Source organism: Lactuca sativa, chromosome 9 (genome assembly GCF_002870075.4).
Source record: "Lactuca sativa cultivar Salinas chromosome 9, Lsat_Salinas_v11, whole genome shotgun sequence".
Taxonomy (NCBI): Eukaryota; Viridiplantae; Streptophyta; class Magnoliopsida; order Asterales; family Asteraceae; genus Lactuca; species Lactuca sativa.
In genome coordinates this window covers 2,428,550-2,500,638 of record NC_056631.2, presented here as the reverse complement: position 1 = coordinate 2,500,638, position 72,089 = coordinate 2,428,550, and the positions used below count along the sequence as shown (strand labels likewise).

At 38.2% G+C, this 72,089-nt stretch overlaps 3 protein-coding genes across 4 annotated transcripts; all 3 read left to right on the top strand.

Moving 5' to 3' along the window:
* Nucleotides 1-1,008: 1,008 nt before the first annotated feature.
* Nucleotides 1,009-3,082, top strand: LOC111902075 (uncharacterized). The gene is made up of 2 exons (XM_023897951.2): nucleotides 1,009-1,281; nucleotides 1,394-3,082. The coding sequence occupies exons 1-2, from the start codon at nucleotides 1,009-1,011 to the stop codon at nucleotides 3,080-3,082; spliced, it is 1,962 nt and encodes a 653-aa protein (XP_023753719.2).
* A 3,826-nt stretch (nucleotides 3,083-6,908) lies between these two features.
* LOC111902079 (uncharacterized) lies at nucleotides 6,909-7,816 on the top strand. Its single transcript, XM_023897953.3, has one exon. It carries the CDS (start codon nucleotides 7,054-7,056, stop codon nucleotides 7,645-7,647), a length of 594 nt encoding a protein of 197 aa, XP_023753721.1. The 5' UTR covers nucleotides 6,909-7,053; the 3' UTR covers nucleotides 7,648-7,816.
* Nucleotides 7,817-34,212: 26,396 nt separating this feature from the next.
* LOC111902058 (probable beta-D-xylosidase 2) lies at nucleotides 34,213-37,897 on the top strand. Of its 2 annotated transcripts, none has more exons than XM_023897930.2 (4): nucleotides 34,213-34,752; nucleotides 35,292-35,573; nucleotides 35,926-36,193; nucleotides 36,281-37,897. In XM_023897930.2, the coding sequence occupies exons 1-4, from the start codon at nucleotides 34,573-34,575 to the stop codon at nucleotides 37,645-37,647; spliced, it is 2,097 nt and encodes a 698-aa protein (XP_023753698.1). In that variant the 5' UTR covers nucleotides 34,213-34,572; the 3' UTR covers nucleotides 37,648-37,897. The 2 variants fall into 2 exon arrangements, with proteins under 2 accessions (XP_023753698.1, XP_023753697.2); XM_023897929.3 differs by having other exon boundaries at nucleotides 34,217-34,757.
* The last annotated feature ends 34,192 nt before the right edge of the window (nucleotides 37,898-72,089 follow it).

Here is a 72,089-nt window from a genome sequence, read left to right as displayed (position 1 = left end):
TATATATATATATATATATATATGTGAAACTAGTGTATGTTTATCATGAATTTGTATGTAAAATTTAAGAATATTCATATGATTATTAGAAATATATTTTATTCTATATTAAAAAAATAAAATAAATACATCATAATAGATAATTTTTTTCTATAAGCTAATGAAGAAACATTCGTAAAAAAGGTTTTTAAAAGAAAAAGAAATAAACCATAATAAACCAATTAAATAAATAACAAATATATAATATCGTTTAAAGTAAAATTTTGTAATAAAAAAAATTAAAAATTAAAACGCTAAATCTACTAAGTTATAATTATTCAAAATAGAAAAAAAAAATAAATAAATTGATAAATCAAAATTGGTCGAAAAGGTTTTAAAAAGAAAAAGAAGAATAATAATAAACCATAATAAACTAATTAAATAAATAACACATATATATTATTATTTAAAGTAAAATTTAATAATAAAAAATTAAAAATTAAAACGCTACGCTAAATCTACTAAGTTATAATTAATCAAAATAGAAAAATAAAAACAAAAATAAGTTGATAAATCAAAATATGAGAAAAAAACGATGATATAAATAACAAATATATATACTATCGTTTAAAGTATCATGCTATAATAAAAAAAATAATTTAAGAAATATTCGGTTGTTATAAATATTCAATCCAAGTTCTACTTCTTGTAGAGTAAACACTAAAACCTAATTTATGTTTCAGTTGCAACATGTCTATTGATAAAACGTGGACTACTATTGAAAACCGTAACTCTACCTTGTTCCAACAAGGACTTGAATCTTTTCTCGAGAGGTCCAAACCACATGTCGATAACAAAGGTCAAATTAGATGCCCGTGTAACAAATGCAATGTCAATAAATTTATACTACTAGCCATAATGAAATTCCATATACTTCAACATGGTTTTAGTCCACATTATATTATATGGAAGTATCACGGCGAAAATACAACTCACCCGGTTGTCGAAGACATACCGCGTAGTAACGAGATGGCCGATGTTATTGATGATGTTATGGAAGGTGTGATTGAAAATGATACCAACTGCAACGAAGGGAACCTAGATACAGACGGTAGAGGTGTTGATGTTGGATTTCAAAAGCTGTTAGAGGAAGTCCAATTCAAATTATATCCTGGATGTTCGTTTTCGTCCCTTGACTTTTTAGCAAAGTTGATGCATATCAAGGTGATCAACAAATGGACTGATAGTTCATTCGATCAGCTTCTTGAGTTGTTTCAAACTACATTTCCTGAAGGAAACAGGGTCCCCCCCCCCCTCCCCCCCGTCACATTACGAAGCAAAAAAGACACTTAAAAAGATCGGCTTAGGTTATGAGTCAATACACGTATGTAAAAATGATTGCTTTCTTTTCTAGAAAGAGCATGAGTTGTTGCAAAAATGTCCAGTTTGTAATGAGAGTCGGTGGGTTGATGAAAATACAAAGGGTAAGAAGGTGGCTCATAGGGTTTTACGATACTTTCCTGTGACCCCCAGACTACAACGTTTGTACTGTTCAAGACACACAGCTAAAGATATGATTTGGCATAGTACCGAACAATCCAAAGATAGTACGATGATTCATCCCGTTGATGGTACTTCATGGAAAAAATTTGATATGAAGTATCCTGACTTCTCGAGGGAACCCCAAAACGTACGCTTAGGGCTTGCTGCTGATGGTTTTAATCCGTTTGGTAACATGTGTAATCCTCACAGCACGTGGCCTGTCATACTCACCACTTACAATCTTCCACCATGGCTATGCATGAAAGAGTCATCTTTCATGTTGACCTTGTTGATTCCCGGTCCCAAAGCACCCGGGAAGGACTTGGATGTGTTCCTTAGGTCGTTGGTGGATGAGTTGAAGCAGTTATGGAGTTTTGGAGTACGTACTAAAGATGTAGCGACAAATACATTCTTCAATTTGAAAGCGATGTTGTTATGGACAATAAACGACTATCCCGCTCGTAGTAGTTTATCCGGTTGGAGCGGACAAGGGTACAAAGCTTGTCCGACTTGCAACAAAGACACCTCGTCATACCGAGTATCAAATAAAGTCATATATATTGGTCATCGCCGATTCTTAGATGCTGACCATCCATGGAAAAAAAGTTTGGACTATAATGGCAAACATGAGACAAGAGGTCCTCCAAGAAAGTTTTGTGAGGAAGAAATACAAGCGCAACACGCTCGTCTATTGTTTCGTCCACCGGGTAAAGTAGCTGCTCAACAAGCTGGTATTAAGAGAGATTGTGAGGATTTCGAGTTGAATTGGTCCAAAAAGAGCATATTCTTTGAACTTGAGTATTGGTCTTCTCTGGAGCTGAAGCACAACTTCGATCTTATGCATGTTGAAAAAAATGTGGGTGAGAGTCTTGTGGGTACTTCTCTGATGAATGATAAGTCTAAAGACACATCAAATGCTCGGGCGGACTTGACAAAACTGAACATTCGGAAAAGTCTATGGTTGAAAAAGAATGGAAACAAGTTCCATAAACCCCATCCACCTTACTCGTTCACGAAACCTGACCGCATTCGTTTTTGTAAGTTTATAAGAAATGTGAAACTGCCAGATGGGTTTGGATCTAACATCGGTAAGAAAGTGAATGAAACCAATACTAACATTATTGGGTTGAATTCTTATTATTATCACATTCTTATGCAACGTTTGTTACCCATTGGAGTTAAAGGTCTTTTGGGGAAAGGTGTTTATACACCAATAATAGAGTTTTGTATGTTTTTCAAGCAACTTTGCTCAAGAACATTGTCGGTGAAGGATATGAAAGAAGCGAAACCAGCCATTATTAAAATATTGTGCAAATTAGAAGTGATCTATCCTCCTACGTTTTTTGACATTATGGTTCATTTAGTTTTGCATTTACCTGATGAAGCAATTTCTGGAGGCCCAGTATGTTTGAGATGGATGTATCCCTTTGAAAGGTATATGAAAAAACTAAAAAACTATGTCAGAAACAAGGCGAGGCCGGAAGGTTCTATAGCTGAGGGTTATGTCGCTGAAGAGGCATTATCATTTTGTTCGATGTACCTTGAAGATGTTGAGACTTGATTCAATCGCCTTGAAAGAAACGAGGATGTTATCATAGAAGAAACAAAGTTATGGGTGTTTCAGTGTAAGTGTAGACCAACTAGCGGAAGGAAAATGAAAAATCTCAGTCTAGAGGAGAGAAAACGTCTACATTGGTTTGTGCTTGATAATTGTGAGGAAGTCAGAAAGTATATTGCGTAAGTGTTCTTATCTTTTAATTCATTGTCTTTTTTTAATTTCGCATTTTTACTAAATATATATATATTTTTTCATCAATGTAGTGAATTCAAATCATTACATCCTGAAAGTGATGAAAAAATTGAATTTCCTAAATGGTTCCTACATAAGGTCTATGATATTCAAAAACAAAAATCTCCAGAGTTTAATAAGGAGTTATCGACTCTTTCAATCGGTGTGCAAGCGCATGCCTTTACTTACACCGCTTGCATAATGAATGGTGTTAGGTATATGCTACTTATGCGTGACGCTCAACGATCAACAAAAAACTCGGGGGTTCTAACTGAGGGAGAGCATAAGCAGAAATATTATGGTCAGCTAGAAGAGATTATTGAGTTGCATTATCCTCATAAATATTCCACCGTACTTTTTCGTTGCAAGTGGTTCGATACTGCAGGAGTTAAATCTGATAATAATTTCACCAGTATCGACCCACAACGCGAATTGAGCAGCGAAGATCAACTCATATTTGCTACGTAGACCAAGCAAGTATTTTACATCCAAGAACCTTCTCCAAGTGACGAAAATGACACCCAACGGTGGGTTGTTGAAAATGTTAATCATAGAAGAGTTTGGGATCTACCGATGAATGATGTTGATCATGATCCCATTGAAAATGTCGACAATGATTCAACCGATGTCGTTCTTAGTAATGCTTCTTCTAATTTCACTCTCTCAATTGACTTTAGCCAGTACTTTCAAAATTCTTAATCGATTGAAGATGATATTGAAGTTGACCCACCGACGAGTATCATCAATAATGTGTCTGATTGCGAGACTGATTATGATGAGGAAGATTCTGATTATGATAGTGATGTATCCGCAGACACTGAAGTGTCTGGGGGCGAGAATGATTAAAAAAAAAATCTTTTTACATTTAATTAATAAAATAAGGTTTGTATTTGTTGTGTGTGTGTGTGTGTGTATATATATATATATATATATATATATATATATATATATATATATATTCATATTGTGTTATAATTTTTCAGGATGTCATTTTTTTGGATTGCATTGCTCCATCTCATGGCTGCTGTGATGGGTCATGGAGGCGACGGTGGTGACGAGCCACCACATCCGTTCGGTGGGGGTTTTGGTGATCACCAAAACGATGATAATTAAAATTTATTCTAATTCATTGTATTTCACATTGTATGTATATAAAAAATTATTCTGACTAATATTTTTTATGCAGTGGCGGTAAATAAAAAAAATGCACAAACTCCATAAAGCTAACGGTGAACGGCCTCTTAAGATAGTATTTGACGTAAATACTAACATGCTGATTGGGGAGGTGTACGAATGTTTTATTCGGGAGGTTGGAAGCTATATGTGGCGGGACATTGGTTTTGATAAAGACACATGGACAGAGGTTTCTGAAGCCGAAAGGGTTGGAATGTTGCAGTATCTTTCGGTAAATTATTTATAAAGTTATATATTTAATATTTTTAATTTTGATTTATTTTTAATTTCTCTATTTTTTTTTTGTAGAGATGGTTTGATTTTGACGCGATTACAAATCATCCCATGGCTTCAACTTATTGGGCATCACCGAACAATCGGATATGTGCGCGGTATAGAGGCCGCAAAAATATTGCAAAAAATCGTTTTGATGATTTTGCAGGGAATGTGGAGGCAGCAAGGGCTCAAGCCCCTAGGGGTATGGATCAGCAGCGTTGGAATGCTGCTATTGACCATTTCTTAACAGAAAAACATCAAAAACGATCCGCTGGAAACAAAGAATGCCGGAAGAAGCAAGTAGTGAAGAATCGTGGAGGGACGTGCAACTACGGTAGTGCTTGTTTCAAGAAAGTAAGTTACAATAATGTTTATTCAGTTATAACATATTTTTTAATGTTTATTCAACTATAACATATTTTGTAATGTTAAACAGAATTTGAATAGACTTGAAGTATTTCATCGTGCGCATGCAAATAAAAGAGGAGAATTTGTTGATCCATTGGTTGAAGAGCAATATGTAAGTTATTATTACTTAAAAATGAAGTAGATTGTTGAATTTTTTTTTTGTTAGTTTTAACGTATATTAATAATCTTTGTGAAATACAGAATGCCTTAGTTGCTGAGGTTGCTCTACAGACTCATCACATAGCCGACTCTGGTGGTGATCCAGACACCATTGACTGGATCGCAATATTTGAGAAGGTGTTGGGTACTCGAAGGGGGCATGTGAGAGGCATTGGGCCTAAAGCTTCTTCAGCTGCGGGTACAAGTGCTTCATCCCAATGGCAGTCACAGTCACAAGCATCACAACCAACACAGGTACTTGTTAAATTCTTAAAAAAATTGGTTGCTTTGTTATATTGTTAAGAACTTAATGTATTTGTAGTAATTTTTGGTAGCTCGGTAGTTTCTTAAATTGTTATAGACTTAATTGATTTGGTGCTTTGATGGTTTGATAGTTTGTTGAATTGTTCATAACTTATTTGTTTGTGACTTAATTGTAGGATGTTGATGTGAATGCTTTTCTTCAAAACCCGGCATTTGTGACGGCCATTGGAGACATTGTTCGCTCGTTTAAAAACCAAGTCAACGAGGAAAACAACGATGGGGAGGACGGTGGGGAAGACGAAGACAACTAGTATTTCTTGTTTTATGATATGGAGGATGTTATTTTTGATTTGGAAAATAGTTTATGTATGATATATATTAAACGTTTGTTTGAAATTTATTAGATATGGTATGTTTGATGTTTGTTTGGAAAATAGTTTATAGAATATGATATTTTTGATGTTTTTATATAATGTGGTATGTATTTATATATGTATTTTTTTTTATCAAAACAGCATTTTATAATATGTATATAAATTAATATTATAAAAAATAAGTTTTTCTCAAAAAAAAAAAAAACCATTAGCAGCGACGCCTTTAGAGACGACTACCGTCAATTGTGACGACGTGGCCTCCGGCGAGTATTGCCGGAAAAATCCTACTAGTGGCCGGAATATTAATAGGGACGACACTATTTGAGACGGCAGTGGTGTATTAGGGACGACAATTATTAGCGACGACAGTATTAGAGACGACATGGGCTATTAGCTACGAGCCAACTGCAGCGACACATTAGCGACGATATGTCGTCGCTAATAGTACTAGCGACAACATAGATGATCAATTGCGACGACTTTTGTTGCCGCTAAAGGTTAGTATTTTTGTAGTGATGTATATATCTCTTATCAAAAAATTTGAAGAGTTTTAACTCTAAAATGATTGATTTGATCGGCACAAGCTAATGTTCGGAAAATATGGGTGGAATGCTGCTAACAATTGTTATGTACTGTAGATGCATTAATTCATTAAGTACTCAGGAACAACACATCTACAACCTCCGAATCAAGTGAAGTGACGGGAAGAAAAAAGATATATAGCATATAGCATCATAAATAAACTTATATAACTGAATATGGATAATCAATTAATAATGATCGACCTGGGATTATGGTTGGGTTAGGTTAGACCCAAGAACGTATCTAGGTAACACCGTTGCAACACACACACACACACACGTACGTCATCAGTCAATCCGCTAAATGTAGTTTAGTCATTCACCAAGTCCACTTCTACCGGTACTAGCTAGATGGAGCGGTTTAACTAACACTTGCTTTCCATTTATAATAAATCCCAACCCCCCAAAACGCCACCATGCATTTACTTGGCAGTTTCTTAATTACTACTTGTTCAATTAAAAAGTTAATTGTAACATATATTAATTACTTCCGATCAACTTGTTTGCAATGGGAAACCACATCTCTCATGGCTCAGGCTCAGGCTCAGCTGGGAGGGTCATACTTCCAGATGGAACAGTCGAAGAATACACCAAACCAGTGACCGTGGCTGAGCTCATGTTAGACCACCCACAGCAACTGGTTGTGGAGTTTCAAACGCTCACCAACGGAAGAACCCTGAAACCGTTGCCTGCAGACACGAAGCTGGAGAACAACAGAGTCTACATGATGCTGCCAATGAGGCGAGGGAAGCCGGTTGGGCCCGGGGCAATGTCATCTGAAGAACTTCTCCTGAGGGCTAATACGGTTCTGAATTCCGATTCCTTTGTGACTGCTTACACGGGCTTTCTGCCGTTGTTTGCTAGGATGTGTCCTGCTGCTGTGATCAAGAGTAGCAAGAAAAAGGAGAAAGAAGAGAAATTATCAGCGCTGCCGGTGATGGTTAAACCAGCTGGGTTATTGGATTTGGGGGAGATGGATTCGGAAGGGAGGGCTGATTATTATTTCAGCAGGCAGTTGTCTGGGAAAGGTTCATGGAAGCCTAGTTTAGATACCATAAAGGAGAAGGGTGTCAAGGCCAAGATCCGCCATTGGTTGCATTGAATTATAAAGTTTCAAATATTATATAGTACGTATCAAAGAATATGTTTATGCTTTTCTAGTTAATAACTGATTAAAAGGTTTGTTGGGCGGGTGAGGTACGTGTGAATTACTTATGCTATTGTGTTACTTTTGCATCAATTTGGAAATTGAAGAACATTTTGCAATCAAACATATATGGCACTGTAGAGGCTCTCGAACATGAGACGAACAATAAAAGTTTGAAGATGGATCAAATTAATATTTCGTTTTCTATAACCTTCTTATCAAATTTCCAAAACTTTTGGTTTCAATATATAGCTAGATGAGACACGATATTATGTTACTTGCTAGCAATGTACACCACCTACCACACCGGCGATGTCCCACTTAATAATGAACCGATCGAGGTGCCGAAGAGAAATTCACTTTGTGGACAATACATTACACACTAGAAAGGTGCAACTATTGGGGAGAGTGGATCTGACTTCTAAGCCACAAATATCCTACAAATTAAAAAAATGGATCTTAAATAAACCTCAATGTATGTGTGGGGCCACACGCATACACATATCCCAATCCCATTGTTTGAGTTTTTTTAGCGAACACCTATAAAAAAATAAGGTAGGATAAAAGTATTATAAAATGCTTATATGCCCTTTTAAGTCCCTAACCTTTAATCATCAAACTTTTTTTTTTTTTTTTTGTTTCATTATACCATTGAGTATATTTTTAGCGGGGATAATCGGTTTCCAACCTATATAGACTCCACGCCACCGATCATGTCCACATAAACAATGTATAATAAAACTAAAAAAAATGTTTGTTTGTAAATCGAATATAGTTAGAAGTTTAACGACTTAAAGTACAAATAAAATACTATTAGTTGCCATTTTATAATACTTTTATTTTAAACAAAGAATTTTTCATACAAAGCTTACATGTTTATAATTAAAAAACATTTTACTAGCTTGAAACTAACATAAAATTTTAAAAAATGCCTAAATAAGTTTAAAAAATCTCATATTATGGACTCTAAGTAAGTATCACATGTAATTTTAAAGTAGATGTGTTAAAATACACGTTTAACTCCTATTTTCAAAAATTAACTAGAACCGTCCATCGTTTGGTTAAAAGTTGCACGTTTCATCCCTTCGATCATAAAAAAGACAATTTTGTTCTTATTTTTCTTTTATGATTTATTTCTATTAAACTGTCATTTATTACATATTTATTGATTTTTTATTATAAGAAATAAATATGTATTTCCTTTAATAAAAGAATTAGACTCTAAACCCTAAACATGTCAATCTCTCTCCCCCCCCCCCCCCACATTTCTTCTTTAGTGCGTTGTATCCGATGCGTATCCTTGCCGGACCAGGTCACAAGTCCATTGGAGAAGAGGGAGATTCAGATCAAATAAGCAGGTCCAGATCGAACACAAACATCTCCATCGATAGCCCTCCTCTGATTGTTAAACCTTTCTCCCACCATATACAGTCTCCTAAAACCACCGATCGAACTCCAACTGTGGAGGCGACACATAATGGAATAAGAGATTGCCAGTGGTGGTGGTGATGCCTTCTCATCTGTGAACGTAGAAGTTGTTAAAATATGTTTGTGCAGCGGAGAGTTGTACATCCGCAGATGGACCTGTCCATCTGTGAACATGAGAGATCATTTACGATTTTAGCTTTTTAAGGTATAAATACCTTAATTTTTTTTGGAGCAATCATTTTTCTTAATTTTTGTTGGGGAAAAGTTTCTCGGACAAACTTTTCCAATTGAAAAAAAAATGTTGACATACAATACAAAGGTACAACCTGAAGATACATCAGAAATCAGTTTTTATAATACAAATCATATCTATATCACAATTGTCTAACATAGTTACATAATACTTGCATCAAAAATCAGTTGGTTACAGACATAAAGTATGAAAACTGAATGTACAACCTCATAAATGCAAAGGTACAACTTCAAGATACATCAGAAATTAGTTTTTTTAACACAATCATATTATGATCACATTTCTATAACATAGCTCCCTTTAAGAGACTTTTCCCTAACAAAAATCAAGAAAAATGAGTGCTCCAAAAAAATTAAGGTATATATACCTTGAAAAAGCAAAAATAGCAGATGGTCTCATGTCCATCTGTGAACGTACAATTTGCTTATGCACAACACCGCTTTAACAACTTGTACGTTTGCAGATGAGAAGACAAAATCGTAGCTGGTCCTAATCCATCTGCGATTTTAGTGACTATTTTTGTAATCTTTGGTTTTTTTGGCTATTTTTTGCAAAAAAGATTAAAAAAAATGACTATTTTTCTAACTTTCTCTATTTTAGGTGGTGAATCTTAACTAATTTTAGTTTAATTATGTTCCATGTCGGCAAAAAGGCAATTTGTTATTGCCAAGTCTTTTTACTCGTCATTAGATGTGTTTGTTATTTACTAGTTGTGAGACCCGTATGTTATACGGGTTTGGTAAAACAAAAAATTATATATATGAAGATTTAAACAAAGATTTATTTAAATTTGAAATTTTTGATTTGAAATTTAAAATTTAAAATTTGAATTTAAAAGGAAACATATTAAATACAATATATAAGTACTAATATTATAGTTTGTTGACTATTTTTAACTAAGACAATTATTAATTGACGTGTAAATTTGATTGCTAATTAAGAAAGGATATAAAATGAGAAAATGACAAGTGGAAAAAAAAACATTTATTCAAAAATACTAAAAAATTACATGTGTCTAAGTTAATGTAAGAATGACAAGTGGCAAAAAAAAACTTTCATTTATTATTGTAGATTTTGCAAGTTGGCAAAATAGCCATTATATATGTGGCCGATCTATAATCAAACTACTCGATAAGATTATACAAATCACTATTTAATTTAATTTAATTTAATTTAATTTAATACATTTCTAATATAGTCTTAATGAGTTAGTTAAAAAAATATGGAATGATGACACTTATCATAATCTTATTGGGTAGGAACATTTGTAGGCATAAAAAGTAGGAAGGAATTTAATTTCTCATAATCAAATGAAGTGTGTAAATCCTGCTTTTCGTAAATACAAACACATCAAGTTGTTTATTTTTCAACAAAATTTTATTAACAACTTATACATACACACGTTATATGAAATTCTAATATGATATAAAATTAAGATGAACGAGAAGAACATTTATCAATTGATTGGTTGAGAAGGAATGTTGTTGGGGTGAAGTGAAGGTGGTTGGTGATATAATTAACAATACCACCAACATATCTTTCACGTTAAGATTTGAGCTTTGCGTAACCAATATTTCTTGTTTACTCAAATGCACCCAAACCAATTCACCAATTTTCAAGTTACTAGTTACAATCGGCTTTTCTATGGTAAAATTTTTGAAGCATTTAAAATACTCAAACAGTCTTATTAAGTAATTACATTTTAAAGTTACTATACAATTAGCTATTTTTTTTCTTTTAAATTTATTTTAAAATTTTTGATTTTTTGAAATGGTAGGAAACTATAATATAAAACTAGAACATATGGAAAATATGAATGTTCGTTTGAATAAATCGGTTCAATCTAAAACAATTAAATAAATACAAGTTGATTTCAAATTGTAAAAACCTGGATCCTAATAATCCAAACTAAATTTATATATGATCAAAACAACAAAGGTACAATTTTATTGGATCAACTTTTCAAGAAGAAAACTAAAAGAGCATATATATATATATATATATATATATATATATATATATATATATATATATATATAGAGAGAGAGAGAGAGAGAGAGAGAGAAAGTTCAATTGAGAAAAAAATGTTGAGAATGAGACGAGATCGGAACTATGGGATCTCTCCACGAGGTAACACACGAACCAGAGAGAAAGAGATGAGTGTTTTGAAGGTGTGCTAGAGTGAATGACACAACCCTCTATTTATAGTCGAGTTTTGGGGGTGCGTGTCATGTCTTTCCTATGTGCGGTGTGCATTTGAACACCGTGGCTCCACAGGAAGTTGTCACGTGTCCCCTCCCTACTCAACTACATCTCTCGCAATCTGATCGAATCCGGTTTCAGGTGCGCGACGCATGATGGTGCGCTCTTGACGCGCCAGTAAAGATTTTTAAAAAATCTTTACTTCCTCGTGTATGCTCCAATCCAGACTCTCTCTCCATATCTATGTGATGATCTCAACAGGTACTACAACTTTTATTTTGGTTGTTTTGGCTGGTTTTTACTTTCATTTTCGAGCCCAACGGGAGTAAGAATTAATGATCTTATAAAAATATAACTTACTACCATTTTGGACAAACATTTTCCTAAAGTTTATATCTCGAGGAATACTACAAAACTCCTTTTTGCACTTTTAGTAAAAACTCAACCATTCTCTTAGTACTGTGTAACACCTGGTTCCTAGTACGTATTTTTAAATTAAGTAATTTGCATTTTGGCCTGGGACTCGGTGAGTTGGTGGCCCAACTCGTCGAGTAGAAGCGGGTTGGATACGGGAGTTAAGTGGCTGACTCGGCGAGTCAGAGACCGGACTCGACGAGTCCGTGCTGTCTGGACAAAAACCCTAATATGAGGGTTTGCACCCTATATAAATGCCTTAAATCAGCCTCCCTTGTCCTAACACTCTCTTGAAAGCTTTATATCGAACCCTAGCTGTTTGTGTGTGAGTTAAGGCCATTTTTGGTGTTCTTGTGTGGATTATAAAGCTTGGAATGAAGAAAGGAGCTTGGAAATCGAGTTAGGGCTTGTAGATCCGGAGATCTTACTTCATTTCCAGCAGCTTCAAAGTAAAATGCCCCTGTCTTGACTCATCTATGTGGTTATTCATCTTTAACTTGGGATCTCTATGGATTTCTAAGTTATATTTCGGATTTGGAAGTGTTGAGTGAGTTTTGACTTCAGATCTGGGCCTTAAGAGGGGTCTCATGGCATAAAGGTGCCAACTTTAGGGCCATGAGAGCCCCATGCACACTGTAGGACACTTTATATGGATTTTTAAGCTAAAAACCCCATACATGTGCATCAAGTTTGGAACTTTACGTATAAAATGGACATTAGGAGGCCAAATCTATGTTTTTGGTGTGTTAGACCTCATTTAAATCGACTGTATGGAATTGGTCAAGGTTGGACTCGACGAGTTGTTCTTGGCACTCGACGAGTCGGTGACCATTGTGCACCAAACCCTTTCTGTGAATGGGTAAGTGTTAGGAAGGAAGTCCCTTGTGGGTTTAGACGTGAAAAGGGACCTGGAAGCCATGGGACTCGGTGAGTGGTATGAGCAGACTCGGCGAGTCCATAGCAATCTCCCAATCTTTGAAGATGGACTCGATGAGTTGTTCATACAACTCGGCGAGTCATAGACTGGACAAGTTCTTAAGTTGGAGATGAACTCGACGAGTTCAAGAAGGAACTCGACGAGTCGGATGAAGATGGTCCCGATGTTATGATTGAAGGAGAACCCATCGAGTTTTTGCTAGACTCGACGAGTGGAGCCGGGGTTTTGTGTGGGATTAGAGAAGCATGGACTCGACGAGTTGGTAGGCCAACTCGGCGAGTCAGGTCAGCTGAATGTTGACTTTGACCAATGTTGACTTTGACTGAGCTTGGACTGACCCTGTTTAGGGTTGTATGTGATGTGTGTTGACTTGAAGGTTGTCGTGTAGGGATCGAGGAGTCGTAGGGAGTCGACTTGTGCGCCGAGGCTAGTTCAGACACTGCACGACATTGAGGTGAGTTACCTTCCAGTAGGAGTGGGTCTAAGGCCACAATGCCGGCCCACCAAAAAGGGGTATTTAAAAGATAATGGTCTTTGTGATAATTATCTTGGTCTGGTTATGTGTTGGTTATGAGGTTTATCTGGATAGTATGTTATGTGTATGATAGGGATTAGTTTCCCTGACAGTGGTCCCTAGGACCCAAGGGTAGGTCAGTACCCGGATATGCCTGACTGTATGCTTATATCTATTGATTGTATACTAGTGGTAGGGGTGAAATAGTCCCTAGTTACCGGTTGAAAGATACCGATGTTGATTAGATGTTGAAAGATACCGATGATGGTTACCGGTTGAAAGATACCGAGGAAAGTTACCGGTTGAAAGATACCGATGCAGGTTATCGGTTGAAAGATACCGACGATATTGCATGGTATGTGGTATAATGGGGGAACTCACTAAGCTTTGTGCTTACAGTTTTGGTTTTGGTTTCAGGTACCTCTTCGTCGAAGGGGAAAAAGTTGGTGGTGTAGCAGCGCATCACACACACATATGTTTCCGCAAGAAGTTTTTGGGACTATACTATGATTTCCAATACTTATGATGTTATGGTTTGAAATACAACATTATGATTTTGTAATGGAATGTTTTATTGACAATGTTTTGGTAAAATGTTTATTAAATGCGTAATTCATAAATGAAATTTTTGGCTTGAAAATTAGGTCGTTACATACCGTTTCGACATAATTAATTTTAAGTACACGGTTGATTTCTATTCTTATAATATCCATAACTCTCTCCTTCGGAGTCGGATTTTTACGAATCTTATACCAAGGGATTTCTGCAAGCTTCACTAGAAACGAGAGGTAAACCTACTATCTTTGTTAGTAGGGGTGCAAACGAGTTGAGCCGAGCCCGAGCCTGGCCAGGCTCGGCTCGGGCTCGTTTAAGTTATATGAGGCTCGAGCTCAAGCTCAGATCGATTCGAGCTTTCTTGTACTAAGCTCGGCTCAAGCTCGGAAAGAATTATCCAAGCTCGGCTCGTGCTCGGGCTCGACTCGCTTTTTATCTGACGTGCCTAAATAAGCTTAAGCTCGGCTCGAGCTCGTTAAGAAGCTCGTTTACTAATACCCTAAATCCGTAATTCCTCTAATATATTTTTATTTTAATATATATATATATATATATATATATATATATATATATATATATATATATAAAATAAGAAATTATATTATGTAAAGGCTCGTTTAGGCTCGCGAGCCTAATCAAGCTTAATGACATAGGCTCGAGCTCGAGCTCGTTTAAGAAACGAGCTTAATTTTAAGCTCGAGCTCGACTCGGGCTCGTTTAAAACCGATTTTGAGTCGAGCTTTGAACGATCCGATCCCGAGTAGCTCGCGAGTAGCTTGGCTCGTTTGCACCCCTATCTGTTAGAGATAATGGACAAGGTACCCAATGTGACAATCTCTTTAAGGTACGTTATGGTCAGCTTCTCAATCTTGTCCGTATCTTTTATCGGTATGAAGTGGGCATACTTAGTTAATCTATCGATAACTACCCATATAGTGCCATAACCTGCAATAGTCCTTGGCAACTTGGTGACAAAGTCCATTGCAATCTGCTCCCACTTACCCTCATGAATATCTAGTTGCTGTAGTAATCTCGAGTGTCGTTGATGTTCTGATTTAACCTTTGAACATGTTAGGCGCTTGCTGGCGTAGGTTGCAATTTCAGCCTTCATGTTCGGCCACCAATAATGGGCCTTCAAGTATAGATACATCTTGTCCGCTCATGGATGAATGGAATACCTTGTCTTATGAGCTTCATCTAAGACTAGTTCCTTAACTCCTCCATATTTCGGAACCCATACTCAGTTCATAAAATATCCTGTTCCATCATCCTTTACTTTGAGCTATCTTTCCATACCTCTGAGGCTTTCTTCTTTAACATTTCCTTCTGTTAAAGCCTCAAGCTCAGCACTTCTAATCTGGGAGATTAGATTTGACTGAACAGTCATTGTAAGGGCTTTCACTCTACGAGGTTTCACTTGTTCCTTACGCCTCAATGCGTCAGCTATGACATTCGCCTTTCATGGGTGGTAGCAAATCTCACAATTATAGTCGTTCAACAACTCTAACCATATTTTTTTTGCCTCATATTAAGTTCCTTCTGATTGAAGATGTGTTGCATACTCTTTTGATCTGTGTATAGTGTATACCACACACTTTGTTCCGTAGAGGTAACGATGCCAAATCTTTAGGGCAAGGTTTCTTGGATGGATTTGGGGATGATGGGGGTGAGGCTGCTCTTTTCATGATGGAATGGGAATAGATTTTCTAGGGGTGTAGATCACTCGACGTTCTAGGGCGTATACACTGGAAGGCTGGTCTGAGTCTGGAGACTCCGATGATGGCTGTAACACTCTAAAAATTCCAACCAATTTAAACTTTTCAAAAACAACCCAGTTTCATTAAGTTATTACAAAAAGGTTTTCAATACATTTATTATCAGAGTATTCCTAGAACCATATCATAAAACAAGAATATGAGGAGCGGTACGATCACGCCTTCGCCTTGCCACGGTCTCCTGAAGTACCTGAAACATTTAAACCACAACTGTAAGCCCGAAAGCTCAGTGAGATACCCCCAAAATACCAACCACTTATACCATACACATAATATGCCATATCATAACAGAACACAGAACATCCATGCACCTCGGGTCTACTGTGTGACTGGTCCACCGCACCGGGCCTTCAGTCCACCTAGTCCACCCTCCGAGTCTAGCCATATACATCGAGTCTACAATGTGATTGGTCCGCCCGCACCGGGCCTTCAATCCACCTGGTCCACTCTTTGAGTCTACAATATGACTGGTCCGCCGCACTGGGCCTTCAGTCGGCCTGGTCCACTCTCCGAGCCTTGGCACGTCTGGTCCGCCCTCTTGGGGCCTATAGCCTATCCGGACCGCTCGCTGGGCCTTCGGGATAACCGGTCCGCCCTGGGTATGTTGGCCTACAGCACAAAGCAGGACCCGCCTCAACCCAACCCCAGTCCAACAATCATGTGCACATAAACATTCAATCATATAACAATCCACATCCAATCAAACCGATCCAACAGATCACATAACATAACATCATCCTAACCAGGATACCGACCTAACCGGTCACTAGCATAGCCTATCCTAACTACCAGGATGAAAACATAGCAAAGCAATAACATACAACGATACCCGGATTACAATCTGATAAAGGGCCGGCCTTGGTGTCGTAGACCCTGTCGATATAGTGAGGATAACTTACATGCAACTGCTGACTGAAAAGATAAGACCAAGCTGCTCCGACCACTGACTCGATCTCCACCACTAGCCAACACCAAAACACTGAACTCAAAATAAATGCCAACAATTACCAAAATGCCCCTGGAAATCAACTGGTCAACTCTTGGTCAAAGTCAAAGTTAACTCTCCTGCCTGACTCTACTCGTCGAGTCACCCCGCTGACTCGTCAAGTTCCCTTGCTCTGAAACTCCCAAATCACGACTCAACTTGCCGAGTCACCCCGAGACTCGCCGAGTTCCACAACTCTGAGTCCCCTCGCACTCAACTCACCGAGTCATCCCTTGACTCACCGATTCGCGGCTTAACCAGAAGAGGTTAGGACCTCACGACCAGACTCTCCGAGTCCGAGAATAGACTCGCCGAGTCCAAGGCCATCTTCAACCAACTTGCCGAGTTGTTCTTCCAACTCGTCGAGTTCCTGCCCATCTTCATGCAACTCGCCAAGTACACCCTTGTGACTCGCCGAGTACCCCTAGGTCTTAATCCATACAGAGGCTTTCCAGGCCATGCAGATGATCCAAACCATAGATCTACCCTTCTACAAACCATCCATCACGTAAAGTGGCAAACTTTACGTGAATCCAAAGAGATCTAAGCATATAACACTCTATGTAACACCCAAGATTTCGAAAGCCAAGAAAGTAAAGGAAACCCTAAATTTAAGAGGGACTCGACGAGTCAAGAAAGGACTCGGCGAGTCGGAACGGGATCCGGGTCGACAAGGAAGTGACCAACTCGACGAGTCGGCCAAGGTGACTCGGCGAGTCTGGTCTGTGCGAGGAAAACCCTAATTCTGGGAGTTGTATCCTATTTAAAGGGGTGTTATGTCCCTCCCTCAGCCCCCATATCACTCCAGAGGACCTGTAAACCCTATAATACGTGTGAGCTTCCATTATTGAAAGAATTAGCTTTGGAGGAAGGATACTTTGGAGAGGAAACTTGAAGATCAAGAAGGTTGCTTCAAGGGAGAGGTGTGTGCTCGGGATCTACTTCAGTATTGTGTTCATCTTGGAGGTATTAAGCTGCCATTTTCCCTTCTTTGCATCTAGATCTATTTTGTCATGAGATTTGGGGGTTTTATGGTTGTTTGAGGCCCAAATCGGGTTAGGGGCTTAGATATGTTGTTGCCACTTCAGATCTATGGTTGGGTGAGTCCATTATGTCATAAAGCATCAGGAGATGAGTAGTTGGTGAAGCCCTTGTGTCCTTAAACCAAACCCTAATATGTTTTGAGCCTAGATCTCTTTGGTTATACGTAAAGTTTGCAACTTTACGTAGGGATGGAGTTTTGGAAGTATGGATCTATGGATTGGAGTCCCTGCATGACTCAAAAACCCTCTGCATGTTGAGAGATCTGAATGGACTCGGCGAGTCCTTTGAGTGGACTCGGCGAGTACCATGAAGACGAGGAGGGACTCGACGAGTGGGAAGAACAGCTCGTCGAGTCGGATGAAGATGGGCATGAACTCGGCGAGTTGGATGAACAACTCGTCGAGTTGGATGAAGTTTTTCGTGTGCTCGGCGAGTCTGTTCTTAGACTCGGCGAGTCAGGTCGAGTGGTCCCAAACCCTTCGAGTTAAGACTCGAGTCAGCGAGTCGAGCCAGGACTCAGTGAGTTGGTCAGGACAGGAATCGAGAATCAGTAAACTCGGCGAGTCAGGGGCTGACTCGGCGAGTAGAGTCGCGAGTGGAAGGACTCTGGAATTATGAACTCGGCGAGTCAGTAGGGTGACTCGACGAGTAGGGTTGACCTGGAAGGTTGACTTTGATCAGGATGTTGACTTTGACCAAAGTTGACTTGGTTGACCTTTGAAGGTCAGTTAGACTAAGTGTTATGTTGATATTGGTAGCTCGGGGAGCTAGCAGAGCAGCAGTTCAGAGTTAGCGGTCAGGTAGCGGTCAAAGGGGTTAGCAGCAGCAGTCCAGCAATATCAGGTGAGTCTCCCTTTTGTATGAATGGGTCTACGGCCACAATGCCGGCCCATGTAGTTATGAGTAGAAGACCCGGGGGTTAGCCCTAGGCACAGTATGCTAGTATGATAGTTGGACGAGGTCCAATGACAGAGGGCGGGTGCCCAAGGAGTGGTTTATGTGATAGTCTCTACTTGTTGTCTGTGTGATTCTTGTATGTGCCTGGTAGGGAGGTGAGAGAGGGCGAGGTCCCGTATCTCACCAATAGCAGAGTGTGGATGGTGTTCCACATCTCAGTAGCAGCAGAGCAGAGGCGAGGCCCAAGTTAGGAAAGGAGTGAGGGTGGGCTGGGCCCGAACCTCACTATCAGCAGGAGTATGGACGAGGTTCCATGACTCATCAGTAGCGGAACTCGGGCGGGGCCCAGAGATAGGCGAGGCCTTAGAGCAAGAGTTGTTAGTATATGTTTAGTTATGTAACGTTATGTGATATGTTTATGTGCTATTATACGTTAGAGGGCGAGGCCCTGTGACAGGCGAGGCCTAAGTGAAACAGATCTGTATCCGAGCGAGGCTCGAAGCCAGGCGGGGCCTGGAGCGGCGAGGCCGTTGTATCGGGCGAGGCCCGAAGTAGAGGGCGAGGCCCAGGATAGCGGGCGTGGCCCAGTATGTGCAGTATGTGATTTTGCATGGTATGTGGTAAGGTGGGGAACTCACTAAGCTTCGTGCTTACGGTTTTCAGTTTTGTTTTCAGGTACTTCCGGTAGCGGAGGGAGGAGCTCGGGGTGATCGCATGGCACGCACCATAGATTAGTCAACCTGGGAATGTTTACTCTGATAATAAACAAGTATTTTGAAAACTTATACGCAGATGATGTTTTGGAATGATGTCTTTGTTAAAGTAATGTTTTATTAAAAAGAAATTTTTGGTCTTAAATTTTGGGATGTTACAAGTTGGTATCAGAGCCTTGGTTTGAGGGATTCGGGCATACTCTCGGGTGTGCCTGAACTCAAACTGAGGGGTCGGATGAAAAGTTTTCAAAATGTGAAAAGACAGTTTTGTAAAAAGAGTTTTGAGAATGAAAAACAGTTTTAGAAAAGCAAAAAGAATCCAGAAAGAAAAGAACTTTGAAAAGAGAAAAGAGGTGTGGTGCATGCAATCAACCGAGCTCAAGTAAGTACCCCAAAATACCCATACAAGTTTATGTTATGATTATCAGTTGATAGAACAGCATGCTAGAATAGGACTAAGGATCTAGGAATGATGCCTTATGAGCCTGTTATTTGTGCTTTTGAGCTGCATGATAGTGCTGATTAGACAGTAGTAGGATAGCCTGTTTAGGTTATGCCTGAGTTTATGAGTTTGTGTTGCATGCTAGTTCAGATTCTTGCTGTGTGGATATGATTGTTGAGTATGTTGTGGTTAGATTTTCCCCTTGTCCGAATGCTGCTTGCTTTGTGCATTATGGGATTTTAAGTGATGGGAGTTAGCCATTAGGTGGATACGTCACGTCACATGGGATCAGGGTTGAATAATCTTAGAGTGCTGGATTTGGCCCTATTGCGCAGCTCTCGTTTGAGTCCAACCGTTGTAGGGACGAGTCTTTTACTTGAAGGATTATCTGAGCCTCGTCACATGTGATGGTATCTAGGTGATGGCTAATTGGCATCACAAGGAGACCTTCAGCGGCTGAGGACTGGTTCGAGTTGAGTCAGAGGTTTCCCTAGGGTGAGCCTAGGATGAGATAGAGTTGGGAGCAGTATGAGTGGTTAAGGGACCTGGTGGAGTCAAAGCAATTCCTGAGGAAAGTACGGATAGATGTGGAAGGTAGTATGGGCCCGTACTACTGAAAGCAGAGGATCCGTACTCGATTCAGGAAGGGCAGAGGCAAGACCGGGAACCTGGTAGGGCATGTTTGGTCTCGTATCTGTGATGAGTATTTTGATTGTGGTTGTGGTATATTTTTTCAGCATGGTGACATTGCGAGAGAGACCAGCGGGCGGATCAGGCGCCGGAGAGGGATCAGCCTCGGGTTCAGGGACCGAGCAGCTCGAGGAGCGAATGAGGGAGTTGATATCAGCTGAGGTTATGCGCAGTATTCTAGCTCAGACTCCTGTGATCTTTGGCACGGTCAAGGAGGGCATACTGGAGATCTTGGAGGAGAGGTTGGGAGCCTTCCGTACTGAGATGATGGCATTGATGGGGGCGCGTACCTTGACATTTCGAGAGTTCAGAGCCTGCGGGGCACCGGATTATCATGGGGCTAGGGACCCCATTGCTAGCAGCAGATGGTTGGCTGATGTTGCCAACGCTTTTCGTACAAGCAAGTGTCCCGAGGGGGACAAGGTTAGACTCGCCTCCTGTCTTCTGAAGGACAGAGCGAGGGATTGGTGGGAGGAGATTGGTCATGCTTTGGGGGATGATGCCGCGTTGGACGCGATGACTTGGAGCGATTTCTCGGCCAAGTTCAGGGCGGAGTTTTCGCCGATTATTGAGGTGCAGCAGCTGGCACGAGAGTTTCAGGATTTGACGCAGACTACTGAGACTGTGGCGGAGATCACCGCCAAGTTCAGGGAGAGGGCTCTTCTTGTACCGCAGTATGTAGCGGATGAGGAGATGAAGAAGGCTCGGTACCACGAGATGTTGAGGGACGACATCAGGGAGTTCGTAAGTAGGTCCAGCTGTAAGACGCTGGAAGATATGATTTCTCGGGCTAGGGAAAGGGAAATTGATTTGGAGCAGATCCGGAAGAGGAAGCCGGATGAGGTTCGGGTATCAGCGGGTTCGGGCAAAAGGCCCAAGGGATCGGATTCGAGATCGAGGGATCGTCAGGACCGCAGTCGATGCGGAAAGTGTGGCAGGGCGCACGGGGGCGCGTGCAGGAGTGGTAGCGGTGGTGAGTCTGGCTGCTTCAAGTGCGGTCGGACTGGTCATTTTAGCAGGGATTGTACTGTTACCGCCGCGCAGGGATCAGACATGATATGTTTTCATTGCAACCAGCGGGGCCACAAGAAGGCCCAGTGCCCCAGTTTGTCTTCAGCGGGACGGGTGATGGCACCCGCCCCTGCAACCTTGAGGATCGCAGATGGCCGTCAGGGCCGGGTAGAGGCACCTGCAGCAGGGAGCAGGGCTTTCCAGATGACGACTTTGGAGACGCGAGCATCGCCGGATGTTGCAGGTATGCAATTTCCATTCTCAGTTCTTTTATTTTGTGCATAATTTCATTGTTATGGTTCTGCATCATTATCGGTATGAGTATTTTATTTTGATTGGTTGATTGTGATCGAGTTATATGCCATTTGCAAACCTTGGATATTGGTATGGGAGTTAGAGGGGAATGTGCTCTATTGAAGAAGGGTTCGAAGGATGCAGTATCTGTAGCATGCTTGGGAGGGATTTGGTTCGTTTCGTTAGTTCTGAGTGGTGCAGTGATTGTGATGGATTGGCTAAAGCCCTAGCTATGGCGGGCTTGGATTCCTCAGTGGGTGAGTTATGGAATGGTAGCAAGGATCGGGATTTCTTTGAATGATGAGCAGCAAGGGATAAGCAGGATCGAAGTGGGGGAGAATCCTCCGGGTGTGCCCGGAGAAGAGCACGCAGACCCAGAACGAGTACGTGACCTCCGAGAGGGAAGAGAAGTAATTCGACGTTTGATGGATTGAGGATTCCAGGGTTGGGAGTTTGAGAAACTCCATATCAGCTAGCGCGTGGGATGGTATGGTTGGTTATGATTGAGAATTCAGATTGTGGATCGCCTGAAGGACTCGCGGGAGTCGGAATAAGGATCTTGAGAAGTCGATGGCACGTGGGTGCCTTCGTATTAGCAGTCAGTGGTAGGGATGTAAGACTACGGGTAAGCCGTAGCATTCCTTAGTAGTTTCGTTAGCAGGAGTCGGGGCGAGGCCCTTATCTCCTAGTGATCAGGTAGGGATCAGGAATGGGTAGTGGATGAGAGTAGTAGGGAGTTGCCTGTATAGCTCTAGAAAGGTGAGACCTTGGGAGAGGCCGCTCCAAGATATAGTTGGGTGAGACCCGTGGGTGAGGCCCGTATGAGATTAGCGGTGCAGGTGAGACCTAGGAGCAGGGTTGCTCAGTAGTATGGGTGGGAGAGACCCGAGGGCGAGGCCCGTGAGTTTAGCAGCGCAGGTGGGACCTGGTAGGGACCCTAGTGTCAAGTTAGGGGATCGGGGATCCCGAGTTGTAGTGCCTGGATGGCAGGATTGATTGAGCAGTTATAGGTAGTCGAGGTTTTCTCGGTAGTCGCTGAGAACGACCAGGGATGGTGTTGGGTTCAGCTACCGGTGGGAGCCGGTAATCCAGTCATTGATAGGTTGGTAGGGACCAGGGCGGTCCCGGTTTATCAGGAAGTCAGTCGGGGAATAATTGAATTGCCAGTCGGTGGCAGTGCGAGTATGCAGCGTATGGTGGACTTCAGATAGTTGAGTCGAGGGGTGCTCGACACCAAGTGTTGGCAGGAAGGAGTGTCAGTGAGTGCTGACGGTGGTGACCCGTTCTGGGAATAGCGGGGAGGTGATGGAGTTAGTGAAGGATAGGACCTTCACAGTGTCAAAGGAAAAGTCAGTTATGAGGCTTTGCCTTGGGAATGCAAGGGATTTGCGCAAGGAAAGAAGTGGAGAACCTCTGCGGGTTCAGTGCAGTATTGGTGGAAGACCAGCGCAGGTAGGCGACTGGTGTTGGGGATTGGAGGCAGACCATTGGCGGTGGGCCATGGTTAACTTCGAGGACGAAGTTCAGTTTAAGTGGGGGAGAGTTGTAACACCCAAGATTTCGAAAGCCAAGAAAGTAAAGGAAACCCTAAATTTAAGAGGGACTCGACGAGTCAAGAAAGGACTCGGCGAGTCGGAACGGGATCCGGGTCGACAAGGAAGTGACCAACTCGACGAGTCGGCCAAGGTGACTCGGCGAGTCTGGTCTGTGCGAGGAAAACCCTAATTCTGGGAGTTGTATCCTATTTAAAGGGGTGTTATGTCCCTCCCTCAGCCCCCATATCACTCCAGAGGACCTGTAAACCCTATAATACGTGTGAGCTTCCATTATTGAAAGAATTAGCTTTGGAGGAAGGATACTTTGGAGAGGAAACTTGAAGATCAAGAAGGTTGCTTCAAGGGAGAGGTGTGTGCTCGGGATCTACTTCAGTATTGTGTTCATCTTGGAGGTATTAAGCTGCCATTTTCCCTTCTTTGCATCTAGATCTATTTTGTCATGAGATTTGGGGGTTTTATGGTTGTTTGAGGCCCAAATCGGGTTAGGGGCTTAGATATGTTGTTGCCACTTCAGATCTATGGTTGGGTGAGTCCATTATGTCATAAAGCATCAGGAGATGAGTAGTTGGTGAAGCCCTTGTGTCCTTAAACCAAACCCTAATATGTTTTGAGCCTAGATCTCTTTGGTTATACGTAAAGTTTGCAACTTTACGTAGGGATGGAGTTTTGGAAGTATGGATCTATGGATTGGAGTCCCTGCATGACTCAAAAACCCTCTGCATGTTGAGAGATCTGAATGGACTCGGCGAGTCCTTTGAGTGGACTCGGCGAGTACCATGAAGACGAGGAGGGACTCGACGAGTGGGAAGAACAGCTCGTCGAGTCGGATGAAGATGGGCATGAACTCGGCGAGTTGGATGAACAACTCGTCGAGTTGGATGAAGTTTGTCGTGTGCTCGGCGAGTCTGTTCTTAGACTCGGCGAGTCAGGTCGAGTGGTCCCAAACCCTTCGAGTTAAGACTCGAGTCAGCGAGTCGAGCCAGGACTCAGTGAGTTGGTCAGGACAGGAATCGAGAATCAGTAAACTCGGCGAGTCAGGGGCTGACTCGGCGAGTAGAGTCGCGAGTGGAAGGACTCTGGAATTATGAACTCGGCGAGTCAGTAGGGTGACTCGACGAGTAGGGTTGACCTGGAAGGTTGACTTTGATCAGGATGTTGACTTTGACCAAAGTTGACTTGGTTGACCTTTGAAGGTCAGTTAGACTAAGTGTTATGTTGATATTGGTAGCTCGGGGAGCTAGCAGAGCAGCAGTTCAGAGTTAGCGGTCAGGTAGCGGTCAAAGGGGTTAGCAGCAGCAGTCCAGCAATATCAGGTGAGTCTCCCTTTTGTATGAATGGGTCTACGGCCACAATGCCGGCCCATGTAGTTATGAGTAGAAGACCCGGGGGTTAGCCCTAGGCACAGTATGCTAGTATGATAGTTGGACGAGGTCCAATGACAGAGGGCGGGTGCCCAAGGAGTGGTTTATGTGATAGTCTCTACTTGTTGTCTGTGTGATTCTTGTATGTGCCTGGTAGGGAGGTGAGAGAGGGCGAGGTCCCGTATCTCACCAATAGCAGAGTGTGGATGGTGTTCCACATCTCAGTAGCAGCAGAGCAGAGGCGAGGCCCAAGTTAGGAAAGGAGTGAGGGTGGGCTGGGCCCGAACCTCACTATCAGCAGGAGTATGGACGAGGTTCCATGACTCATCAGTAGCGGAACTCGGGCGGGGCCCAGAGATAGGCGAGGCCTTAGAGCAAGAGTTGTTAGTATATGTTTAGTTATGTAACGTTATGTGATATGTTTATGTGCTATTATACGTTAGAGGGCGAGGCCCTGTGACAGGCGAGGCCTAAGTGAAACAGATCTGTATCCGAGCGAGGCTCGAAGCCAGGCGGGGCCTGGAGCGGCGAGGCCGTTGTATCGGGCGAGGCCCGAAGTAGAGGGCGAGGCCCAGGATAGCGGGCGTGGCCCAGTATGTGCAGTATGTGATTTTGCATGGTATGTGGTAAGGTGGGGAACTCACTAAGCTTCGTGCTTACGGTTTTCAGTTTTGTTTTCAGGTACTTCCGGTAGCGGAGGGAGGAGCTCGGGGTGATCGCATGGCACGCACCATAGATTAGTCAACCTGGGAATGTTTACTCTGATAATAAACAAGTATTTTGAAAACTTATACGCAGATGATGTTTTGGAATGATGTCTTTGTTAAAGTAATGTTTTATTAAAAAGAAATTTTTGGTCTTAAATTTTGGGATGTTACACTCTAGGGTTAGGGTTTGGGACAAGATGGCTTCACCAATCACTCAAGAATAGGGACTTTTATGCACTCTAGACCTTCTCCATTCCAGATCTGAGGTAGCAACCTCAGATCTAAACTCCAAACTCAAAATATCACAAGCCATGCTTTCCAAAAACTCCAAAATGATGAATAATAGCCCAAGCAACGAAATAATACCTCAAAAGAAAGCTCCAACAGAAGAGTAATCCAAATCATTGCAAAGCCCCTTGCTCCAAGCCTCTTAACTCTCCAAGATCTCTTCCACAAACACTCCTCCAAGGTTCAAATGCTCTCAATTTCACTTACAAATGCGCATTAGGGTTTTCTGGAATTCAAGGGAGAGTAAGGAAGTTGGGGAGAGGGTATAATGTCCTTTATATAGGGCTCAACCCCCGTAATTAGGGTTTTCTCCACACAACACCAACTCGCCGAGTCCAGCCACCGACTCGCCGAGTTGGTCACTTAACACGCGACCAGAATCGCGACCCTACTCGCCGAGTCCAACCATGGACTCGCCGAGTTGACCATTCACAATTTCAGTTTGAACCTTGCACTCCTGAACTCGGGATGTTACAATGGCTCTGACTCTAGAGTGTCCTCCTCCTGAGTCTCAGGATGTCCATCACCATGGGATGACGAGTCAGGATATGGTGACTTGTCACCTGGATCTCCTCCTGCCTGCTCCTCGAGTGGATCCTCCTCTAGTGGCTCCTCGTCCACATAGTACTCCTCGTCCTCATAAGGCTCCTTATCCTCGAAAAACTCCGTATCAGTGGGGGTAGGTGGCCTCAAAATCCATAGATCATACTCTACCTCCTCCATCATTGGGGAGTGTGGCACCACCCAATCTCCCTCTAGGGAAGGATGAGAAAACTAATCGCAAATATCCTCCATGGATGAGCTCCTGATGATCATGCCTACTCCGATTGACCTATATAAAACATCTAAAAGGGTTAGATGTTTATGAGAGATAAGAGTAAAATCGCAATATGTATAATTATAGAATTATAGGTATATAGTAGATAGTATCGGATCTACTATGATTTTCACATAAGGGTGGTCGGGTAAGCATTGCCTAGATCATCATCCTTGAGCTATGGACGGAACTCTCCGAGTAAGTCGGACTCAATTTTAAGAAATTTACGACATAAATCCTTAATTTCTCTCGGTGTATCACTTTATACGGCTCTAGTCTTCGGGGGATTTGATTAGTGCTACTGATCCGATCATCTTCTAGTCGTAGACTTTGTCCTAATTTCCTAACTAGGCGTACTAACTATCGATCCATAAATCCTTAAGCATTTTAGATTGTCAACCATGACATCCAGGTTTGAGCGTGTGTCGGTCGGACCATAATAAAACTTAGTTGCGCATTTTAGGTCTAGTTGTGGGTCGGATGCAGTACTAACTAAACCTAGGATTTGTTTTTGACTTAAATATTAAGTTGTGATTTGAATGGACAATCTTTTTGGATATGAGGGTTTATTTATAAGAGTTTACACAACTCTTCATTTGATTAATGTTTGATTGGGGTATTATATTTAGTCCTATATTTGTGTACTTTTAAATAGGGGTGGCAAATCAGGTCATCGTGTCGTGTTTCTGTCTTACACGACACGACACGACAAAGTTTTTTGTAACACGAACACGACACGACACGATGTCGTGTTTTTTTAACTAACACGAAAATGAACCAATTAAAAAACGACAAACACGACACGACACGACAAAGATAACATAATATAACCGTTTGTTTATTTAATTAATATTTAGTCGTACATAACACGAAAAACACGACAAATAAATGTTAAATCGTGTCAATTTCGTGTCGAATTTTGAACACGAACACGACACGAACACGAATTCAAATTTCAATTTCGTCCCAATTTCGTTTCGTGTCGTGTATTTTTGTCGTGTCGTGTCAACAATTGTCACCCCTACTTTTAAACTACAAGGATCGGCTAGTTAGGAAAAGTCGATGGGCAGGACCATTTTGGCATATAGATGTTCTGAAATCCAGCAACCTTATCAACAAGTTTTTCCAATCTAGACACCTCACCAAGAGTAGTTGATCCGTACAGTGATTATTAATAATACTTTTATTAGGTTTGACTAATTCATAGTTTTTGTGCCCTAGGATATAGTCATATTTCCTAAGGAATTACTAGTTCACTATAACCTGAGACGATGATACCAATCTGTTACACCCTACCCAGCCGTTGGCGGAAACACTGGTAGTGATGTAGGGATAATTGGATCCAGGTACAATCAAACACAAATGTATATTTTAAATATTTATTTATTATTTACTTTGAAGGATTACATTATTTTAGGGATAGACACAAACTCCTAAAATAACTATACTAAACTTCAAAAGCTTCATTGCAGATTTCATTCATACTCGGGGGACACTCTTCTACACTCATATTCATGAGAATACATGTATTTTGAAAGTCAACATAATGTTGGTGAGTGCACGTGTTTTTATTTTGGATTTTTGAATTCCTTTTAAGAATACTTTTCTTTAGTGAAAACCTTTTTTAATTATTTATCTAGTCTTTTATCTTTTAAAATATCTTTTATTGATCTTAAATGACTATATTTTCAGGATATCTAACGATTCTAACGTATTTTTAATTAGGATTGTCATTTGTTAATCCTAACTTACAATCTTTCAAGGATTTCTAATGATACTAACATATTTTTGATTAGGATTGTCTTTTGTTAATACTAATTTACTACCTTTTAAGGATTTCTCTAATGTATTTTAATTAGGATTGTCTTTTTTTTTAATCATAATTTACTATCATTTAAGAATTTCTAACGATCCTAATGTATTTAGGATTGTCTTTTTTTAATCATAATTTACTATCATTTAAGAATTTCTAACGATCCTAACGTATTTTAATTACCATACCAAGCGTCCCTAATGGTAATCTAAGCTCTAAGACAATTTTTTATATATTAACGTAAGCCGCTATAATCGACGCTACGATTGTAAATGTACCTCTAATCATAACGCTTCATTGGGCATCAGAGAGTAAATTATATGGAAGACATCATGTCGGGATTGTAGCTAGCAATCGCATGTGGGATGGTCATGGCCCCGTATAGATTTATACATAACTTCCTAGCTATCGCAAGATCAACGATTATAGGTATTAGGGATATGCCGAATTTAATCAATGATTTTGGATAAATAACCAACTCACTAACGTATTAACCATAGGCTTTTATCTTTTATCTTTATCATAATTACCCCTACACACACACACACACACACACACACACATATATATATATATATATATATATATATATATATATATATATACCTTAATATATGTATATATACATCACACTATCTTTGTATATACCTCTTCTGGGTATATATCATCAAATGATCTCTCTCTCCTTCTCTCTCTCTCTCTGTATATATATATATATATATATATATATATATATATATATATATATATATATATATATATATATATATATAGGGTTATGTTATAATATGGATGGACAATTATTGTGCGGACGTGTGGACAGTGCTATTCTAAGATAATTACTAAGAGAATAATTTTTTTAGTAATGCAAATATGTTTAACCTCACACAAATATCGTCATTTTCATGCATTCTCACTAAGTCTTATTCATTTTTGTTCTTATATATCGTTTTTCACTCATTTTCAATCTTACAGAATACGACTTAATAAACATTCTGACAACATTCTGACAGAATGAGAATAATAATAAAAAGTCTATAATAACCTTATAGATGATTTAATTAGTAAGAATGTGAGATAATAACCATAGTTATGTAAGATTGAACATATTCAAATTATCAAACAACATATTTTCTTTGTCATTATCACAAAATAACATTATCCACACGTTCACACAATAGATGTCAATCTACATTTGAACCTACCTTTCTCTCTCTCTCTCTCTCTCTCTCTCTCTCTCTCTCTATATATATATATATATATATATATATATATATATATATATATATATATATAATTATGGTTATTTTAACAAGATATTTAGGCAGCGTAACAACTAAGTACAGTGCATATCCTAAATCTTGTCTAGCATAACTCCTAGGTACTTAAAGTTTCCTAGGGATTTGGTCATTACAACATCTAGGTAATACTTGCTCCTAGATTATTGGGCATCATATCTTTTAGATATAGATCATAGCTTATATCTAGGCATAATATCTATAGTTATACTATCCTAAGGCATCTTGCTTATAATAAAATGAATTAATATTTATAAGATAAATATCTTTATAAAACCATTTGTTAAGCATGTATTCACCCCTGAAAAACTTTTTAAAACGATAAAATAAGGGTCGTGAACTCACTCTAGGTTTTGAAACCACTGATGTACGGTAGAGACGAGCATAAAACTCTGGGGACGACTCCACGAGGCAGCATACGGACCATAGAGAAAGAAAGGAGTGTTTTGAAGTTGTGCTGGAGTGAATGACACAACCCTCTATCTATAGTCGAGTTTTGGGGGTGCGTGTCGTGCCTTTCTTGTATGCGACGTGCATTTGAACACTGTGGCTCCACTGGAAGTTGCCACGCGTTCCCTCCCTACTCAACCACGTCTCTCGCAATCTGATCGAATCCGGTGTCAGGTGCGCGACGCGCGATGGCGCGCACTTGACGCGCAAGTAAAGATTTTTCGAAAATCATTACTTCCTCGTGTGTGCTCCAATCTAGACCCTCTCTATATCTATGTGATGATCTCAATTGGTACTACAACTTTCCTTTATGTTGTTTTGGCCGGTTTTGACTTTCATTTTCGAGCCCAACGGGAGTAAGAATTAATGATCTTATAAAAATCATAACTTACTTATATGGATCCTTTTTCGACAAACTTTTTCCAAAAGTTTATATCTTGAGGAGTACTACAAAACTCCTTTTTGCACTTTTAGTCAAAACTCAACTAATCTCTAAGTACATTTTCGACGTAATTAATTCTAACTACGCGATTGATTTCTATTCTTATAAAATCCATAACTCTCTCCATCAGAGTCAGATTTTTACGAATCTTACATCCTTGAGATCTCGTTAACAAGTACTATCCAAGTATGTTAACTGAATCAGAAAACGTCACAACTTTTTGATCTCTAATTTTTAGAGCCTGATGGATGATTTTTAGCTAATAAATGTAACATCATATTTGATTCTTATTATATTAAAAATCGAATATTACAATGCTTTCTATTGTATTTATTTTCCTATTATTTTCTAATGGCGACTAGTGACAAAATTTCTCAGGGTTGTCATAGTGGCTTGGATCTGAAGTTTGGACGTCTAGTTGTAAGCATTAAGTGCTTAAGGGAAAAAGTGTTTAATCGGCGTGTACGTTGGGCGTACGCAAGCGTACACGTTCAAGTCCCCGATCAAGAACGCTACCTAGTACGTTGGGTATACGTCTCGTACACGCAGCACACCCGACCTGGTCTTGGGATTTGCGATTTGGGCCATATTTGGGGTATTAAGGTTTTGGGCCTTGTTGGGCCACTAGTCTTTTTGAATTTGGGCCATTTTTAGGCTTTTGCACCTTCTTGGATTTTGACCTATATTGGGCCTTGGTTAACCTTAAGGAAATTGGGCCATTATTGGGCTTTTAGTGCCATTGGGTTGGGCCTTGGATATTGGGCCACATGAGGAAATGGTAAAATGGTCTTTGACCCTAGGTGTTGGACCAATGAACTAGATTCCTAGTTATGGTTTATGACTCAATTATTAGTTAGGATTTTATTTGGTTGGTTAGTGCGTGGATTCTTCGATTCAGCAGCCCGAGCATCTATTGACTGACAGCAGACTGGGGTGAGTTTGCTCACTATAGGGATTGTATGTGCTTGTAGTCTTTATGACTCCTGTTGTATGTGTTGTATGCTTGTATACCTGTTTGTTATATGTATGTATGGTGAAATAAACCCAGGGGTGAAATAGACCTGATACAACATTGTGCTGACATATAAATTAAAATTGACTCGTGGGTGAAATAGACCCAACACAACCTTGAGTTGGCATATATGTATGGTATGCAGTATTTTGAGGAACTCACTAAGCTTTGTGCTTATGGTTTTCAGTTTATGCTCCAGGGACTTTCGGATCAAAGGGAAGAGCTCGGGATGATCGCATCGCACACACCAGAACTTTTTCACTTATTTGACTCTGATGGGTTTTGGATGATTATGAATACATTATGATTTCCATTTGGTTTTACTAAAGATGTTTGGTTGATGTTTTAGTTAATATGAAAACAAAATTTTTTGGTTTTGAATTTTGGGACATTACACTATATACCTGACTATTTGTATAAGTTCAGTGATGATATAAAATATAGTGGAAAACACATTCTTCAAAAGTGTAGAAAGTTAAATACTGACATAACGAAAACTTATGGCAAACTTGCTATATAAAGTGGCAAAAATATTATATGGTGAAAATTGCTACTTGTTAATGCGAAACTTGTATATGATGAAACCAAAATGCTATATGGTGAAAAATGTTAGTAGGTTAAATCAATAATGCTATACGGTGAAAACTACTACTTTGTTAAGGCAAGATTAATGTATGATGAAAACGGCTACTTGCTTAAAGCAAAACTAATGTATGGTGTAAATTGCTACTTAGATAAGGCAATAAATGTTAGAAATGTTGCAAAATTTGGAAAACATTATAACTTCTCTCTAGCAGCAAATAATTTTCAAAATACATATTTTTTGTCATTCTTCGCGTGAAAGGAGTGGTATCACAGAAACAACAATCATTTCACTGTCATATAAAAGTTATGTTATTTTTTTACTATAAAAGAGTGCTTCCTTGTCACACACAAGGATTGGTGTTATACTTTATTTTTTTATCAATTTAATTTAAATAAAAAGTTTAATTTTAATAAAAAACATAAACTTCATTACTTAAAAATTAAAAACCATTACATTGCATTACTTAAAAAAACATAATATGACATTAAAAAAATTCTAAAAACTTAGAAAAAAAAAACTAGAAATCTAAAACCTACAAACTTGAAAAAGAAAAAAAAACACGATTACAAACGTAGAAAAAAAAAAACTAGAAATCTCAAAACCCACTTAACATAATGTTTTTTTAGATCGACTTTTTAACATGTGTTTTTTATTTGAATTGTTAGAAGAATACATTTTGAAAGTTTTTGAGAAAAAAACAGTAAAAGATAAAGAAATTTGAGTGAGGTTTGCTAAAAAAAAGATAGCTATTATATATAGGTAAAATAGAAAGAAAAGAAAATTTGAATTTTGAAAAAATGAATATTCAAACGGTCAAAGAATCCCAACCAACCAAAAATCATAGTTATATTCTATCGATGTGCGGTTAAACCGCACCCAAAACCGCACAGGGGGCGGTGTTCCCCTGCCACGGTTGCAAAGGATGAGGCCAAACCGCACTCCCCTCCCCCAAACTTTATCTATTTTCTAGATTTCATGAATATAAATAAAGCTTATAGTCCATTTTTTTTTAAAATAAAGTATTTCATAACATCTCACAATATAATTGTAGTTGCTTTCTTTCTTGTGCCTGAAAAAAAAGGTGACCGTTATCATTTTATCCTTTGAAAATACCTGTCGGCCCAGACATAAGATGCAAATATTTTTCAAAGAAACTAAATAAACGCTGATCATTGTGCAAGCATTTTCGGTTTTTCATCTGCATCTCATCCTCTTCTATAATTTGCCCAATGTACAGATGTTGTAACTTTACTTATATTATAATGTATATTTGAAAGTGACATAATTTTTCGTATGTTCCATTATAATAATCAGGTTATTGGTTTGTTATTAGTAATTTATTACTCTTAGTTGGTACGCTGGGAGCGACAAGAACATTAATATGTTTCTGGTTGACAAGAAGAGAACGAGCATTAATGAGTTTTCACATAGTGGACATGAATGAATGCTACCATGCATTGATGCAAGTATCGAAGATACGGTTCTTTTGATCCTTTCTCACGATTACTATTAAAAAAAAAAAAAAAAAAAAAAAAAAATAATGCAAGTGGGAGTCGTGTGTTTGACCGTACTAATTACTTAGTAAGCGGATGAGCCGCCCTTTCCCGTCTCTACCACATGCACTGGCACTCACTAGTCCTCCAATGACCCCGATGATCCTTTAGTAAAATATAAATAGAAATGGATAACCTTATCTCCCTGACACCATATTCCTACAACTTGACCTTTTAAAAAACAATAAAAAAAACTCCTCCCGTACTCTTTAGCTTTTCTATTATGGGCCCATTCGACCCCTCAAACCACAAATAACAACTTGCCACGTGCCATATTCATTGTATACTTAACGATTTCTTTCACTTCCATTCATAACAACCCGACTTCTTCTTTTTGTTTCTAACTTGCTACTATTCGAAGATGCTTTTAATCGATATATATATATATATATACACCACACAACTTGCACCAAAAGCAATTATTAATTTTGTACTTTTGTTTTACTCAAGGCAGTATGATTAAATTAGGGACACGGATATGATTTAGTTAAAGAATGATATATATGCCCATACCCAAACCTCAATCATTCAGTTGTTATATATACACAACGCCTTACCCCTCTAATTTCACAACCACCACCGGGACTGCAGGGAGAAAATTAAAAATGCATATGCCCGCCAACACCCTGCTACCTCAGTACTTGTTTCCTATTCTCTTCCTCCTCCTCGTCTCTTGGCCGGCCGGACATGCCGACCATCAACGTCACCCATTTGCATGCGACCCCAGTAACGCCGCCGTGAAGGACTTGCCGTTTTGCAAGGTTAAACTGCCAATTGCAGAGAGAGTGAGGGACTTGCTCAGCCGGCTGACATTGAAAGAAAAGGTCGGGCTGTTGGTGGACAATGCGACGGCAGTGCCCCGCCTGGGGATGCTGGGGTATGAATGGTGGTCGGAGGCTCTTCATGGGGTCTCTAATGTGGGTCCTGGAACCAGATTCGGTGGTGACTTCCCTGGCGCCACCGCATTCCCTCAGGTCATCACCACCGCTGCTTCCTTCAATGCGTCTTTATGGGAAGAAATCGGTAGGGTGAGTTCTCTAGATCATCATAACTTTATTACAATTTACAAATGAAATAATTAATAATGAAACTAAACCAAAACAATCATTTCAAAATGGTAGTGGTGATTGGTGATCAAAGTCTTTGACAAGCTAAGTTATATTTCCAAAGCAATGCACCAAGGGTAAGGGTAGGGTATTTACGTAATTTTACCTATAACTTGTATATATTCCCTTTCTTTTTCAGCCTTTATGGAAAAGACTTTTAAAAAGCAATATGCGTAGCTTATTTTGTGAAAAAAAAAAAAATACTACCACTTCTAACAAAAATAGAAATATAACGGTACGTCTCAGGCTCACCACATGCTAGAAGATTCTAAGTCTTTCCATTTACGAAAATGAACTGTCCTGAATTAAGTTTATTATTATTATTTTTTTCCTGTGTTGAAACACATAGTAAGTTTGTAGTTCAATTAGTTAATCAGTAGATGCATTGCCAACAGCACCATTAATCTTGATTTTGTCATCATATTCATATATTTATATATATGGGGTGGGGTTTAGGTGGTGTCTGATGAAGCCAGAGCAATGTACAATGGAGGCATGGCAGGATTAACATACTGGAGCCCAAACGTGAACATATTTAGAGACCCAAGATGGGGAAGAGGCCAAGAGACTCCCGGTGAAGACCCAATAGTCGCCGGTGAATACGCCGCCAGATATGTCAGAGGACTGCAGGGCAACCTCCCTGGTGACCGCCTCAAGGTGGCTGCGTGTTGCAAGCACTACACTGCCTACGATCTTGATAACTGGAGTGGGGTCGATCGCTTCCATTTTAATGCCAAGGTAAACACGTCGTTACTTTCAATAATTTTATTATAATCGGTATGAGTGTGAATGTATGATCGAGAGACCCGAATCGTGATTGATATTCTTATTTTGGAAATAGGTGCACTGACAGTGACAGTCACTATATATTGAACCAATAATTAATGAATGCCTCGATTGGTGTGATGATAATATATATATATATATATATATATATATATATATATATATATATATATATATATATATATATATATATATATATATATATATATATATATATATATATATATATATATTAATGTGAATTAATGAATGAGTGTGAGTGTGAGTGTGAGTGTGAGTGTGAATGTGAATGTGAATGGAGCAGGTAAGCAAGCAGGAAATGAAAGATACATTTGAAGTACCATTCAGAGAATGTGTGATGCAAGGGAAGGTGGCAAGTGTGATGTGCTCTTACAATCAAGTCAACGGGATTCCAACCTGTGCTGACCCTAGACTTCTTCGTGACACCATTCGTGGGGCTTGGGGACTCAATGGGTACATAGTCTCAGATTGCGACTCTGTTGGAGTATTGTTTGATAATCAACACTACACTGCCACCCCTGAAGAAGCTGCTGCAGATGCAATCAAAGCAGGTGGTTAATTAATTATCATCAAAATATTTGAGTAACGAGTAAAAATAATTAGCTTATACTAATATACAATATACTTATATTTTTTAGGTTTGGATTTGGACTGTGGGCCATTCCTAGGAATCCACACACAGGGTGCAATGGATCGAGGTCTGTTGAAGGAGACTGATGTGGACAGTGCATTGGTGAACAGCCTTACAGTTGAAATGAGACTAGGGATGTTTGACGGATCAGGGGATGATGTGTTTGGTAAGCTTGGGCCAAGGGATGTGTGCACCCGAAGCAATCAGGAGCTTGCCCTGGAAGCAGCAAGACAAGGGATTGTTCTTCTCAAGAACCATGGGCCTTCACTGCCTTTATCCCAAAGACGCCACCGTAGTGTTGCTGTTATTGGGCCTAATTCAGATGTAACCGTGACAATGATCGGAAACTATGCTGGTATTGCATGTGGATACACAACTCCTCTCCAAGGAATGGGGAGATACACACGAACCATTCACCACAGGGGTTGCTCCAACGTGAATTGCAAGAATGCTCATTTGTTTGGTGATGCCATCGCTGCAGCTCGCCAGGCAGACGCAACTGTTCTGGTCATGGGTTTGGACCAGTCGATAGAGGCAGAGTTCAAAGACAGAGATGGATTGCTTTTACCAGGTTATCAACAAGAACTTGTAACCAAAGTTGCTGCAGCATCAAAGGGACCCACCATATTGGTGGTCATGTCTGGAGGGCCTGTTGATGTGTCTTTTGCTGAGCATGACCCTAAAGTCAGTTCCATTCTTTGGGTTGGGTACCCTGGCCAAGCTGGAGGCACTGCCATTGCTGATGTGTTGTTTGGAACACATAATCCAGGAGGAAAGCTACCAATGACTTGGTATAAACAAGATTACCTCTCCAAGGTGCCAATGACAACAATGGACATGAGATCAAACGAAGCAACGGGTTACCCAGGTCGGACTTATCGTTTCTACAAAGGCCCCCTTCTTGTGTATCCTTTTGGTCATGGCCTCAGCTACTCTAATTTCATTCACACGCTCGCTACTGCTCCTGCAATTTTCACGGTTCCAGTTGACGGCCGCCATAGGAATACAACAACAACTACTACTAACAATGCAATAAGGGTGACGCATGCCAAGTGTGGTGGCCTTTCTCTTGGTCTACAAGTGGATGTTAAGAATACAGGGTCTAAAGATGGGTCACATACGCTGCTTGTGTACTCGACCCCACCGGTTGGTCACTGGGGTCCACACAAACAGCTGGTGGCATTTGCGAAGGTGCATGTGCCAGCTAGGACACAGCTCAGGGTGCCTATAAACATTCATGTCTGCAAGTTCTTGAGTGTTGTTGACAGGTCTGGTGTTAGGAGAATTCCTATGGGTCAACATAGTCTTCACATTGGCGATATCAAACATCTTCTCTCCATTCAATCGACTCCCCTAGGGGTGATCAAGTCCTAAATTTTTGCTGGATTTTGGCATTCATAAGCACAAATATAAAAGTATACCTCAAATATCAGACGGGAGGATAGATGGATGAATCTTCTCCACTATATATAACTTCAATTGCTAAAGATTGGCAATAACAAAGGTTGCTCGGCTCATTCAATTACAGAATTAGGCAAAATACGAAAACTTAAGTAGAAGGTTCTTTTCATTTTGATTAGTATATTTTTTAGGTTAAAATATGAACAACTTGAATTGGGTCAAAGCTGCGAGACTTGGTTTTTCTTTTTGCTACAATTTTTTGGTAATTTGGTATTTTAGGTCATAAGAGATTTTCCTAAATGGAATCGCTAACATATGCATCCCCCAATTTATAATCACTACTTTCAGAGTGTATCCAACATCCAAGTTCAACAAGAAAAACTTTGAAAATACTCAAGTCTTGAACAAAACAACTATCATCTTTTCACAATCGGCAACACCCTTATTTATACACAAAAGTCTATTACAACATGACAATTATATTGCATATGATATGACTAGCAGTCGTAAGCAATGATGTTTTACAATATATATTATTAGTTCTAATTATGAAGTTTTGTCGTTTTGAATAATAAAAAGTCTTATATAACAAATGTGTCATTATTATTTAGACTAGCAACACTGTCTAGTCATATCATATGTGATATAATTAAAATAAGTTTAAATAAAAAACAACTATAAGATTAATTGTTGGCCTTTGCATAAAATTGAACAAAAATGAGAACCTAAAAGGTAAAAAAAGAAAGAAAGAAGATATTATGAGAAGCTACACCATGATAGTATTAATCGAACCCATCAATTAATGTAGACAAAATTGCATAAACGGTTCTTATGGTTTCCCCTGATTGTACATATCAACCCTAAATTTGTTTCTTGATATGAATGGTTTCTATTGTTTTACTTTTTTATATTGTTGGGCCTAAGCCATATAAAATAATTGAAATATTATTATTATTATTATTATGTGGTTATATTAATTCTTAAAAGAAAAAAAAATAGGACCTACCAAAAACTCAACATTATTAACACCCCTTCAACTATCTTTTCACAAATGGTACACCAAAACTATCATTAATTTTTTCATGACTCTCTCCATCAGTCACCTTGCTCCACTTCATTGCTTCCTCCATTGTCTCAACCTTTTGAATTTGCCCCCTCCCCCTATTCCAACTACGATACCCTCCTCAAAATCAAGGAAGAGTTGTTGCCATTCCCTACGTGTTTCTTTTATGGCTATCGACCTTCAAACTCATCCTCCTTTTTTCTTTGCCTTTTTTTTCTTTATGATAATGGTCTTTTTGCTTGGTGGAGCTGTAAGTGCGGGGTGCGACTTTCTCGACATCCGACCCAAGCCCAACCGGTTGGAAGGAAGATGACCTGCTAGTAACCTAAGGGTCCATCTGAGACACCGTCATTCACAGTGTGTACGTCGACATGGGAAGCTAGGCAAAAATCATATACGAGTGATATCATCCACTATCCATGGGATAGTGAAATTTGACACAATCCAGGGGCCATGGACAGTCCTGGCCACACTCCCATGAGCTCTAAAATGCTACGAGATCATGCAACCAAAGGAAATTTTCGAGGAATCAAAGAGACCTCGGTCAGAATCATATCTGGACCTTGTGAGGTCCCTGGAGTCCAAAGGTCCCAACTTTATCTAGCTAATAAAAGAGCCTTCGTGATTAAGGCCCTAAATGAGAGTTGTTTTGGCATTTCAAACCCTATGTGTCATGCATGAACGTAAAGCTTGCAACTGTATGTGACATTCGAGCCTTAGGAGGCTAGATCTAGAGTTTAGGGTTGTATATCTGACTTAAAACGTCTGAATGAGGGAGTAGGCTGAATGGACTCGTCGAGTCAGATAGGGTTTTCCCCGATGAGTCTGGACATGGGTAACTCAGCGAGTTGACGAGACAACTCGACGAGTTAAGTTGGATTTTCGTGACATCTCAGAGGAAACGAGGGGACTCGACGAGTCACATAGATGCACTCGGCGAGTCGGGTCAACATGGACTATTGAATCGAGTGTTGACCTCTATTGACTTTAGGGTTTGGTCAAGGCAGGGATTATGGGGACCATGGAGGGGTAAAATAGTATTTTACCCATTTCAAGAGTTTGAGAGATAAAATAACTTAGTTTACTTAGAGTCGTGATTTAAGTGTTAATTAGAGATAATTATCCTATGTGTTAGGCGGAGGCTAGTTCGAAATTCGTGTACGAGGTTATTTTCTTACTTGCTTACGAGGTGAGTCTTCTCACTATACTTACCTAGAGTGGTAACCTTTATGTGACAAGAGGTTCTTATGTGCTTATATTGAGTATTGTGATATCCTGCATTATCTGTTTATGATTTATGATGTGTATTATTCTGAGTTTACTGAGTTAGGACCGGAGGGTTCCACTGAGACACATTGACCGGAGGGTCTTATTTCAGTATATCCACGAGAGGCTAATAAGATGTGTGTGGTATTTTGGGGAACTCACTAAGCTTCATGATTTTCATGTTATGTGTTATGTGTTTCAGGTACTTCTCAGGATCACGGGAAGACACCGACTTGATTGTACACACATGAGTTGGAGATATGTTTTGGAGGATCCTGGATTGTGTTTTAAACAATTATTTAACATGTGTTTTTGATAACTCGATATTTGGGGGGTTTTGTGGTTGTGTTAATGAAATTAATGTGATTTTTAAATGAAAATTTTGTTTGGAAAAATTTCAGTGCTAGAAGTTGGTATCAAAGTGTAACACCCGTCAAAATTAGGTCAATAACAATCACATGTGATTATGCCAATCATGTAATGTGATTTTGTTAAACTAGTAATGTGATAAACTTACTATTTAATTCATGTTAAAGTATGAACTTTCATGATACAACTCAAAGTATACGTTCATACGATTACAAATATATAGAGAACATCTAAATCTGACTTCGCGTGAAGAAGTTATGATAAATTCTAACGCTATAATGTCGTATAACAAGATGGATTTAAAATAGACTTAGAATTAGCTATTGGAGTCTAAACGAAAGTCGTAGTACTCGGAATTACCTACACGTGCATATAAAGAACGCCAAAAACGGAGTTCGTATGCAAAAGTTACGATCTTCCGAAGTTACAGCTGTCTGAGAGCACGACACGTGTCAGAAACCCTAATCTGACTGGACTCATGACATGAGCATCAAAACTCACGACGTGAGGAGTCAAAACGCCACATTTCGAAGCTAGAAGTCTACAGAACTATAACCCAAAAGCTCACGACATGAGGACGCTGCAGGACACTATTTGAGGCTAGAAAACACGCATTAAAGCTACGAGATGACTCTTTCCATAGCTCACGACGTGAATCTATCATTCTCACTTCGTGAGAGGCCAAAAATCTTACTATGAATAGCAAGATCGACCCCAGCCATTCTTACACCATTTCTACTTTCTCCTCTCTCCTTTGCTGAAGCCGTTTCGCTTCCCAAGCCCCGATGACCTCGTACCGCTGACCGTTTCTACTTAGATTACATAAAATCATGCTACTAAGGTGAGTTTCACGGCCCCACTTTCTAATATTTTGGGGGAAAACACATTCTAGATATTATATATATATATATATATATATATATATATATATATATATATATATATATATATATATGTTATTATTATGTCTATATGATAGTATATTAGTATCAACATAGATAGCTATAATAACCGGGATATAGTTATTTCGTATATGAAATTATACAACTATCGTAAAGTTATTAGTATGTTATTGTTATAGTAGTATGATAATGTAGATCTTGAGTTATACTTAGGATTCTATATATATTATGTGTGCGATATAGTTCCAGAGTTATACTCGGAAGTTCTATATGTTAATTGATAAATATGTTGTTATTGTTGGTTTTATGTCAAGATAAAAATGGATATGTTATATGTTGTTATTGTTAGTTTTATGTTAAGATAAAACTTAGTATTGCTATTGATAGTTTTATGTCAAGATAAAACTAGGAATGTTATATGTTGTTATTATTGGTTTTAGGTAAATATAAAACCTGGTTTTACTTCAAGATATAGCTGTTATACTGCCTAAATGTTATGAAGTTAGGAGTAATGTTTAAAAGCATAGTCTAGTGACTTAGGGTTTTAGGCATGAAAATGCTTTTGTTGTTAGAGTTATAGAAAGTCGTCAAAGTCTACATGAGCTACCTCATTCATCAACTAAGATTGGGGATCTTAGTGGAAGTCCTCTGACCTGTAACTGTTAATCCCGTGTGAGCGAGGAAGTCGTGTATGAATAAGATACGGGTTGACGACCCCACTCGTGGTTGATTACAACCCAAGACAAGCGAGTGACGATTCGTTCCTTTTATTTTTATTCCGGCGTCGATGAAGCGTGCGGTGTTTGTTTCTCATGGTAAATCATGAGTGTATTGTTTTGTCAGAGGTTTTGTTATCAAGCAGCGGTTACGGACTCATGGTAGCAAATTGTTAGAAACATTATACTTTGTTGTTATACAAGTATTAATGTTAAGTATAAGTTTCCCCCTACTTATACCCTAGGTACTATTTGTATATTAAGTAGATAATTATACCTAGCACACATACTCGTATAGAATTGAAATACATTTATACGTAGTGGTTTTACTCGTATAGAACTGAAATAAGATTTATATGTAGAAACTTTCGTTTTTATGGAATTACAAACACTTATATTCATAGTTTATGAGACTTATAGGTATATACTTATTTGGTAAGTAAACTTTTATACCTAGGATATATATAGTAAACGTTGGAGAGTCAAAATTATACTTTCGAAACTATACTTTTGAAAGTATAATTTTGACTCTCCAACTATGTATTATTTTTATATGGAGTCAAAACCTGTGGACTCACCAACTTTATGTTGACGTATTTTAAATTGCATGTGTTTTCAGGAAGTTGATAACTATGATACGAGAAATGACGTTACACTGCCCGGTGTTTCCGCCAACGGTCGGGGTGTGACACAAAGCCTTGGTTTGAGGGATTCGGATATACCTTCGGGTGTGTCTGGACTCAAACTGAGGATTTGAGAAAAAAATTCAAAAGAAATGATTTTTGTAAATTGAGAAAGAGTTTAAGAGAAAAACGAGTTGGAGTAGTGTGTACAATTAGCCAGAGCCCGAACGGTGATTTCCCAAAATACCCTTACTTATTTGTGTTATGAGATATTTATGAGATGTTAGGGATACATGCTAGAGGATAGGATATGTATTTCATATTTAGGGTAAGAGTTGCCTGATTTGTGATGTCTTAGCCTAGGAAGTGCTGCTATCTGTTTTTTCCTTGAGTATGTGCTGAGTAGGAGTATCTAGCAGGAATCACTTAGAAAGAGTTTTGAGTCGAGGGTTAATCTAGGAGAGGTAACTAGATGAGTATATGAGGATTCTAGTGAGAGAGTAGTCTAATATCTGTGACAAATAGAGTACTTGTGAATTGGAATCCTAGGAAGAGGACTTGGGTGACTACAGGTTTGTGTGGAAGGTAGTATTGGGCTCATACTACTGAAAGCACCAGATCTGTATGCAGCCAAAGTAAGAATCCTTAGCGGACTAAGGAGCATGTAGGGGCAGGAAATCAAGTGTGAGTATGCTCGAGCAAGTCTCTGATGATTTTTGTGTCGTGTTTTAGAGACATCATGGTGGTTACGCGTTGCAACCCCGAAGGCGGTAGTGCTAGTGACGAGGAGATCCGCTGAATTACTCATGAGGAGGTGGCCGCAGCTATTTGAGAGGAAATACTGGAGATGTTTGGGTCTATTAAGACCACTCTGATTAAGACATCTGATGAGCGCTATGTTGTTGTTACTGAGGCTGTTGCTGCAGCCACCGCAACTGTAGCTGCTACTAGACCATATGGAGGTGACTCGTTGTTGTTCCGATAGTTCAGCAACACAAAACCACCAGAGTTTGATGGGACACAAGATCCGATTACTGCCATGAGATGGATTTCTAATATTGAGGGATGCTTTTATACGTGTTCATGCCCATAGCACTTGAGAGTTCGGTTTGCGTTGAACCAGCTTCGCTTGGGAGCGAAGGACGGGTGGATGTTTGTGACAACCAGTTTTAGTCTTACAGACAATGCTGCAGTGACATGGGAGAGGTTCACTCAGTTGTTCCATGACGAGTATGTTCCCCAGGTGAAGAGGGAACGGTTGGCCTAAGAGTTACTGTCTCTCAAGAAAAAGACATAAATTGTGACTGAGATTTCGAGGATGTTCCATGAGAGGGCGTTGTTTTGCCCTGAGCATGTGTCTACCGAGTACGCACGTGTAAGTCGTTATCTGAGTATTATGAGGAGGGATATATGAGAGTTCGTGGTGAACTCGTATTAGCGAACATTGTCCGAGTTGCAGAATAATGCCTGAAGGAGGGAGATTGAGCTAGAGTTATAAGACAAGGAGGAGGGGTAGTCCCAGAAGAGACATCGGAGACATGTATAGTTGCAGCTGGGGACGAAGCAAGCAAAGCCCGTTGATGCGAGAGCTGGGGGCCAGAAGGGCCGCACTTGTGGCAAGTGCGACAAGAGTCACAAGGTATCATGTTGGGCGGGGATTTGCTACAAATGCGGAAAAGAGTGGCACATGGCGAAGGATTACCCTAAGGGGTTTGCAGTTTGCTTTCACTGCAACCAGACTAGCCATCAGAAGGCCGAGTGCCCTCAGCTTGTTCAGGGATCAGCCTAGGGTTCCACTCCTACTGCTTTGCCTACTGCTGATAGTCGGCCGGTGAAGGCTAAGGCTCCGAGGGCTCGTGGGAGATCTTTTCAGCTGACAGCGGAGAAGGTCCGCGCAGCACCTGATGTCATGGCTGGTACGTATTTCCTTATTTATTTTATTTTGAGATTTGTTGTGCTTATTGTCTGTTGTATTTAGGTACTTTTCTAGAGAGTTTTGCACCTGCTTTGGTGTTATTTGACTCGAGTGCGAGTCGATCCTTCGTGTCTTTAGCGTTTAGGCATCACATCAGTATACGACGTGAGGCATTAAGTCGACTTCTGAGAGTTTCTATAGCCGACGAGCATGTGGTTTTCGCTACTGATGTATTTCGAGGATGTGTGCTAGAGATTTTTGGTGTTAAGTTCCCGATAGACCTGATACCTATCGCGATGGGTGATGTGTGTGTCATAGTGGGCATGGACTGGTTGAGTCGTTTTTGAGATATGATTGACTGTGAGCGTCATATAGTGACCATACGAGACCCTAGTTGGGGAGTGCTTATGGTGTGTGGAGAGGGTACTAGATCTGGATCAACATTCTGCTCTACTGCCAGAGCGAGCAGAGTCTACAGTAGGGATGTATGGGCTTCTTGGCGTACGTGATGGATACGCAGGTTGCTACAGAGAGGTTGAGTTCTATCTTCGAGGTTCCGATAGTGTGCGAGTTTCCGAATGTTTTTCCCGAGGAGTTTCCGGGTGTGCCTCCCGAGAGGCAGGTGGAGTTCCGGATTGATTTGGTTCCGGGTGCGGAGCCTATTGCCAAGGCACCTTATCGCTTTATGCCACCAGAGATGTAGGAGATATCCTCACAGCTCCAGGAGTTGTTGGGGAAGGGTTTCATCAGACCGAGTAGCTCGCCATGGGGAGCACTTATCCTTTTTGTTAAGAATAAGGATGGTTCACACCAGATGCGCATCGATTACCGAGAGTTGAACATGCTGATGGTCAAGAACCGTTATCCGCTACCGAGGATCGACGATTTATTCGATCAGTTACAGGGAGCATCTTGGTTTTCCAAGATTGATTTGAGATCTGGATATCATCATATGAGAGTTTGCAAGGAGGATATCCATAAGATGGCCTTCAGAACTCGTTATGGGCATTACGAGTTTGTGGTGATGCCTTTCGGTCTCACCAACACACTGGAAGTGTTCATGGATCTCATGAACCGGGTGTGCAGGGCCATGTTGGATCGATCAGTGATCGTGTTCATCGACGGTATTCTGGTGTACTCGAGGTCTAGAGAGCAGCACGAGGAGCATCTGTGAGAGATTAATGGAGTATTGAGGACTGAGAGGCTTTATGCCAAATTCTCCAAGTATTATTTCTAGTTACGAGAGGTCCAGTTCCTGAGGCATCTCATTAATCAGAATGGGACATTGGTCAACCCGGCCAAGATTTAGGCGGTTATGGGATGGGAGGTGTCGAGACCCCTATCCGAGATCATAAGTTTTCTGGGTCTGGCCAGCTACTATCGTAGATTTATCAGAGATTTCTCCAAGATCGTCGTTCCTATCACCAGATTGACCCAGAAGGGTGTTATTTTTTCCTAGGGGCACGAGCAGCAGGCCTCATTTGAGACTCTTCGCCAGAGATTGTGCGAAGCTCCAATGTTAGCCATTCCTGAAGGAGTGGAGGGCTTTGTAGTTTACTGTGATGTGTCTATATTAGGATTGGGTGCAGTGTTGATGCAGAGGGGGCATGTGATAGCTTATGCATCGAGGCAGTTGAAGCCTCATGAGACGAGGTATCCCACCCACGATTTGGAGCTAGGGGCGGTGGTGTTCACCATCAAGATTTGGCACCATTATCTGTATGGAGTTCGGTGCACCATATACGCAGACCATAAGAGTCTGAAGTACCTCATGGATCAGCCCAACCTGAATATGAGACATAGGAGGTGATTGGATGTAGTGAAAGACTACGACTGCGAGATCTTATATCACCCCGACAAGGCTAATGTGTTAGCCGATGCCTTGAGCCGCAGAGGAGAGAGTACTCTGATCTGAGACATGTGTATGAGGATGACGACTCAGGTGGAGGCTATGAGGCCCGAGAACCTCAAGAGGGAGCGAGTGATAGGACAGGTTTCCGAGTTTGAGACGGATAGTCGGGGGCTTATAACTTTCCGTGGGCGGATTTAGGTGCCCTATTCAGGTGGAGCTCGGCGCATATTGATGGAGAAGGCACATAGATTGAGATTCTCGATCTATCCAGGTGCCACTAAGATGTATTTGGATCTGACGAGATTACTGGTGGCCATGTATGAAGAGGTATGTGGCATGGGTAGTTGAAAGGTGCTTGACCTGTCGTCGGGTTAAGGCGGAGCACCAGCATCTACATGGCCCGTTACAGCCTCTAGAGATTCCCAATGGAAGTGGGAGCAGATTTCCATGGACTTTTTCACCAAATTACCGAGGACTGCGCGAGGTGTCGGCGTGATATGGGTGATTATGGATCGATTGATGAAGGGTGCTCACTTTCTTGCTATCAGTGAGAGCTCTTCTGCAGAGAGATTGGCTGAGATTTATGTGAGAAAGGTGGTGGCTCGACATGGGGTGCCGACGCCGATAGTCTGACATCGGGATGTGTGTTTTACTTCCAGGTTCTGGAAGAGGTTTCATGAGGAGTTGTGTACCCGATTGCACTTTAGTACCGCGTACCACCCACAGACGGAAGGGCAGAGTAAGCGGACGATTCAGATGCTTGAGGACATGTTGCAAGCATGTGTTATGGACTTCAGAGGAAGCTAGGACACCTATTTTCCCTTGGCTGAGTTTTCTTATAACAACAACCACCATTCCAATATTGGTATGCCTCACTTTAAGCTCTTATATAGGAGGAGGTGTCGGACTCCCATCTGTTGGGGAGAGGTAAGGCAAAGAGTGATGGGTAGCACTGAGATAGTGCTAAAGACGACCAAGCAGATTCAATAGGTCAGAAAGAGGTTACTGACAACCCATAGTCGCTAGAAGAGTTACATAGACCGACGACAATCCGAGCTTGAGTTCCAGGTTGGAGATTTTGTCCTCCTGAACGTATCCCTGTGGAAGGGGGTGATCCGATTCAGGAAGCAGGGAAAGTCGGGTCCCAAATATATCGTTCCTTTCAGAGTATCTGCCAGAGTGGGGAAGGTAGCTTACCGGTTGGAGCTACCTGTAGAATTGAGCCAGATTCATAACACCTTCCACGTGTCTCTGTTGAGGAAGTGTGTAGCTGATGAGACAACGGTGGTACCCTTAAAGGACATTCATGTAGATGTTAGCCTGAATTACATTGAGAAACCAATAGCAATTTTGGACATGAAGGTTAGGACCCTAAGGAACAAATAGGTGCGACTGGTTAAGGTGTAGTGGGAGCATCGCAGAGTATCCGAGTGGAATTGGGAGTCGGAGTCCGAGATTTTGCGAGCAGTACCCAGACTTATTCCCAGAGCATGACTTCGAGGGCAAAGTCTGATTCTCGTGGGGGAGAATTGTAACATCCCAACTCCTAGGAATAATATTTATACATTTATTTATGAGTTGTCTGAGCTGACTCGACGAGTTGTGTGCCCAACTCGTCGAGTAGGGTCAAATTGGCGACGTGGGCTTATTGACCAACTCGACGAGTCAGAGAGCCGACTCGCCGAGTTGGTGTTGTGTGATGAAAACCTAAATCTCCAGGTTGGGCCCTATTTAAAGGACCTTAAGCCCTCATTTCAACCTCACCAACCACCCTACTCCCCGGTGTGAAACCCTAATCGTTGTTGTGAGCTAAGAGAGAAAGAGAGCTAATCCTTGGGCATTTTGGTGCACTTTGTGAAGAAGAAGACACTAGTATCAAGCAAGGAACGAGAAGAGGTTGTGGGATCTGGTGTGATTTCATACAGAGCTTCTGTTGAAGGTAAAAGTCTATACTTTGCTTACTAGTTTGATTAGATCTCATTTTATGGAGTTTTGGGGCTTATTCCATCTTCTTGAGGCTTGGAGTGTACCATGTGATTTAGACTTCATATCTGGACCTTGTGAGGTCCCTGGAGTCCAAAGGTCCCAACTTTATCTAGCTAATAAAAGAGCCTTCGTGATTAAGGCCCTAAATGACAGTTGTTTTGGCATTTCAAGCCTAAGTTCCATGCATGAACGTAAAGATTGCAGCTTTACGTGACATTCGAGCATTGGGAGGTTAGATCTAGAGTTTGGGGCTGTAGATATGACTTAAAACGTCTGAATGAGGGAGTAGACTGAATGGACTCGCCGAGTCAATGACCTGACTCGACGAGTCGGCTAGGGTTTTCCCCGATGAGTCTGGACATGGGTAACGCGACGAATTAACGAGACAACTCAACGAGTTAAGTTGGATTTTCGCGACATCTCGGAGGAAATGAGGGGACTCGACCAGTCACATAGATGCAAAGAAGGATCAAGGGCGGACCTCATCCTAACCAGCCCCACTAGCAAGGCAGTCACTTATACCTTACGCTTCGATTTTTACACCTCCAAAAATGAAGTTGAGTATGAAGTTCTACTAGTAGGGCTGAGACTCACAATGGAAATGGCAGCAGAAAAAGTGATAGCTTTGACCGATTCGCGATTGGCCGCCAACCAAATCACAGGGGAGTTTGAGAGGAAGGACAAAAGGATGGAGAAATACATGAAATATGTTCAGAGAATCACAAGCCCACTCAAAAGCTTCATCATCAAACAGATACTAAGAGGTAGCAACAGACGAGAAGACGCCCTGAGCAAACTTGCATCGACATGCTTTGGCCATCTTTCCAAAGAAGTCTAATTAGAGGTCCTCAAAGGATGGAGCATAGATGAGCACCATGTTTACTCCTTATCCATGACACAACCCAAATGGATGACGCCCATCATAGACTTGCTACAACCTGGCATCCTTCCAGATAGCCATGCAGAAGCCCGCAAGACAAGAATACAGGCCCCACAACTTGTCATCTTGGGAGGGGTGTTGTACATGAAAGCATATACATCCCTATGCCCTAAATGCATAGACATAACTTGTGGTAAAAAGGCCCTCCGAGAAACCCACGCTGGGTCGGCGGGAGCCCACAAAAGAGCATGAGCCCTCACAGGAAAAATACTTCGCATGGGACTCTACTGGCCATACATTCACCACGACACAACAAAGCTAACCCGCTCATATGTAGAATGCCAGACCTTTTCCTCGGTGTAAGGTGTTCCCCCAGCACCACTAACAAGCATTACCAGCCCATGGTCCTTCTACCAATGGGGAATCGACATCATGGGACCATTCCCAAAAGCTCTTGGTAAAATAAAATTCCTAGTCATCGTAGTGGATTACTTCACAAAATGGATAGAACCATAACCATTGGAATGCATTGCGGGAAGGAAAATGATCAAGTTTTTATGGAAAAACGTCACAAGGGTCGGAACACCCAAAGTCTTAATCAGTGAAAACGGTCTACAGTTCGCCGAGAACCCGTTCAAAAGTTGGTGGATGGAGAATGACATAGATCAAAGATTCACATCTGTGGCACACCCTCAAGAAAACAGACAAACAAAGGTGTCCAACTAAATTCTTGCGAATGGAATCAACAAGCAGCTCGAGAAGGCCAAAGGCAATTGGGTAGAGGAGCTCCTAGGAGTCCTGTGGTCATACAGGACAACACCCCGCACAAGCACGAAGGAAACTCCATTCAACCTGGCTTACGGCGCGGAAGCAATGCTACCAAAAGTATCGATGGTATGACCAATACTCATAACACATTTCCAGGAACAAGGAAATGACAGGGACCTATGGCAAAACCTAGACCTCCTTGAAGAGCATCACGAGCACTCAAGCATGCGCCAAGCTGTATACAAGATGGTTGTGGAAGGATATTTCAACCAATGAGTAAAAGATAAGGCCTTCCGAGTAGGAGATCACGTCTTATCAAAGAACGAGGCCAGTCACACACAACCATGCGGAAAACTGCGTCCAACACGGGAAGGAACGTACAAAGTGGTCCAGTTCTCCATAGCTTTTTGGGTCTAGCAGGGTACTATCGGAGATTTGTTTAAGATTTCTCCAATATTGTCGTACCTTTGACTCAGTTGACCAAGAAGAATGTGACCTTTCGGTAGGGCCCAGACCAGCAACTGGTTTTCGAGACATTAAGACATAGATTATGTGAGCCCCTGGTTTTAGTGCTACCAAGGGGATTGGATGATTTGGTGGTATATTGTGATGCGTCTATCTCGGGGTTAGGGGTAGTTTTGATGCAGAGGGGGCATGTGATCGCGTACACCTTGAGGCGGTTGAAGCCTCATGAGGTGAACTACCCTACTCGCGACCTGGAATTCGGGGCAGTTATATTTGCCTTCAAAATCTAGAGGCATTACTTGTACGGTGTCTGGTGCACCATCTTTACTGACCACAAAAGTTTAAAGTATTTAATGGATCAGGCGAACCTCAACATGTGGCAGAGGAGGTGGTTGGATGTACTAAAAGATTACGATTGCAAGATTTTGTACCACTCAGGGAAGTCCAATGTGGTGGTCGATGCCTTGAGCCGCAAGGCGGAGAGTACTCTGATTGGAGATGTCTATTTGAGGATGACGGTGATTTCCCCCTTGTTGTATATGATCAAGGAGGCTCAGGTGCATGGTTTGAAGAAAGAGAACTGGAAGATAGAGCATGTTTGAGGTCAAATTCCCTTGTTTGTGAAGGGTTTTGAGCATTCTACAACATCCTATGATGCACATACAACCCTAAATACCTTGGATCTATGTTTTCTCTATTATACATGCAAATATCAATTTTCCAAGGTATTGTTCTAACTAGCATAATATGAAGTACATATAATATAAATTCTAGTAGAATTACATACCTCTTTGTTGTAGCTTGATTCCATGGAGCTTAAGAGCCTAGTGCCTCAAGTGTGGCACCTCAAATGGTTCACACAACATCACCAACATCTTGTAATAACTTGAGAGAAAAGGTTCCTATGCTCAAATCGGCTAGCCCTCATGTGTACACACACTAATCCAATTTCTTGAGCCATGGGGTCCTTATATATGGTGGCTATTAGGGTTACACCATGTAACTCATGTCTTTCCATATTCTTCATGCTCCATGGGTTAAAACCTCCATGGAGTATCCATGGGTTACTCCATGGGTTTAGCCCAACATGAAGAACTATGGATCATAAGCCCACATATATAAGAATGAATGATTTACACAATCAATCCCCATATATTTAATTAGTCTCCTTTTGATCACAATATTAATTCCAAATTAATTCTTGATCAATACTAATTAAATAATATAATTTCATATTAATATATTAGAACTTATAATATATTAACAAATCAGAATTATCCTTTTCTCACAAAAGTCTATCCAAATTGTTTCGATGCCATGTAACCCAAATAGACCATGCCAATCGGGTCAAGTACATACCAACTATAGTTATGGACTTAGACACTAATCCAACAATTTGTTCGATATGGTCGGGGTCTTTTGACATAGTGTGGCTGGTTGTGGGTGCCAACATCCGGGGGTGTGAAACAGAAGATCTTGGAAGAGGCGCACAAGTCTAAGTTCTCTATTCATCCGGGGGACACAAAGATGTATAGGGATCTAAGGTTGAGTTACTGGTGGCCTTGCATGAAGCAGGAGATCACATGGTTCGTGGAGTGGTGCTTGACCTGCAGGAAGGTCAAGGCCGAACATTAGAGGCCTCATGGAAAGGTTTAGCCGCTACCCATTCCCATGTAGAAATGGGAAGAGATCACCATGGATTTCATTACGAAGTTACCGAGGACGACAAGGGGTGTGGATTTCATTTGGGTTATTGTGGACAGATTGACGAAGAGTGCCAATTTTATTCTGATTTCCGAGAGTGTCTTTGCTGAGAAATTAGTAGATATCTATTTGCGAGAGGTGGTGGTTAGGCACGGAGTGCCAGTGTCGGTGGTCTCAGACCGAGATGTCCGTTTTATATCCAGGTTTTGGAGGAAGTTCCACGAAAATTTGGGAACTCAGTTACATTTCAGCACCGCATACCACCCCGAGACAGATGGCCAGAGCGAGAGGACGATTCAGACGCTCGAGGATATGCTACAGGCATGCGTATTGGATTTCGGAGAGAGTTGGAATACGTACCTTCCGCTAGCAGAGTTTTCATATAACAATAGTTATCATGCTAGTATCGACCCACCCCCGTTTGAGATGTTGTATGGAAGATGTGTAGGACTCTTGTTTGTTGGGGTGAGGTAGGGAATCGAGTCATGGGGAGCACCGAGGTGGTGCTCAAGAAAACCGAGTTAATCCAGCAAGTGAACAACAGGCTACGAGTCGCACAAAGCTGTCAGAAAAATTATGTTGATCGGCGTCTCTTAGATATCGAGTTTTAGGTAGGGAGCTTTGTGTTGCTAAAAGTGTCAGAATGGAAGGGTGTCATTCGGTTTCGGAAGAGGGGAAAGCTAGGGCCCCTGTTTATTGGCCCGTTCAGGATTTTTGCCCGGGTGGGCAAAGTAGCCTATCGATTAGATCTACCGATCGAGCTTAGTCAGATCCATAACACCTTCCATGTATCTCAGCTTCGGAAGTGTGCCACGGATGAAATTGTAGTCATTTCCTTGGATGATATATAGATTGATGAGAGCCTGAATTACATGGAGAAACTAATAGTGATTTGTGACAACCCGAAATTCTATTCTATACAAACAATATCACTTCAATAGAAGTTATAAGAGTCAAAGTAAAATTTCAGACTTTTCCGTATAAGTTTGAGTAATTCAGGGTTTACACTTTAGGAGATATCAGGAGAGTGGATGCACTAGGGTTTTGTGCAACTCTGTTATTCCAAAACTCTATTATATTAGAGATCATTTCGGGAATAAAATATTTTCTGCCAAAAATCTCAGGACTATAAATAGAATTCTGAACCAATTTCATTCATTATTTACATTTACAACTAGAGAAAAACCATTTTCTCTCTCATGGATCTTCGGGTTTTCATCCCAATTTGTGAGTACCTCTCTCTAATCGTGTTATATAGCTTATAATGTGTTAATAACATAGATTACATAGCAAAACAACTAGATTTAGGAGTTTACTCCCCAAGGTGTTCTTGGGCGGTAAACTCCCGAAATGATGCCTAGTCCCTTCCACTTGTTAAATAACGAGCTTAGGCTTGTATATAGGAGTATTTAAGACAAGGAAACATCAAAGAAACACCAAAGTTTAGGTGTTCACGGTCCAAGAAGATCTTGGACTGTGAACTCCAAAAACATGGACCAAAGAGTGCTTTTAACACTCCTAAAGCTTTGGACAATTACCTAGGTTTACTCCTACATAAATCAAGGACTTTAAAACATCAAGAACCCCTCTCAAAGAGAGATTACGACCCTAATATGGTGCTTGGGCCGTGAACATCAAACTAGGGCATCAAAGTGTGCCTAAGGCCTTCATTAGCTTTAGATAAATGCCTAGAACCTATCCTACATGTGCATGCGACTTGAAAACATAAAATTATCCCTTTCCATGTGAGTTTACGGCAGCAAACTCAAAAGGAAATGGCCTTAGGGCTGTAAACTCCTCAAAAATGCGAATACGTTCAACCTCACATAAATATCGTCATTTTAATCAATTCTCAATAATTCTTATTCATTTTTGTTCTCAAACATCGTTTTTCACTCATTTTCATTCTTACAGAATACGACTTAACAAACATCCTGATAACAAATCTGGACCAACGGATGGAATTCATCAATGGAAATGATTTGAGAGTGTATGATATTACAATGGGATAACATGTACCATATAATCACACAAATTTTAGCAAAAGGGTATTTTGGACAATTAACTACAATTATAAAAGGAAATTTTCGGATATTTGTGGATAATTAATTCTCCTAATTTTAAAAATATGATTTTTTTAATTAATTCAATTTTAATTCCAACACAATTTGTAAAAATAACCGATTTATTTTGTCAGAATATTTTTTTAGTTAGAATGATGCTCGTTCAGAATTTTATTCTATTAGAATATTATTAAATGATAACAAAGTTCTGGAATTCGAGGTTGAAAAATAACTATATTCTAACATATTCTGTCAGAATAACATAATGTCAATCATAAACTATTAAATACATTCTAAAAAGAATACACAAAATAGATTCTTGAACTAATAATATACCAAATAATTAATTGTGATTCTTTGAATAATAACAACATTCTGAAAGAATAACAAGTGTAATTCTTCAAAAATAACAACATTCTTAAAACATTGAGTGTGGTCATTCTTTAATTCCTTCTTCAAACCTTTCCCATCAGTTTTTCAAGCCTATCACAAATTCAGTTAGAATGCAACAGTAAAATTCTGTTAGAATACATTCTCAACATATAAATATTAAAATTTTATCAAAATAAAACAGTAAAATTCAAGAACTATTTATTATCAACATATAAATAATTAACCAAAACCATAATCGGAAGACATGAATAAAAAAAATTAATAGATTTTTATCCTCTCAATTTATTAACATTCAAATGAATAAAAAAAATTAATAGATTTGATACTCCCATGGTCCTGCAAAACAATTTATAATGCAATTGAAACAAAGTTGATTCAAGAGTTTTGTTAAACACCTTACTTACAACAAAAACATTTATGAAGAAACCATTTATATTTGCCTGATGAAGAGGGAGTAAGAAGAAATCGGGTCTTTCATGTGTCTGCCGATCGAAAAAAGAAAAGAGCAGGGATTAGGGTTAATGAGTTTAACAACGATTTAAAAAGGATATGTGATATTCATTTAATGATTTTTCAAATATACAACATTTATTTTTGGGTTATAAAGGTAAAATGACTAAATTACCCTTTATTATTTAATTAATGATTTCTTTTTTCCTAAATTCTGATTGGAGCATTTAGGCACATAATATTTGCTAAAAACATTTGAACCTCTCTCTCCCTCTCTCTCTCTCTCTCTCTCTCTATATATATATATATATATATATATATATATATATATATATATATATATATATATATATATATATATATATATATATATAGCTCTAGAGGTAGGTTCAAATGTTTCTCACATCTATTGTGTGCTAGAATGCACCAATAGGAATTTAGTATTAATTAAATGTATATTAAATGATATTATACTTATAACTCATTTTTATGGAAACTAATTAAATTCATCATTAATGTTAACAATAATATTCTTTCGGAATGAATTAATATCTAGAAAAATGAGAGTGTATTCCAGCAGAATGAGAGTGTATTCTAGTAGAATACACTATCGTTCTTCATATTCAATGCAAATTTATTGTATTTTAAGTGAGTGGCTCCTGAAACAAAATACGAACTCATATATAAAAACCTAGATGCGAATTCATTTTGAAAGAATGTTATTGCTGACATTAATAACGGATTTAATTAGTTTCTATAAAAAGAAAATTATAATTATGGATATCATTTAATATACATATAATTATGGAAATCATTTAATATCTATATTTATTTAATTAAATAATTATATAATTACTTAATTCCTATTGGTGCATTCTAGCACACAATAAATATAAGAAACAAAATAACCTAGCCTTAGAGCTCTCTCTCTCTCTCTCTCTCTCTCTCTCTCTCTATATATATATATATATATATATATATATATATATATATATTATATATATATATATATATATATATATATATATATATATATATATATATATATATATATATATATATATATAATATATATATATATATATATATATAATTGCCATCTTAAATCATTCATTACAATCGACATAACCTGTTACGATTCGAAAAACGTAAAACTTCATATTGCGGTCGTGTCAGTACTAATCGACCGCTATGTTAGAACTTTTACTTTGTATTTATCTATTAAAAAAAAAAAAAAAAAAAGATTAACGCGTCGCAAGTTCATAATTGGGTAATAAAGGACCGACGACTCCACCTGTAGTTTTAGATAGGCATGGGCTCAGCCTAGTATCGAATTCTAATGACCAATTGTAACACTAGATGGGCCTTTCATGAAGCGAATAGAAATGGTTCAATTGTTATCATCTTTTTATATTTTTTTTATTGTAACTTAGGATAATATTAAAAGTTACATTTCATTTTTATATATGTGCTTATTTTGACATTGAGTAATCATAGCCATACGAAAAATCTTGACTTGACAAAACAGGTCGACGAAACAAAGCAATTATTTCTTTTATTTTCTATTTGTAAGTATATTTGACAACTAACTAATATTTTTATTGTTTAAAAATGTTAGAAAAAATTTGTTGTTAACGTTTGAAATACATAAAATAATATAAAATATAGTCAATGTGTTGGTAGAGGCTTTACATTAAGATTGGATGTCCGGAAATTTAATCCGGATATTGACAAATTTTATTAAATTTGTGATATTAACTTTTAAGTTCTAACCACTAACCAGCTGTTCAAATAAAAAAATAAACATAAAACATAAATATGTAGTGAAAAGTTTATTTGAAACCAAAAGAATTTTTTTACAGATTCATTGTTACATTTGATAATGTATCGTATAGTGAGTGAATAGTTTCAAAAACCATAAATATAATTTTTTTTATTGAAACAGTAAATTGTAGAGTAAAGTAGGAGTGTTTTTTGGTTAATTTCCCCAATTTCTATGATGATGTTTAAAAACAAGAAAAAAAATACTGTTTCTTTTTCTAAATAGAAAACTAAGGTGAAAAAAGAGAATGATATGAGTAGTTATAATTATGTGAAGAATATGAAGTCACTTTCTAAAAGAAGAAAGCACATGCTGACCACGTGAATAGTCACTCAATTTTGTTTTACTTTGCTTTGCTGCTTTGCGATTTGCCCATCCCCAATCCCCATCCTTATCTACTTATTTTTTTAAGCCACTTCTCTCTTGTACTTGTTCTTACAGTAATGTTATGTAACCACTATCCATATAAATTATTATGCCCTTCACTGTAAATAAGATAAATATCATTATGTCAAGAGTGAATTATGTTAAGAGTGTTGATGTACCTATCCCTCATTCATATAAACTCTCAAATAATGAGGATACATTTATATTATTTCACCCACAAACGGATAAACAAAGCAATTTAAGGGTACGTACAGAAATGTTTTATATTAAATATAGCACCTTAAAGTTTTTTTTTTTCTTTTTTTTTAATGACATATATATATATATATATATATATATATATATATATTATATATATATATATATATATATATATATATATATATATATATATATATATATATATATATAATATATATATGAGTAGAGTAATTTCTGATAAGTAAAATTCAAACGCATAATTAGTAGAGCTTCTGAATCTGATTTGGAACCTTTATTCCTTAATGAGATTATTTATTAAATGAATAAACCATTGGTTGTGTTAGTTACAAGTTATATATAACAAGTGTTAAAATGGATATTAATAATATATTAATTATGATTCAAGTGCTCCCTTGGATACCAACACTTTACGCTATCGAATTTAATACTCTAATTATTAAAAATGAATATTTAGCATTATTACTTGAAGAGAGCTCCCATGTTGTTGATTCCCTTTAAACAGGGATGGATCTAGTTGTAAAGCCTTACAATATGCCTACCCTCACATGCCTCTCTTCTCCTCTCTTTTCCCTCCATTTTCCAAAATTCAAAGCCAAATACCAACCATGTATCACTTCTCTTCCTTCTTTCATCCCATCATATCATCACCACGTTCAAATATCTTATTAACACAAAGCCTTCGGTTTCAAATATTATGCTTAAACATTACTTAATAATAACATCTTAAGGGTACATAATAGCATGCGATCGCAATGCCTCACCTAACACAAAATCTCAGTGGTAGCAAATATAACTTTAGTCCGAAAATTTATACAAAAAAATATATTGAACTGAAATTTTTGATAGATAGCACTAGCAACCCCAAAACTAGGGTACAAGCAAGTCAAACTACACTTGAGTTATTCGAGATCGGCTAGTTAAAAACTCGATTCTACAACGATTTAAAACGAGCTTTGACCAGGTTCGAGCTTAACAAGACGCTTGTTTATTTTATATATATATATATATATATCGAAAAATATCAATAGAAAATGCATAAACTCAAATAAAAAAAAATCAAAAACCTACAAACTTTAAAAATACATAAAAAAATACTTTGAGATATCTAATATTTTTTTACTTCACTAGGCAAAATGGTTTTTTAACAAATTGGCTAAAAAAATTGATTTTACAAAAAAAAATAGCGATTTTAAATAAAAAGTTGCAATATTTAGGTTTCTAAAGTCAAAAAAAAAAAAAAAAAAAAAAAAAAAAAAAAAAAAAATTAGATATGTTAAAATATTTTTTAATGGATTTCTAAGGATTCTAGGTTTTTCTTTTTTGATTTATTTATTTTCTATTGATACTTCCAATATATATAATAATAATAATAATAATAATAATAATTTTTATTTCTACATATTGAAAAAAAATAGTCTTCAACAATTACAAGACAAAATTTCATAACAAGTCCTTGATGTTTATAAAATATTACATTTTGAGGATTTCTAACGAATAAACATCACGATATAAATCCCTATGGTTTCAAATTTACATTAATTATCCTTCTAGCGTTAACTTTAACTTTTGACTACTTAATTTTTTTTTTAATAACCAAAATGATGTTTGACCAAATCTGAAAATTATGTATACCTTAAGGACAAAATTTAAAAATGTGAAATTTAATATATATATATATATATATATATATATATATATATATATATATATATATATATATATATATATATATATATATATATATATATATATATATATATATATATATATATATATATATATATATATATATGGTTGTGTGTGTTTTAAAATTTTGCATAGTAATATACTCTAATATATTTATACTTTTTATATTTTTTTTTAACTTTTTTTGTACTCTTTTAAATATTCATATTTTTAATTTTCTTTTTTAACTTTTTGTTTTTTACTTTTCATCAAATTGGTAACTTTTTTCTTATCTATTCCAAAAAGAGTAAAGTATATGAATATATTAGAGTATATTACACTCTTGACATTTGAGTTTTTTTTTAGTTTTGGTAAATAAATTTTTTTTAATTTATTATTTCGATTCAAGTAATAAAACATAATAGTCACTAAATAACAAATAAATATGAAAAAAATTGGAGGGAAATTATATATATATATATATATATATATATATATATATATATATATATATATATAGTTTCCCTCCAATCCTTTTTCATATTAATTTGTTATTTAGTGGCTATTATATTTATGTTACGAAAAGTTAAAATTAAAAAATCAAAAGATTTGTTAAGTGAGAATTAATTTTTCATTTTGTGATGTTTGTGATTTATAATTATTAAAATGGGAAAACTAGCTAAAAAATTTAAAATATAACCTACAAATTAAATATTATTTATATAAGTGACATCAATAGTTTAAATTCATGATAATATTTTTCAATTTAATAATTGATTAAAATAAAGAATAAAAGAAATAATAAGAGTCAGACTCTATGATTAGTTTAATTATTTTTTTCAATAGTTCAAATTCAAATCCGACTAAATTGGACCAAGAACCAAAGAATCAGGACGATTTAGTAGAATATGAAAAAAAAATGTCAAATAGTGATAATGATAAATGCTAACTTAAAATTGCTAACGATAATATGAAAAATGTTAAATCAAATAATTCAATATAAACTTTAACCTAATTAAAAAAACATTACCGGTTCAATTCACACAAAAAAAAAAAAAAAAAAAACTGTTCCGACATTGTTTATCAAATTTAAGTTCGTTTACTTGAATCTAAATAAATAAAAACATTAGAAAAACAATACATAGCTAAAATCAAAAGAAATGTAAAAAAATCATAGTGTTGAAAAGTAAATTAAAAAATTATATATATATATATATATATATATATATATATATATATATATATATATATATATATATATATATATATATACTAGGTGTAAAATCCGTGTATCATACGGGTTGATTAAACAAAAGATTAAATATTAAAATCTAAAAGTTAAGCATTTTTTTTAAATATAATTTTGAAATGAGAAATAAAGAAACCTCTTAATTATAATTATTATCATATTTATTACATTTAATACTTTAAATATATAAATATGTAAGTATTATGTGGCTATTTAATTTAAAAATTGAGAAAACCTAAAAATTGACTAGATATTATTTATTTCAAAACTATAATAAAATGACAAGTGTCAAAACTAATGAGAGATTGACACGTGGCAAAATGAATGTTCATTTATTATAATTGATATATATATATATATATATATATATATATATATATATATATATATATATATATATATATATATATATATATATATATATATATATATATATTCAAATTTTCAAAATTGATACTTGAGATATATACAATTTTCAGATTTTGTATCAGGACATTTAGAAAAAAAAAAACTAATCAAAAGTTAAAATTAACGCCAAAAGGATCATTCATGCAATTTTCGAAACCATTGAGACAATGACGTGACTTTTCATTGAAGTCCTCAAAATGTAATGTTTTCCAAACCACAAGGACCAATTATGAAATTTTGTCTAAATATAATGTTAAGGAATTAAGGTTTTCCCAAACAAGTGGAATTGGAGCCCCAAAAATTTTAAATGAGTCGAGCCCGGTTAAGCTTTTGTGTGGCTTGTAGGACTGTTCACTATTCGGATAAAACCGAATTATCCAATTGGACAATTTGGATTGGACTATTTGGTTCGGATTTTCGGATTCTTGGATTGGTTTTTAACAAAACCGAATTATTATTTTGGATTTCGGATTGGTTTTGGTTTATAAAATAAGAACTGAATAATCCAAAAAAACCGAATAAACATTTATTATTTATCTATTTATAATATATATCCATAGTTATTTATTAATTTGGTAACTAATTTTTTTAAATAGGTTCAAAACGTTTCACTCAATAAAAAAACATTAATATATGTATTTTCTCTCAAAAGTTTTCTATGTATAAAATATTTAACTATAATATATCTTCTTAGTAGTTTTTTAAAAATCTCAAAATGCAACTAAATAATTTGTTTTTGGTTCTTTTGTAAAGTTAGGTAATATTATAATTATATATCGTTTTAAAATGTTTCGTTTTTTGAAAACCGAATTATAAAACCGATCCAACCGAATTGTAATTGGATCGGATTTGAATTTAGATTGGACTATTCGGATCCATGTTTTGAAAACCGAAATCAAATTGGATTCACTTGATTGGATCGGATCAAACCGGTCCATCCAAATGAACACCCCTAATGGCTTGGCTCGTTTACGTTCTACCCATAACCCCTATGCCTGTCTCTGTGTGATCAATGTAATTTTTGAAATAATTAATTGATTTGGTTATCGGTATTACATATATGTAGTGTTATAATTGATGTTTCGAATACTTGTGAATTGTGATGGATGTAATAATACCATCCATCGTCCAACCTAAAGCTTCATACGTATGTGCAAAGGGTGTTTATTTAATTAATTAAATTGGAGTACCGTGACATAAAATATAGTTCAACTTTCCAAACCTACTGCCAGATTTAATTTTAAAGCAAACATGTGTAAGGGGCATGAAATGTTTTTCTCCTCTTAATATTTTATTACAACAATGTGTAACACCCAATAATTATTTTCCATCCATATGCATGTGCCCTTGTTGGATTTATATATGTCAACACACCATTTGGGAAAAAGAAGAAATCATTGCGAATGTGAACAGGGATAAGACATATCATAGGCGATGCTTAAGGTACAAGTTTTCAAACAGGTGAAAGAAGTCAAACTTCAAATCTGTTTTTTTGTTTGAGATTGTCAAACTAATAAATGGAGAGGCAGAGAGAGCACTTTGTATTTCAGAAAAGAGAAAAAATAAAAGAGTATGAAAAGAAGAGATGGGACATGGCAGTACATGTGCCTAAATAATAGAAGTATAAACGGATGAGACAATTTCTAAGTTAAACCATAAATAAATAAATAAATAAATAACAGCTTTAGGTGGTTGTATGTTGTTGTGCCACACCATTAAACCTCCATCCTGGATGCTTAGTTGTCATTCCAGATGGCACCTACTTGGCTTTCTGCTTTCTATAAAACCACCTACCAAATACCATTATATATAATATATATATATATATATATATATATATATATATATATATATATATATATATATATATATATATATATATATATATATATATATATATATATATATATATATATATATATATAGCTTTCTAGACCTCCCTGTGTTTCGATCGATAATTAACCCGGGACCAATGGTCCCGTACCTATTCAAAAGATGGTCACCCTACTCTACAGTCTATTCCTACTCTTATTCTGCTCTATCATAACAGTAGTACCACACCTTCAGCTTCAATCAATAATATTCCATCCACACCTCCCTTCATATATATATTGTTACACAGAAAACCAAAATAAAACCATAAAATAACGCGGGGATTTAATCTGATTTGGTCGATCTCATATGACCTATGTGTATTCATAGGAATATGATAATTTTTTTTAGTAATAGATTGTTTTAAAAATGATTATATTGGAGTAAATTATAACGCTGGTAGCCAACCCCTTATAAATATTTATAACCGTAAACCCTAGCAACTATAGATCAAATTTATATACAATTTAATATGGAATAATAAACAAATATAACCTACTCTAAATACTTATCTCTTCAAAATCATCATTCGGGTTTTTCTTTACTTCGTTTCGAATCGAGTTGCTCGTTCAAGTCACCAAAATCCAAGTCACACACATTAACATAAATAATTACGAGCTATTGAGTAAGATTGTTTTCTTCATTGTTGGTATTTTTAAAGCATATTTATGTATTAGTACGGTTTAGTTTTAAAAGTTTAGTTCTTAACTTGTAACTTTTTTTGTTGTCCAGTTTCTTGTTGGATTTTCTATTTTAATTAATTTCATTTCCATTAAAAAAACATTTAATAAGATAATTATGGTGAACTCGAGTTTAGTTTAGTCTAACAAAAAGCAGTCCCAAAAACTTTTATTGTTTTAATTTAAACAAAATTGCAAGAATGGTCCCTGTGTTATGTCAAAACTAGCATGTTTGGTCCAAAATGGGTTCGGTTTGCAAGGATGGTCCAAAAGTTTGATTTTCTTGTGAGTTTGGTCCGTTTCCTAATTGGAGGTGTGTAAAATGACCTATTTGCCATCTCTATTTTGTTTTCCCTTTTGTTTTTATAAATTTTAATATTTTCTGATTAATAATTAAACAAAAAAGAAAAGAAATACAACCCTACCCCATCCAACTCCCTTTCTATGCTTCCAACTATTCTTGACTGCATCAAACTTTGTTTCATGAAAATGCAAAAAAAAAAAGAAACACATAAATACTAGTCTTGGAGCTCTCGGTGATTGAGTTTCTTCTTTTTCTTGTTTGGTTCCTCTTGGAGATTTATCAACTGGAGAAAGGGATCGAACCATCGACTAGGGTCCGTCCGACTGTGATGGTGGTTGTCATCGTTGAAGCTGTTGTTGCCAGAGGAATGTTGTGGCGAAGGAAAAGCGGTCCTCGGCCTACGAAAAGATGTGGTTGAGTAAGGGCGACGAATTGAGATAACAGGGGAGGTTGCAATCGTTGTCGACGATGTTTCGTTGGAGGTGCTTTATGGGGGAAGTGACATCTCGGAGGTGTTTTGTTGGGGTCGACAGTTGCTAGCCGTAGACGGCTGCTGGTGGTTGAGTTACGATTGTCGGTGGGGTTTGTCCAGTGGTAACAGTGGTGGAAGAGTAGCTGTCGGCGACCATCAAGAAGATGTGGATGACCGGTGATGTTTTGGATCATGTCACCGGAAGCAGGGGCTTGGATGTGTAGGTTGGAGGAGGTGGTTGGTTGCGATGTTATGGCTCCGGCGGTGGGGATGAAAATTTTTATCGGAATTTTGTTCTGATCGATTTGTAGGTTTCAAAAGAAGAGAGAGAAGGGGAAACGAGGAGACCATTTTACATACTTGTATCTATTGGAATCGATTTTAGGCCATGAAATTGTTGTCTGAATCTGTATAATGGTGGGTCTTGATTTACTCGATTTATTTGAAGATAGATTTGCAAGTAGGTCTCAGTTTATCTCTATTCTTTGTTACCAGATTAGCCAAACAAGGATACCCCCAAAATACAAGGTTCTTTCATCTGGTTTTGAATGTTTTATGTACTTAAAAATTGCTGAACATTCATAGATAAATAGGTGTTTTTGAGTTTTGAATTAGATTTTGGTTATGAATGCTAAATATTTGATGATTTCGATCGAATCAACTTTTCTTTTGCAAAAATTTGAAACAAGAAACAAAAATGATTTTTGATTTTTGATTCTTTTATAGTGGTGGCATCCGGTGGTGGTGGTGGTAGTGGTAGTGGTGGCGGCAAGGGGTGGTGATGGTAGCTGTAGGTGGTGGTTAAAAAAGGAAGTGGTGGACAGTTCCAATAGAGAGAGAGAGAGAGAGAGTGTGTGTGTGTGTGTGTGTGTGTGTGTGAGAGTGTGTGTGAGTGAGAGATAGATCTATTTTCTTTTTTCTTTTTATTTTTTGATTATGTAATAAAAAAAATTGGAAAATGGGAAATACCAAGGGCAAATCTGTCATTTTAAAAAGTTTCAAAATTTTTGGATCAAAGTCGCAACAAAATCAAACTTTTGGACCACTCTTGCGAGTCCAAACTTGTTTGGACCAAACTTGCTAGTTTTGACATACCACAGGGACCATTCTTGCAATTTTGTCTTTAATTTATTCTTCGTGGAGAAAGTTTTAATAATTGATTCAAAACTAAACTGCAAATTTGGTCCTTATGGATTTGGTCCTAGGACTTAACTCCTTTATTTGTTGTCATTTTTTATAGCACGTGTCTTCATGAGGGCACTTTAGTCTTTTCAAGTCATTTCCACATTACCACCATTTGAGAGTATTAGAAGCTATTTGTGTATATCATCCCTAATTATCAGTTGCCTACTTGTATTCCTTCACTAACATTTGACGACGTGAAATGTAAAAAACCCTAATCACAAACCATTTTTCTTTTCATGCTTCAATATGTTCTTGAGATTATGCAAATGGTTCTTACAATGTGGTGCACCAGAGCACATGAAAATCAAGTTGATCCCAACGGATTTTATGGTAAGATGCTTTATATTTGATCAAGTTCTTAAAATTTTGAAATCTAAAATTCATCATTTTTTTGGTTATGAAGTTGGAAATCCCACCATGTTCAGTATTGAACTTCATCATGGTGGGAAGTACACAAAGTTTCCAACCATCACGTATATTGATGAGTTTGTAGCATACATTAATATGGTTGATATATATGAATTCTCTGTACACGAACTGGACTCCACCATTTTTTTTGTTATAACCCTTATAGGACCATTTGGGGACATGAAAAGTGTACACAAATCATGAACAAACAAACTTGTTTACCTATTTCATAACCCCAAATGATCCTAGAAGGGTTATAATATAAGAGATAGAAGATGAGGAACGACATCATACTTCATCCCCTAATGATGGTCCTCAATTGGTGGAATTAAAAGTTATTAGTACTAAGGACCAATGATAATTAAATCTATATGATTTAATTTGCCATCTTTATAATATTATTTTAGTAAATACAACTATAAATTATTCATTCAAAAGCTTACCTAGTTTACCCTCCTTCTCATCTGTATACATCGGCTATTTAGCCTTCCCGTGTACATTGATTTTTATGAATTAACATACACTTTCACAGCAACCCTAAATACTTCATATGGTATCAGAGCCCCAATTACTCTACAGATTCGAACCTACATCTATCTTTTCTTCTTTCTTTCCTCGTCACTCACAATGACAAATGCCACAATCCAAGTCACAACAGCGACCCACTATCCGATCAAACTTACTGCCAATAACTTTCCAATTTGGCGACGCCAAGTTGAATCCACCCTAATAGGGCTTGAACTTGACACTTTCATTATTGGTGATCAACAGCCACCCAAGCGCTTTCTAGATGATAAAGACGGATCCAAACCAAACCCAGAGTATCTTTCCTAGAACCGCCAAGATCAAACTATTATTAGTGCAATCCTTGGTTGTTGTTCTGATTCCATTCAACCCTTGATCTTGTCCGCCACTACCTCACGAGAGGCCTGGGATCGTCTAAAATCTAGCTTTACCAGTGCTTCTCGATCCCGTGTTATCTCTCTCAAGTCCAAACTTGTCAAAAACCCAAAGGGTGCTCGCTCAATAGCTGAATATCTCCAAGACATACGTGCTATTGCTGACGATCTTGCACTTACACAAAGCCCTATCTCTGAAGAAGACTTGCTTGTTCATATTTTATCCCAACTTGGTGATGAATATGGAACCATTGTTGCTGCCATTAAAGTCCGTGAAACAGCCCACACCTACTTATAATTATTCGATAAATTGATTGATTTTGAACGTTCCCTTAAGGAGAACACAACCTCCTCTAATACGGTCATCACCACAGTTGACTACACTAGTCGACAACCAAATTGGTCACAAGGAAAATCTGATGGTTCCTCTACCAATCTTCATTCAAGCCAGCAACCCAACTTCACCAATTGACATAAGTGGTCTTCTTCAAATTCAGGAAGTAATCGAAATCACAAACCCAAAACCTTCTGTCAATACTGCAATATCCCAGGACACATCACTCGTGACTGCTAGAAGCTATCTCGTTTCCTGTGAGAAAATAATGTTACTTTCAACAATAATCAATCATCTACTCCAATTTCCAATGTCACCAAGTCAGATCCCTCTTATGTGTCTCCATCTTGGATGTTTGACAGTGGAGCCTCCAATCATGTCATAGGTGACCGCTCCATTCTTCACAGTGTTTCTGACTATGGTGGACCAGAGGAAATAGTTCTTGGGAATGGTAACACCTTGCAAATCTCTCATGTTGGCTCTAAACGCATTCACACACCACTAAAAACTTTACAGTTACCTAATGTGTTATGTGTTCCACAATTGAAAAAGAATCTTATATTTGTGGCAGAGTTATGCAAGACTAACCAAGTGTCTGTTGAATTTTTTTCACGTTTCTTTATTGTGAAGGATCTTCGCACATGGGCGCTTCTAATGTGGGGGGAGAACCATGAAGACGTCTACTATGCCAACCTACCACCTCATCTGCAACTGAACTTCGCCATTAAAGCATCCCCAAGTTAGTGGCATCATACCTTAGGTCATCCGTCCACCAAAGTTTTCAAGTGTCTGCTTTCCAAATTAAGCCTTAGCTCTAAACTGTCTGATATGCATTGTTCATCTTGTTCAGTCAATAAAATTTACAAACTACCTTTTGGCTCTAATTCATTTGTTGTCTCAAAACCATTGCAATTACTTTACTCTGATGTGTGGGGCCCAGTTCAAAACTTTATTGATAAATTTACCTACTATATGATTTTTGTGGATTATCTCACCAAATATGTATGGTTTTATCCTATGAAAAAGAAATCCGAAGTTGCCACCATTTATCCTCAATTCAAACTTTTGGTTGAGAAAATCTTTCAAATACCCCTTGTATCCATTTTTACCAGACAATGGTGGTGAATACATCGGTCTATCACCCTTCCTCAAAACTCATGGCATCTCTCACTATTCAACCCCACCTCATACACCTGAACAAAATGGTGCCGCTGAACGGCGACACAGACATATAGTCGAAATAGGCCTTGCCCTCCTCCACTATGCAAAACTTCCTTTAACCTTCTGGTCACACGCGTTTGATACATCGGTCTATTTAATCAACCGGCTTCCCACACCAATCCTCCATAATCAAAGCCCATACCAGCATCTATTTGGTCAACCACCCAATTACAACAAACTCAAACCTTTCGAGTGTCTATGCTATCCCTGGTTACGCCCCTATACTATCTCCATACTACAACCACGATCCACTCCATGTCTCTTCCTTGGTTATTCAACCTCTAAATCCACATATAAATGATATGACCCCCTCAACCATAGGTTATATAACTCGTGACATGTCCAGTTCATTGAGAATCAATTCCCCTCTTTATCTTCATCCCATGATCCCTTACCTACACCTGACACATTTCTCACATCAGCACAATCACCTCCTCCATCCTCATATACTACTCTACCACTAGTACCTGATACAAATCTTACCACTCCTATCACCTCCTCAACAACAACCATCAAAGACACCAACCTTATCTCTGATCCTTCACCTACACACCAGCCCTCCACGCCATATTGTCCCTCTAACTCTTACCCCCTTGTCTACTCCAGGCATATTAATAACACCTTATCCCTGCCATCTCCTATTGTTGTTGGACAACTGTTCTCACCCCCTTCCCCACCCTCATCAACCTCAGAACCATCCACCCAAGTCATCTCACCTGAAACAACTCCTGATATCCCCTCCACTAATACTGTTGTACCACCATCACCTCCCCATATTGTGCGCCCACACAATAAAAATCAAAATATTTCAACCCATTATTCATCAATGCTGAAACACTTCATCCAATTCCTAACACCATTGAACCTCATACACACAACCAAGCTCTCAAAGACGCCAACTACACTTTCATAGCAACCCTAAATACATCATAATTAGGGGTGACTTAGGTTTGACCTTTTCGACATATGGGTCTTTTACACATGAATTTAGTAGGTGTAGAGGCTAAAAACCTACTCAGAGTAGCTCATATTGTAGTAAAAAAGTTTTGCTTGGATTGGGTGGGAAAAGGAGGAATGGGTACTAGTGAAGGTGATCAAGTGGTTGATAACTCGGTGAAGCCTCTAGATGTTGACTTTGTTCCTACTCAAGATGATGTAGAAATGGTTGATAACCCAATGAATCATCAAGATGTTGTAATTGAAGAAGAATTGAATGGTGAATCAGTGTATATCAATATGGAAGCATGTGTTGGCTAGGGTACAATAGGAAAGAATGTGTAAAGGAGTAGTATAGCATTGTGATTGAGCAACAACATGCAAATGAAGTCCTAGAGAACAATTGCATTGTAAAAGAGGAAATTTTGAAATACTTTAAAGAGTTTGACTTTTTTAAGGGTTTGAATACCCTGAAAATATTCCAAAAAAGTCATTCAATAAATTTAATGCATATGAAAATAATGATGATGATTCAGACAACAACGAAGACAATGACTTTTGGGTTGATGAAGATAACTTAATTCTTGATATTGAAGTAGACATTGATAATTTTCATAAGAGTATATACACAAAAGTGGAGTATTTGGGAAATGATAACAACATTTATGAATGTAATGATATTGAAAATGAAGGAGATGATGTAAAGGTTATTAACAATGGTTAAATGGATTCTCTTGGTGAAGATTCAGATAGTGACAAAAAGATAAGGCAAGTTATTAAACAACAAGGTAAATATAAATCATGTTATCATTATGAAGTGCACAAAGTGGCTTTCAATGTAGAAAAGAAATACAACAAAAAATAACTAAAATAAAGAGTTGATATGTATTCATTAGACTTGAAGGAATATTTTATTTCCGAAAAATGAAAAATGTAGGTTGACTACTATTTGTAAGGGTACTATGGTAGTCAATGAAAGTGGGTTTGGTGGGCCTACCACAAGTAAAAAGGTAAAGTGTAAAGAAGTAACCGAAGAAAAGGTCAAGTGTAATCAGGGATGACCCGAAGATTTTGAAGGACTTGAACAATTTTGTAAAAATAGGCCCGAAAATTTGAAATATCCAAAAAGTTGTCTGTGAATTCCATCTAAATTGTGTAAAAACACACTGATTAACCCATTTATTCATATTTTATGTGAGAATTCAATAATTAGTATGATGTTTTTAAAGTCATATGACACAACATGAATAAGCAATCATGTATTTTTGCTTTCTCCTTAATCACTTAGTAATTCAATATACAAGACCGGCCTCGAGAAATCATAAATTTTTAATTTATAAATGCAATATACATAAGTTAAATAAATACACAAATAACTTGCTTCCATTTGAAACTGTAACGCCCGTAGATCCGGGCTAGTCAATTTAGAGACGATAAGCATCAAAAATGAATTTTTGATGGAAGATTATCTAGAAGGATTAATCTTAACCAAGTTTTAGTATATGTCACAAGGTTTCCGTGCATATAAAGAACGCCAAAATCCGAGTTATAACGAATAAGTTATGACCTGTCGAAGTTTCGTGACAGAACCGGCACGACCCAGCGCGACGTAAATAGTGAATTTAAGGTAGATATATGTCTATCCTTAGTGATCTAAACGAGAGTCGAAGATGTCTTCGATAGTAGTCCAACGATAAAAAGACAGACGAAAACGGAGTCCAGATGAAGGAGTTATGAATTTTGAACGGAGTTTTCCTGTCCCGGCCTACTAAAGATAATATATAAGTAATATATTTATAATATATTAAAAATAAAGTCAAAATTAGCCAATGGAGTCTAAACGAGAGTTGTAGAGTATAATCTCGCCTACGCGTCGATATAAAGAACGTTGAAAATGGAGTTCATATGCGAAAGTTATGAATTTCTAAAGTTCGGGGCGCGAAACCCCAAAACTGTCAGATACCACGACGTGGCAAGCAGTTCCACGACGTGGAAAATCTTCTGACACCTCTGGGAGTCACCCAGATGCAACTTGAGATGACGCATGCAGTGACGACCAAGCCCACGACGTGGTAAAAGGTGCCACGACGTGGCAAGGGCAGATTTTGCCCTATAAATAGATTTGAAGGGCCAGCCAAGTTTGGTTGCTCATTCTCTCATCTCTCTCCCATATTACATCGTTTTACGTGCAATTTTAACCCCCCGAAGCCCCGGTATCACCCCGAGACCCGAAGCAAGTCCCGAAGCCCGAAGATCCCGAGAAGAAAAGAGTTTCCGAGCCGAAGCTCTGCCCGCGAGAAACCCGGTGTGTGAAGTGATCCCGGTTTCACCGAAGAATACTACCATTGCAAGTTGTAGTGTTGTCCAATCATCTTCTGATCAAGTGAGTGTGTGGTTACTTTCTTCTAACACATAAGTATGAAGTATTTGCTACGAAATACGTGCTATGTGTTTATATATTGTTGTTTATTTGAGATATTGGTGGAATGGATGGACTATATAGGTTTTAATGAGTTAAACTGTATACGTATTTTATATTTACAAATATGTTGGGTAGGACATAGGTAGATGAGATCCGTGAGTATGGATCAGATCAAGAGATTAGTTTTAGATCCGTGAGTATGGATTAGACCAAGAGGTTAGTTTTAGATCCGGGAGTATGGGTCAGGTAAAGAGATAAAACTTGTTATTAGTCCGGGAGTATGGATTAAGACTAAGTTAATTGTCCCTAGTCCGGGAGTATGGATTGGACACAGTTATAGATCCGGGAGTATGGATCAGATCAGGATTAGGGTATAGTTAATTGTCCCTATTTTGGGAGTATGGAATGGGTACAATTATTGATCCGGGAGTATGGATCAGATCATGAGGTTAGTTTTAGATCTGTGAGTATGGATCAGGGGAAAAGGTTAGTTTTAGATCCGTGAGTATGGGTC

Bases quoted from the DNA above. Each gene is read 5' to 3' on its own strand.
- LOC111902079 (XM_023897953.3), top strand. From the start codon at position 7,054: ATGGGAAACCACATCTCTCATGGCTCAGGCTCAGGCTCAGCTGGGAGG.
- LOC111902058 (XM_023897929.3), top strand. From the start codon at position 34,224: ATGATATATATGCCCATACCCAAACCTCAATCATTCAGTTGTTATATA. The intron at 34,758-35,291 runs GTGAGTTCTCTA...GGTGGGGTTTAG, and splicing joins TATGGGAAGAAATCGGTAGG to GTGGTGTCTGATGAAGCCAG. The intron at 36,194-36,280 runs GTGGTTAATTAA...TATATTTTTTAG, and splicing joins TGCAGATGCAATCAAAGCAG to GTTTGGATTTGGACTGTGGG.
- LOC111902075 (XM_023897951.2), top strand. From the start codon at position 1,009: ATGGCCGATGTTATTGATGATGTTATGGAAGGTGTGATTGAAAATGAT. The intron at 1,282-1,393 runs GTCCCCCCCCCC...TTTCTTTTCTAG, and splicing joins CATTTCCTGAAGGAAACAGG to AAAGAGCATGAGTTGTTGCA.